Source organism: Gossypium arboreum, chromosome 1 (assembly GCF_025698485.1).
Source record: "Gossypium arboreum isolate Shixiya-1 chromosome 1, ASM2569848v2, whole genome shotgun sequence".
Taxonomy (NCBI): Eukaryota; Viridiplantae; Streptophyta; class Magnoliopsida; order Malvales; family Malvaceae; genus Gossypium; species Gossypium arboreum.
Window position 1 is genome coordinate 82852703 of NC_069070.1, and position 72089 is coordinate 82924791.

The window sequence follows — 72089 nt, forward strand, 5'->3', positions numbered from 1 at the left end:
ACAGTCCAGTTTTGACCCTAGTTAGAATTGTGGTTTCGGGACCATAAATCCGAGTCTGAAGAATATTTTAATATTATTTTATGTGTATGTGATATGTGAATTTATGTCTGTGAAATTTCTGTGATTTAATTTGTCTGTTTCTGTGCTTAATTATGATAAAGGATTAAATCGCGTCAAATGCAAAAGTTGCATGCTAATTTTTAATGGGGTTAATTGGCCTTGGCTTTTAAAATAAGGGTTCTTGCATGGTAATTATGCCATTAATAAGGGTAATGGACATTGATGGACATATGGTAGGTGAATTTTAATGTTAATAACTAAAGGGCAATATGGTAATTGGTGTAATAAATTAAATTTAATAAAATAAAGGCCATTGCATGTTTATTTTCTCATCATCTTCCACCGATTATAGAGAAAAGAAATAGCCATTGAAGGTTTTTGATATTTGGCTATTGCATGATTAATTAGGTGAGTTTATTTTGCTCGGTTTTTGATAATTTCTACATTTCTGTGATCGTTGTTTCGTGCTCTTCAAAACCCATGTCTGAATTTCTGTTTTGGTTGAAGATTTTGAAATGTGCCATTGATGATTATATGAGCTTTGTAATGTTTTTATATGGATTTTGAAAGATATATGTGAGATTATCATACTTTTGTTCTTGAATTTTTGATGGAATAGAGCTATTTGGGCTAATTTGTGAAAATGAGGTTTTGAAGGACTAAATTGTGAATTAAATATGTTATTTGGGCTTGTAAGGAAGCTATGTATATTCGGCCAAGCTATAGTCTTGGTGAATTTTGCAATTTTGTGATTTTGTGAAAAATGGACTAAATTATCAAAGTGTGAAAATATAAGGGCTAAAATGCAAAGTGCCCTAAATATGTGTTCATGGATTATTTTGAATGAAATTAATGATTGAATGGTTGAATTGAAGAACAAAGAAAATCGGACTTAGATCTGGGGAAGTCCAAAATAGTTGAATAGTCGACTCGTTTTATCCGAAATCTGTCTGAGGTAAGTCAAATTATAATTGCGTGTTAATTGAAATAAATTCTGCACATATAAACTGTAATCTGTATTGGATGGCCTTGAGTGCCTGATGTATATCTTTGGAGTAAAGTATGATAATATGTTAATACCTGAAAAAAAATCTGTATGTTCCTAAGCAAGGTTGACATCTATCTGTGACATCATGTAAGACCGTGTCTGGGACACAGGCCTCGATTGAGATTTACGTATAAGACCATGTCTGGGACATCGGCATCGTATCTAATTTCGTGTAAGACCTTGTCTAGGATAGAGGCATCGATATTGAATTACATGTAAGACCATGTCTGGGATGTCGGCATTGTACTTAATTAAGAGCATCAGTATCGTTTCTGAACCGTCTGATTATAGCGTACGAAATCTGAGATTGAGTATATGAATTGTATAATCTATGTAGTTGGTATTGTATTAAATTTTCTGAATATGAAAAACTCTGTCTCTGTGAAATATGTATGGAAATGAAGCATGACATATATGCAAACAAAGGAGCATGGTTAAGTTTATGAATTATTCTATGAAATGGTTATGAATCTATATGGTTGAATGGTACATATATGCTTTAGTAATTATACCAATTGTATTTGGCTTACTAAGCTCTTTGTAGATTACTCTATGTGATTTCTGTCTATTTTACAGTTATCGTAGCTACTGAAAGCTCGCGAATAGTCGAGGATCGTCACCACACTATTAAACTCATTTTGGTACTTTTGAAAGTGTAAATATTTTGAAGTATGGCATGTATAGGCTAGAAGGTCTATGTATATAAGTTTTGATGTGTATATATTATGCCATGGGAGTTGGCTAACAATGATGTAGTTGTGCATAGTTTTGGTGTATGTTTGTAATGTGCTAAGTTCTAATGTGTTTTGGTCATTCTTAAGCATGGAATTGGTTAGAAATTTTGGTATGAATGTTGTATATTATTGTTTGTAGGATTGGACCCAAAAGGGGTGGCAAATTGGCTTTAACCAAGCCTACTTGGTGCCACACAATCAGGGTACACGGGCGTGCCTTGTGGCCGTGTAAGAAAAGAAGTATTCTTCTAAGAATCACACGGTCTCGACACACGGGCGTGTCATATGACCGTGGGCTAAAGTTAGTAGCTAGCTAAGTATCACACGGCCATAGTACACGGGCGTGCCTAGTGGCCGTGTGAAAAGTTAGCATAGGACCTATTTTTGGCACGGCTGGTTCACATGGGCGTGTCTAGTGCCCGTGTGTACTACATGGCCTAGTCACAAAGGCCTGTGACTTTAACAGTTTGAAAGAATTGGTTAAGTTCTGAAAATTTTAAATAAGTTCAGTTTAGTTCCGACCTTTCCTTAAATGTATGTTTTAGGTCTTGTAGACTATATTTAGAGATGATTGCTTATGAAATGATGTTAAATAATATCTGTGATTCTGAACTTGGTCCAAAATGTTCTGTCTGTATGGTAATGCCTCGTAAACCTAATCTGATGTCGGGTACGGGTTAGGGGTGTTATATTTTATTTGTATCAGAGCTATGGTTTAGTCAGTTCTAGGACTACCATAGTGCATGTGAGTCTAGCTATACATGCCATATATCTGAAACTATGATAGTGTGATGTATCCTGACATTGAAATGTACTTTTATATAGCAATGGATCCCAATAAAGCCATAGCTGACGATGTTGAAAGTAATGCGCCTGCCCCCGTATAAGGGACAGTGCAAGATGATTCACAGCCGGTTATGAGTAGCGGTGATGGTGAGGCTAAGTAAGCTTTCTATCAGATGATGAATGAATGGTTCACCCAATACATTAGAACCAATCCGACTATACAACAACCTCCACCCCCGGTTAATCCTCCTCAAACTTATGATATGCCACGAGTGAATCCGGTATAGTTAAGTAGACCGCCAATTGATAAGATTAGAAATTATGGACCTGAAGAGTTTCGAGCTACAACAAATGATGATGCTGAAAGAGCCGAATTCTAGTTAGAGAATACAATAAGAGTGTTTGATGAAATGTCTTTGAATCTTGAGGAATGTGTGAAATGTGCCATTTCACTTCTAAGAGATACGGCGTACCATTGGTGGAAAACTTTAATATTTGTGGTTCTGAGAGAATGAGTTACGTGGGATTTATTCCAAGCTGAATTTCAGAAGAAATATATCAGTCAAAGATTCATCGATCAGAAACGCAAAGAGTTTATCGAGCTTAAACAAGGTCGTATGTCTGTCACTGAATACGAACGTGAATTTGTGAGATTGAGTCAATATGCTCAAAAATATGTATCGAATGAAGCAATAATGTGCAAAAGGTTTGAAGATGGACTAAACGAAGATATTCATTTGTTAGTTGGGATTTTGGAGATTAAAGAAATGGTAGTGCTCGTTGAGAGAGCTTGTAAAGCTGAAGAATTATGTGAAGAGAAAAGAAAAGCTGATTTTAAAGCTAGAGATGTTAGAAAGAGATCTTCGAGTAGAGCATTTCAATCTAAGTCAAAGAAATTTCGAGATGATTGAAACTGTTCAAAGACTGATGTAAGATATTCGAACCGAGATCGAGCTAGATTGCACTCGAATTCTAGAGCTCTTGTTACTTCTATTGCAAGTGTTGGAAATGTCCGATCTGAGAAACATGAATGTAAATATTATGGTAAAAGATATCCGGGAAATTGTAGATTGAATGACCGAACCTGTTTTCGATGTGGATCTCTGGATCATTTTGTAAGAGATTGTTCTGAACCTGTTGAGCAAGAGAATGTACAGAATCCGAGACCGAGTAATACCTCAGCTAGAGGTAGACCTTTCAGAAATTTGAGAAATGCAAGTGGTGGTCAAAGAGCTATTAGGGATACTGCTATTAGATCTGAGGCCAGAGCACCTGCTAGAGCCTATGCTATCTGAGCTCATGAGGAAGCCTCGTTTCCAGACGTGATTACTGGTATTTTTACTCTCTATGACACTTCTGTGATTGCATTGATAGATCCTGGATCAACACATTCTTATATTTTTATGAATTTAGTGTACAGTAAGACTTTGCCTGTAGAGTCTACTGAATTTGTAATTAGAGTATCGAACCCCTTAGGCAAAGGTATTTTGGTTGATAAAGTCTGCAAGAACTGCCCGTTATTGATTTGAGATATCTATTTTCCTGCTAATCTGATGCTTTTGCCTTTTGAAAAATTTGACATAATTCTGGGAATGGATTGGTTAACTTTGCATGATGCTATTGTGAATTGCAAACGAAAAGTCATTGATTTAAGGTGTAAGAATAATGAGATAATCCGAATTGAGTCTAGTAATCTGAATGGACTACCAGATGTGGTATCTGCAATGAAAATACGGAAATATGTGAAGAAAGGTTGTGAAGCTTACTTAGCTTATGTGCTAGATTCGAAAGTGAATGATAAGAAATTTGAATCAGTGCTTGTTGTTTGTGACTTCTCTGATGTGTTTCCTGAAGAACTACCTGGTTTGCCTCTGATTCGAGAAGTCGAGTTTGGCATTGAATTAGTACCTGGTACTACTCCGATTTGAATAGCTCCATATAGAATGGCTCCGACCGAGTTAAAAGAATTAAAATCTCAGTTGCAAGAATTGACCAATTGAGGGTTTGCTAGACCAAGTTTTTCACTATGGGGTGCTCCTGTTATGTTTGTAAAAAAGAAAGATGGCACAATAAGGATGTGTATTGATTACCGACAGCTTAATAAAGTGACTGTAAAGAAAAAATACCCTCTGCCTAGAATTGATGATTTATTCGATCAGTTGAAAGGTGCTGTTGTGTTTTCAAAGATAGATCTGAGATTGGGTTACTATCAGTTGCGGGTAAAGGACTCTGACATTCTAAAAACTGCTTTCAAAACGAGGTACGGGCATTATGAATTTTTAGTTATGCCTTTTGGTTTAACAAATGCACCTGCTGTATTTATGGACTTAATGAATCAGACCGTATCTAGATCAATTTGTTGTTGTATTCATAAATGATATATTGATTTATTCACGTGATGAATCTGAGCATGCTAAACATCTGAAAATAGTGCTACAGACTCTGCGAGATAAACTGTTGTATGCAAAGTTTAGTAAATGTGAATTCTAGTTGCGAGAAGTTGTTTTTCTAGGTCATATTGTATCAGCGTCCGGTATCCGAGTTGATACGAGCAAGATTTCAGCTATTCTAGATTGGAAGCCTTCGAGGAATGTATCTGAAGCCTGCAGTTTTCTGGGACTTGCCGGTTACTATAGACGATTTGTAAAAGATTTCTCTGTGGTAGCAACTCCGTTGACAAAATTGCTTCAGAAAGATGTGAAGTTTGAATGGTCTAAGAAATGTCAGAAAAGTTTTGATCGGTTAAAGTCTCTGTTAACTGAAGCTCCGGTATTGGTACAACCTGAGCCAGGTAAAGAATTTGTTGTTTACAGCGATGCTTTATTGAAAGGACTAGGTTGTGTTTTAATGCAAGAAGGAAAAGTTGTTGCTTATGCTTCGATACAGTTGAAGCCGCATGAGAAGAACTATCCGACACACGACCTTGAGTTAGCTGCCATCGTGTTTGCTTTTGAAGATTTGGCGTCACTATCTGTTTGGTGAAAAATGTCACGTGTTTTCTGATCATAAAAGTCTGAAATATTTAATGACGCAAAAATATTTGAATTTGCGACAGAGAAGATGGATAGAACTGCTAAAAGACTACAAACTTATGATTGATTATCATCCGGGAAAAGCAAATGTGGTTACTAATGCTATGAGTCAAAAATTATTATTTGCAATGAATTCTCATTTAGTTTTGTCTGATGATGGTTCAATTTTAGCTGAATTAAAAGTGAAACCTTTGTTTGTACAACAGATTATCAAAGCTCAGAAGATTGATAATGAGATTATGGCTAAACAAACTCAGTGTAATTCTGATTCTGATTCTGATTCCGAATAGATGATGATGACTATCTGAGGTTCAGAAATAGACTTTGTGTTCCAAGAAATCTAGAGTTAATTCAAATGATTTTGAGTGAAGCTCACAGTAGTAGATTTTCTATACATCCAGGAAGTACGAAAATGTATAACGATTTGAGATAACTATATTGGTGGCCGGGAATGAAATGAGATATTTTTGACTTTGTCTCGAGATGTTTAATCTGTCAGCAAGTTAAAGCTGAGCATCAGGTGTCATCTGGGTTATTATAATCAATTATGATTCCGGAATGGAAATGGGATCGAGTGACCATGGATTTTGTTTCGGGTTTGCCTCTGTCTCCAAAAAAGAAAGACACAATTTGGGTTGTAGTTGATCGTTTGATGAAATCAGCTAATTTTATTCTGATTCGGTTTGATTATTCGCTTAATAAGCTAGCTGAGTTGTATATTTCTGATATTGTGAGATTGCATGGTGTGCCATTGTCAATAGTGTCTGATAAAGACTTGAGATTGACATCACGATTCTGGAAGAAATTGCAAGATGCTTTAGGTACTAAATTGCATTTTAGCACCGCTTTTCATCCGCAAACAGATGGTCAATCAGAACGGATTATTCAGATACTCGAGGATATGTTGATATGTTGTATTCTCGAGTTTGAAGGAGTGTGGGAACAATATCTACCTTTGATTGAATTCGCTTATAATAATAGTTTTCAATCGAGCATCAAAATGGCACCGTACGAAGCCTTATATGGTAGAAAGTGTAGAACTCCATTATACTGGTCTGAGCTTAGTGAGAATAAGATTTATGGTATTGATTTGATAAAAGAAACTGAACAGAAGGTCAAAGTAATTTGAGATAATCTGAAAGCTGCCTCTGATCGTCAGAAATCTTATGTGGATTTAAAATGAAAAGGTATCGAATTTGAAATCAGTGATAAAGTGTTTCTGAAAGTATCTCCGTGAAAGAAACTATTCCGATTTGGTAAAGAGGGGAAGTTGAGTCCGAGGTTCATTGGACAGAATGAAATCATCGAGCGAATTGGGTCGGTTGCTTATAGATTGAGGCTACCATCTGAGTTAGAAAAGATTCATAATGTGTTTCACGTATCAATGCTTCGATGATACAGATCTGATCCTTCGCATGTAATTTCACCGTCTAAGATTGAAATTCAGTCTGATATGACTTACAAAAAAAAACCGATCCATATTTTAGCTCGCAAGATTAAAGAATTGCGAAACAAGAAAATTCCTCTAGTCAAAGTGTTGTGGCATTGTCACGGTGCTGAAGAGGCTACGTGGGAACCTGAAGATTCAATGAGATAACATTATCCGAATCTGTTTAACGGTAAGATTTTCGGGGACAAAAATCCCTAAGGGGGAGAATTGTAACAGTTCAGTTTTGACCCTAGTCGGAATAGTGGTTTCAAGACCATAAATCCGAGTCTAAAGAATATTTTAATATTATTTTCTGTGTCTGTGATATGTGAATTTATGTCTGTGAAATTTTTGTAATTTAATTTGTCTGTTTCTGTGCTTAGTTATGATAAAAAATTAAATCGCGTCAAATGCAAAAGTTGTATGCTAATTTTTAATGGGGTTAATTGGCCTTGGCTTTTAAAATAAGGGTCCTTGCATGGTAATTATGCCATTAATAAGGGTAATGGACATTGATGGACATGTGGTAGGTGAATTTTAATGTTAATAACTAAAGGGCAATATGGTAATTGGTGTAATAAATTAAATTTAATAAAATAAAGGCCATTGCATGTTTATTTTCTCATCATCTTCCACTGATTATAGAGAAAATAAATAGCCATTGAAGCTTTTTGATATTCGACTATTGCATGATTAATTAGGTGAGTTTATTTTGCTCGGTTTTTTATAATTTCTACATTTCTGTGATCGTTGCTTCGTGCTCTTCAAAACCCATGTCTGAATTTCTGTTTTGGTTGAAGATTTTGAAATGTGCCATTGATGATTATATGATCTTTGTAATGTTTTTATATGGATTTTGAAAGATATATGTGAGATTATCATACTTTGTTCTTGAATTTTTGATGGAATAGAGCTATTAATTTGTGAAAATGAGGTTTTGAAGGACTAAATTGTGAATTAAATATGTTGTTTGGGCTTGTATGGAAGCTATGTGCATTCGGCCAAGCTATAGTCTTGGTGAATTTTGCAATTTTGTGATTTTGTGAAAAATAGACTAAATTGTCTAAGTGTAAAAATATAAGGGCTAAAATGCAAAGTGCCCTAAATATGTGTTCATGGATTATTTTGAATGAAATTAATGATTGAATGGTTGAATTTGAATTGTATTAGATCAAGAACAAAGAAAATCGGACTTAGATTGGGGGAAGTCCAAAATAGTTGAATAGTCAACCGTTTTATCCGAAATCCGTCCGAGGTAAGTCAAATTACAATTACATGTTAATTGAAATAAATTCTGTACATATAAACTGTAATCTGTATTGGATGGCCTTGAGTGCCTAATGTATATCTTTGGAGTAAAGTATGATAATATGTTAATATCTAAAAAACTCTGTATGTTCCTAAGCAAGGTTGAATTGGTTTAGTATTGAAAATTTTGAATAAGTTCGGTTTAGTTCCGACCTTTCCTTAAATGTATGTTTTAGGTCTCGTAGACTATATTTAGAGATAATTGCTTATGAAATGATGTTAAATAATATCTGTGATTCTGAACTTGGTCCGAAATGTTCTGTCTGTATGGTAATGCCTCGTAACCCTAATCTGATGTTGGGTACGGGTTAGGGGTGTTACATTGCATGTTAACCTCATCTCATCGATTTAGTACATGCTAAATTATCCTTTTTGTATTAGGGATTAAAATATTACATTTTACGTTTTACACTTAGGCCATATTATAACCATATATCATTATATGCTATGTCCACTCTCAAATTATTAGGTTCCATTTCAATCATCTAGTCATAATAAACCTCATCATCATATCTCATGAAACATTTAAACATAGACATGCATCATTGGTAGGTTTATTACCTACATCAATATGAGCCATATCTCATGGCCATATACAAAAGAATAAGTATACCATTTAGGCCATTACATTGGCTAGCCAAATGACATATATAACAAAATAACCAAAAATCCTATAAATGCCATTAAACAAAATAGAAGTATCTATATACCCAAGCAGGACAAGTTGATAGTGTGTTGATTCTCCAACCGTCTTTCAATCTTCACGAGTCCACGAGCTCTGTAAGGCAGGGAAAAGAGAAGGGGGTAACCATTTATATGCTTAGTAAGTCCGGATAACTGGAAAGTAAACTTACCCGTTAATTAGCATACAACCATATTAGGCACTAATTCCAACAAGCATGAAATAGTTTCCCTATCACATGCACTCAATCATCAAGTTAGTCTCATAACAATAAATCATGTCATTAGTCTTAGATGAGCTCATCAATTCTATATTTCCATTTCTATTTCTCCTGTTAATCCCGTTGAATTTCTTAGAAATCTCAATGGATAGCCCAATTAACGTCAAGTTATACAAGTGATCATCTCTAGTACGCACTCTCGTGAACCTTATATCTTACGGCGGGATTACCAGTTCAGGCTAATTCCCCCGTAGTATTAACTCATAGAGCACTGTCGGGATTACTAGTCCAGGCTAAATCCCTTTCTACAACAATTGCTCTCATAAGCTCAGATCTGAATTGCCACTCTAGGTTGAATTCAGTCCTCAATCGAATTACCCATCTGGGCTAAATCACTCAAGGAACACCCATCCGGGCTAGATCCTTTCTACTTTGAGATCATCGGATTACCTGTCCGGGCTAAATCTTTTCTGCAACACATGCAGGATCTCATGTCATGTAAGCCATAATTTATCCATCGGATTTCTTTTTCTATTTCAACCGGGACATTTATCATTTTTCCTTTACATAAGCACATTCATAAATTATCATGCAATGAATATCTAAATTTTCATACATTCAAGAACACGCATGTTTAAGTATCTTAAGAGTTTACTTTGGGTTATATGAACTTACCTAGTAATGGCTTCGGTTTCGTATTTCGGTTATTCTGAAACCTTTTGTTTTCCATGGTCGACCTCTGGAATTGTTTCCTCGAGGTCTATGTTATTAAAATTAGATTATTAATACATCACATTATTCTTTTTAGGCCTAAAACTCACCCCCGGGTAAAATGACCATTTTTCCCCTAACCTTTCATAATATTTACAATTTAGTCCTAAGTCTCGTATAATGAAATGCATGAAATTCCTTAGCTACCCAAGCCTAGCCGAATTTATTATAAGCTCATAGTAGCCTACATTTTCCTCTATTTCTCATTTCTACCCCACATTTTGTACCTTTTTCATTTAGGTCCCTTTCTGGTGTTTTCATGAAAAATCACCTAGCAAAAGATGTTTATCTAACATCTAACTTTCATAACCCTCCATAAATCATCAAAGAACAACCATCTCATGCATGGGTCAAATTTCTAACATGAACCCTAGCTTGAAATATGGGTAGAAATGGATAGAGCATGTTACGAGGGTTACAAAAATGAGAAGAACATTAAAAACGGGGCTAGGGAACACTTGCTATTGAGATTAAAATGTTAAAAAACCCTAGCTATGGTGACTCCTTCAAATTCGCCAGCATGGAGAAGAAAATGAGTGAATTTTTGCTTGATTTTCCCTTTTTATTTCATTAATTAACCAAATGACCAAAATGCCCTTCCTTACTAAAATTTCCAAATTTTCCATGCATGCCCATTTTTGTCCAAAAACTTAGAAATTGGAAAAATTACTCTTTAAAGACCTCTAATTAATATTCCAAATCAATTTCAAACAAATTGCTTCTAGAATCCAAGTTTTTCAATTTATTCAATTTCGTCCTTAATTTCCAGTTGGACACCTTACACATAGAATTTCTTCATGAAACTTTAACACATGCTTATTTTCATATCCTAGACCGCATAACGATCATAAAATAATTATTTTAACGTTGTATTTGTGGTCCCAAAACTACTATTCCGACTAGGCCTTAATTCGGACTGTTATAGTATCTTCTTTTTAAAATGTTACTATTAAATTGATAAGAATATTTTATAGTTTTCGTGTATATGTAATTACGTTTTGATATATGAGGTTGCCTTGAATTATGGAAAGGAAAGGATCGGAATTGAAATACCTTACGGTATTACACTTGAAAAGAAAAAAACCATGGTTGAAAGACACCATGGCACTATATTCGGTATCTCCGAATTCTTGAAAAGGTAGATATCTAAAATGTATCAAATGAAAAGTTTGAAAAGGATATATCCGAAATGGATATCAAATGAAAAGGTTGAAAATGATATATCCGAAACTAATATCAAATGAAAAGGTTGTTACACTAAAAGGGTTAACATATGAAAAGGTTTATTAAAAAGGATTTATAGTAAGAACCATTTAGTAAAGGATTGTATGAAATTTTGAATTGATTATGTATTTAGTTACTAACTTGTGATATGGTGTGTATCGGAAGAATTATGCTTATAGGGATTAAAATGATTAAATGGTTAATCATGAGATTATGTTTTCGGTAAGTTGAGTTCTCTTAAACGAACTTACTAAGCATTGTTGCTTATGTATTTTGTTTTTCCTTGTTTTGTAGATCATCAGAGGCTTGATCGGTTGGAATCTTTTTAGAGACCTATCACACTATCCAACAATCATTTTGGTATATTTTGTGTTATTTTGTTTGGTATAAAGTGGCATGTATAGGACTTTTGTGTATGTCATTTGATTACCATGACGTGTTCATGTCTTTTGCGTAAATAGATGTTAAGACTTATAATGCTTAAAAAGTATGGATAATTTTAGTTACTTTTATGCATAAATTAAGTTTATGTTTTAAACTATGTTGATATGAGGCTATTATGGCTGAATTTTAAGTGTTTGATATAAATTGAAGTTATAAAACCATATTGTATAGTTGAATTATTCGGATGGATATATTATGGTACCAATGAGGGTACCTTGGTTTATTAATGGAATTGTGTTTCATATTTATGATTTTGGCATGTTTTGGTCTTGTTTAGGTGTGTATTGAATAGGTTTTAAGGTTGGCAAATGGTATGTTTGTGGCTTAAGAAAACATTTTTGGTAAACTTGTATTTTAAGGTACATTTTGGTACACACGGCTTGGGACATGGGTTGTCACACAGCCGTGTATCTTTATTGTTGATATGTAACACCCCTCACCCATATCCGACGCCGGGATAGGGCTCGAGGTGTTACTTGGATTTCATGTTCATAAACTTATTAATTCAAGTCACTAAGTTGCGCTCTAATTTAAAACTTTTCAAATATGTATATCCTTTCCCTTAAACAGGCCTTCGAGACCTAAAACATGTCTAGAGGCGGCACGGGACAAAATCGAGAACGTTTGATAAACTTTGGGCACCTTGGAAAATTTCTGTTAACTTGAAGTGTCACACGCCTGTGTGACTTGGGACACGCCCGTGCACTCACCCCGTGTCCAAGACTTGAGCATTCTGTTAAATTCACACGGCCAAGACACACGCCTGTGTGTCTAGCCCATGTTCATTTAATAGACTTATCATCTTAGATGCAGGGGACACACGACCATGCCACATGCCCATGGGTATGGCCGTGTGTCATACACGGCCTAGGCACACGCCCATGTACCCAACTGTGTAGACCCTATCAGGCTATTTTCCAAGCCTATGGTCACCACCTTTTAACACTTATACTTAATGAATATTAAAAACAAAGTAAAACATAATTATGCTCTCATAAGTGATCTTTGCAAAAACTCATTGCATGGAAACATCATATCATTGGTTTCGTACATTCTAGGTTATTTCCCATCTTTTATTTATGTGTTGTCATACCACTTTAATACATTTAAAATTTGCTCATTCTTATGACTCATTGCCAATTGGAATCCAACAATCGTACATGTTTACGAACTTGCATGGAAATTTTGTAGGTTATAGCCTATTTCAATACAAGCCGATCCATATGGCCATAAACAAAAAGATATATTTATCTTTACAAGCCTTCATTTGGCAAATCAAATGACACATATAAAAAAATACTCAAAAGACCTATACATGCCATTGAACAATTTAGAAATGTCTTTATACCAAAGCTGGTCTATTTGATAGTATGCTGACTTTCCAACTGTCTTCCAATCTTTACGAGTCCTCGAGCTCTGTGAGAGATAGGGAAAAAAGAGGGGTAAGCATTTTCATGCTTAGTAAGCTCGAATAATAGGAAAGTAAACTTACTGAGTAATTAGCATACATCCATATTTAAATCATAAAATCATCAATTGTGAAATGATTCCCTATCACATGCACTCAATCAATGAGTTAGTCACATAACAAAGTATCATGTAATTTATGTAAATGAGCTCATCATTCATCATCTTATTGACATACATCAAATTAATCCTATTGAGTTTCTAGGAAATCTCGATGGAATACCCATTATCCGTCAATTCTTACGAATGATCATTTCACATATATGCACTCCCGCGGACCTCACATCCTATGGCGGGATTACCAGTCTAGGCTAAATCCCCCATATCATGAACTCATAAGGTGATGTCGAGATTACCAGTCTAGACTAAATCCCTTATAACGACAAACACCCTTAATGAGCTCGGATCTGAATTACCAGTCCAGGCTAAATTTAGACCCCCTATCGGATTACCTGTCCGGGCTAAATCCATAATGCACACATATTCTTCGGGAGGCTCGATCATTCAAGGAACACCCGTCCAGGCTAGATCCTTTTCATACTTGAGATCATGGATTATCCGTCCGGGCTAAATCCTTACTGCAACACATGCAGGATCTCAATTCACATGTCAATCGGGTTATCCATTAAATTCCCCTTTTTAACCTCAACCTAGACATTTTTCACATGTTACCATCAAATATGCATTTCTATGATATTTAATGCCAATAATAAATGTAATCAATATGCATTCATAAATCATACAATTGTGCATATTAGGAGTTTACTTTACGTTACCCGAACTTACCTGGTATTCATTTCGGTGTCGTGTTTCAGTGATTTCGAAACCTTTCGTTTTCCTCGATCAATCTCCGGAATTTGTTCCTCAGGGTCTATAACAAGAAAATTATATCATTATTACCTCACATTATACATCACAAGTCTCATTCTCACCCCTGGTCCAAATAACCGTTTTGTCCCTAACCTTTGACATTTTTACAATTTAGTCCCTAGGCTCGTATAATGAAACACATGCACTTTCTATCTTACCCAAGCCTAGCCAAACACTTTTCTCTCTCATGGCAGCCCAAATTTCCCATTATTTTCTCATTTCTACCACACATTTTACAACTTTTGCAAAATGGTCCCTACAAGGGTTTTTCATGAAAATCACTTAGGAAAATATGTTTAACACACTTCAAACTTTCATATTCCTCCATAAAACATCAAAATACAAGTAACTCATGCATGGGTAAATTTTTAAGCATGGACCCTAGCATGAAGTACGGGTAGAAATAGAGAGAGCAAGCTACTAGGTTTTCAAAAATACAAAGAACATTAAAAACGGGGCTTGGGAGCACTTACTATTGAGCTTGGAAAGCTTGAAAACCCTAGCTATGGAAACCCTAGAAATTTTGGCAGCATGGAGAAGAAGAATGGCTGGTTTTTGGTTCATTTTTCTCATTTTATTTCACTTAAATGCCAAATGACCAAAATGCCCTTCAGCCCTTTCTTTGAAATTTCATCCATGCAAGCCCATTTTTGTCCAAAAATTTAGAAATTGGGCAAATTGATCCCCAAGACCTTCTATTTTACAATTTAAAGCAATTTCATGCTAATTGCTTCTAGAATCCAAGTTTTGCAATTTATTCAATTTAGTCCTTAATTTTCTAATTAGGCACTTACTCAAAGAATTCCTTCATGAAAATTTAACACATGCATATTCTCATATTCTAAGTCTCATAATAATCATAAAATAAATATTTTGATGTCAGATTTGTGGTCCGAAAACCACTATTGCGACTAAGCCCTATTTTGGGATGTTACATGATAGGTGCAGGTTTCACACAGTTTGTGACACAGTCTGAGACACGGTCTACAGCACGGTCATGTCTTTCAAAACAGATTCGAGCATTACCTAACACACGGCTATGTGTCCCTACTTCGACTTCTCACATGATCTGGGCTATGTCACACAGCCGTATGACCCCTGTTTTCCCAAATTTTCATGTTTTTTTGAAAATTTTCATATTTGTTTGAATTGATCCCTATTTGTTATAAACTCATTTTTAGGGCCCAAAAGTTCGAATTAAGACCCAAATGTCTATCTTTGTTTTGAATGGATTGAGATATTGTATTTAATATTTAAGTTGAATTAATTGTTTAGTAATGAGTTTAAAGTTGTTTTGTACAGTAACACTTTGTAACCTTAACACAGCGATGGAGATGGGTTAAGGGTGTTACAAAATCTACCACGAAGTCAAAGTTTATTATTCTGGAATTGGCCAGTAATAAGGTTAAGTGGTTGGAAAACTTCTTAACAAGTATTTTATTGGGCACAAAGCCAACAGCTTCTGTGCTCATGCTTTATGATTGCTAATCAACAATAGCCATTGCAAATAACAAAATTTTCAGGATAAAAATAAACATATTCGTCTAAGACATAATGTGATTAAGTTGTTGCAAAATAGATACAACTATATCAATTGATTATGTAATTAGAAGTGAATTTGGTTGATTCTTTGGCTAACATTCCTGAGGAAGAAACTAGTAAATGAAACATCAATCGGAATGAGATTAATGTCAAATGGTGATATCATCAATGATGGAAACCTAAGTTATATTATTAAAGATCCCATTAATTAGGTTCATATGTGTAACATCTCGTGATATGGGCTAGGAGTTTGGGCCTAGCTAACTAAGGTTGTTAAGAGCCTGGTGAGTTGCGATTGTTGGTTTGGGCCTAACGAACTAGGGCCGCTAGTAGGACTCCCAACCTATGGTCACTGGTTTGGGTCGAGAGTTAAAATTAGGAGTAGCGAAAGGGAAGTTATACCAAAGTTAGGAAGTCAACTTATTTTTCTCTTCATAACACCACTCATGCGAGTAATTCTTTCCTACTTCTACTACGACTAGGGCATCGTAAGGACATCAAAACACTTAGTGTCTATAAATTAAGCTCTTTTCATTAAAATTTCATAATCTTTTAAACAAAAAAACTCTTTCAAGTTTCTTCATCGATTATTTCTTTCTCTTGTTGTCAAGTTTCTATGAAAGCAAGAACTCAAAACTTAGCTTTTAGGATTTAATAGGAAGACTCTACTTCTCTATTGGGTTAAGACATTTAGAAGTAATTAAAAAAGTTAGCAACAAAGGAAACTAGGTTAGCCAAAAAACCAACATGTGCTAATTGTTAGAAAAAATTCAATTTGTAAACGATTTTCTTGTATAGCGAAAAAATAAAAATTTTGAAAATCAACCCGACTTGTAATATTTATAGGAATAAACCTTAACTGAATATGCACATGCGTTTTCTGATAAGTGGATCCTTGATGTTTTCCAGCTTTCAACCAAATGATCTTCTCCGCTATTCTAGTACAACAAACTGCATTCGCTAACCCGTATCCGTCGCCAGAATAGGGTTATGGAGCATTACTGTAACATAAAAACATACATTTCCAAACATTTCATTAGAGATAGCATAATCAATTCATATTCATGTATGTCATCCCTTATACGAGCCCTCAAGGCCTTAGAAACACTTTAGAAATGATTCGGGACTAAATTGGAAACTTTTGAAACATTGAGGAAAAAGTTAGAAAAATTCAAACTACAAGGGTCACACGGCCGTGTGGCCAGGTTGTGTGACTCACACGACTGAGACACACACCAGTGTCTCAGGCCGTGTAACAATTGAAATAGGGACACACAACCGTGTCTTATCCCATGTCCATACTAGTGTAATTCTCTGACTTGGGTCACACAGCCAAGCCATACGCTTGTGTGTTAGGCCATGTAACACTCAAAATAGTCTTACACGACCGTGTGCCAGGCCAGCTAGGCCATGTAACATTCAAAATGCGACCTTTAAAACCTACTGGGGACACATAGATGTGTCGTATGGCTATGTGTCACACATGGCTGAGACACACACTTGTGTGGACAAGAAATACGCCAAAATCAAGCCATTTCTGTCACCCAATTCAAGCATGTAACTAAAAGCCATTTGCACATATATCCAAGACCTTGAATCATGCCCAAAACATTCATAATAAAACCAATTCAAAAGGCTATTTATTCATCCAACCAATATGTCATATAGGCACCTCAAACACAACCATCAAACATATCTAAGCATATGCATATTTTTCCATAAATCAACCATACACAACTACTTATTTCCATACCAAAACATAACCCAATTTACCATATATCAAATCACATCCTAACATACCAAATTAGTAATTCAAAACACACATCCACTTAGCTGTATCAACACCAACCATCAAAGGCATCAAAGTGCCAAAAACACACTAACCATAGTAACATATATACATGCCAAACATAGCAACTAGATCATTAAGCACAAGTAAACCTATACAAGCCATTATAACCTAGACCAAAACATCAAAATCTACTGATATAATCGTTGGATTGTGTGATAGGTCTCCGATGAGCTTCCAATTTGATCAAGCTTCCGATAATCTATAACACATAGGAAAGAAAAAAATGTAAGTTCGTATAACATGAACATAACTTACCATTTCAATGCATAACTTTATATTTAAACATGAACCAATCAAACATAAGCTTCGCAAAAGCCTCGTGTCATCAACAACACAAGTTATTACTTAACACATAACTTAACAAAATTAATACATGGTAAGTGTAACGCCCCGTACCCGAGACCGTCGCTGGAGTCGAACACGAGGTGTTAACAGACTTAATTCATTACTTAAACAGCTTAAACAATTTATTTTTAAAATTTTCAGTCAAGCTAGCAATTTGCGTCACAGTCGCTTAAAAATTCATATCTTGAGTTCCAAAACTCGAAATCCAATTCTGTAAATTTTCACTAAAACTAGACTCATATATACATTTAATAATTTTTTTCTAGAATTTTTGGTGTAGAAAATTAGTACATTTTATTAGTTAAAGTCTCCCCTGTTTCAGGGTTCGACTGCTCTGACCTCTGTGTATTACGAATCAGATATCTCCTTGTACAGAGTCTCAATGACTATGCCGTTTGTTTCTAATAAAACTAGACTCAATAAGGAATCTGTACATATAAATTATTACTTATAATTATCTTTTAAAAATTTATGGTGAATTTCCAAAGTCATAACAGGGGATCCAGAAATCGCTCTGGACTGTTTTACAAAAATTTAAAAATATCATAAAATATAACTCATATACCTGTTTTGTTCCATCCATATGAAAATAGACTCATAATTCTTCAATTCCATATTTTATTCATCATCTAATTGTATCTCTACTATTTTTAATGATTTTTCAAACTCACATCACTGTTGCTGTCTGAATCTATTTTATGGTAAATTTTACCTATTTCATGGTTTCCATAGATTAGCTAGCAATTTAGCATACATAACACCAAATATGATCATGATTAACCATTCCAATAGCTAGTTATTACCAAGCATTTCCATACCACTCAATAACCATATCATAAGACCATATATACAAAATGATTATAATGCTATACATGCCATACTCAAAATATACAAGCCATTATGCCAAGATGGTATACGGATAGTGTGAGTGTGCCTCCGACCGTTCCCGATTTCCGAGCTGGCTTGTCAACACTACAAGGAATGAAAAGGAGGGAGTAAGCATAAATGCTTAGTAAGCTCACATGCAAATAACAAGTAACACAACTATATACGCAAACATAAAACATCATTTGCATAATCATCACCGAGACATTCATATCACATTTTCATTTATCATCTTACCATATTGTTGTTATATCGAGTTTTCAACCCGAGGGTTAAGTACATACCTGTTCAAAGTATTCATTTCACAACACTTACCAATACGTCCCTTTCATCTCGAGTATTCCTTCATTTGAGTAGAATTTTACCCGTTGAACACATCGGAATATAATTCGGATACATGGAAAGTTTGCACATAAGTGCCACATATGTAGCCAAGCTACCATGTAACCCGCCCATAAGTGAACTCGGACTCAACTTTATGAGTTCGGGCATTCGCATCCATAAGTGAACTCGGACTCAACTCAACGAGCTCGGATGCCTAGTTACATCTCTCGAACTCGGACTCAACTCAACGAGTTCGGACATTCGCATCCATAAGTGAACTCGGACTCAACTCAACGAGTTCGGATGCCCAAATATCCTAGTGACATGCCACTTGTATCCTAATCCATTCCTAAGGTTCAACGAGACCTTTTTCCCAATCATGTGTCTCAACCATCTTTTACGGAATGCCGTTACCGATACTTGGTAGTATTTCACATTTTCCAAGTATATCACATAATTTGACATATTAACAAACAATTATCACAGTATAATATTTCATAATAATTATCATATCATTTAAATAACATTAAAACATTTAAAATAATAACTATGTTACCAACATTTACATATGAACTTACCTTGTATGCGAAAATGGCTACTTTTACCATTTCGTCCACAACTTGGTATTTTCCCCATTTTAGCCCGAATTTTAGTTTTCCTTGCTGTATCATTTAAAATATAGTCTAATTAGGACTCAAATTATTCAAATTGACCCAAAATTATATTTTGGCAAAATTATAGTTTTGCCCCTAAACTTTTGCATATTTACACTTTTGCCCCAAAGCTCGTAAATTAAACTTCAGCCTATTTTCTTATGTTTTATGACATGCTGATCATTTTTCCCTTCTATGGAAACATCAAATTCTCACTCTAACATGTACTTATGACTATTAGGTATTTTTACCGATTAAGCCCTTTTTTCTCGTTTTCACTTAAAACCGAGTAGTACAAGTTGTCTAACATAATTTAAAACCTCATATTCTATCATAAAACACCAAAATACACAAATTTCACCTATGGGTATTTTTCCAAATATGAACCCTAGGTTGAATTATTGCTAGCATAAGCTTAATCGAGCTACCGGGACTCTAAAAACGTAAAAATCATTAAAAACGAGGCTAGAACGGACTTACAATCGAGCTAGGAAGCTTGAAAAGCCCTAGCCATGGTTTCTCCTTGCTATATTCGGCCATGGGGTTAAAGATGAGCAAAATTGGCTTTTAATTTTGTATTTTAATTCATTTTACCCTTAAATGACCAAAATGCCCTTACTACTAAACTTTCCAAAAATTCCATCCATGTCCAATTTTTGTCCATAGACTTAGAAATTGGTAAAATTGCTATTTAATACCTCCTAATTAATATTTCAAAACAATTTCATACTAGAAACTTCTAGAATGCAAATTTTACAAATTATTCGATTTAGTCCCTAATTTCAATTTAAGCACTTTATGCATAAAATTTCTTCACGAAATTTTCACACAATCATGCAATCATATCATAGACCTCAAAATAATCATAAAATAATTATTTCTATCTCGGATTTTATGGTCACGAAACCGCTATTCCGACTAGGCCCAAAATCAGGATATTACAGTAAGATAGATTTCATAAACATAGCATATTTAAATTCATACTTTCCATAAACATGGTTATTCATACTTTGATCATCATCTATTTATACCTTTCAATAATTTCATAAATTAGCCATTGGAACACTTATCGTTCCTTCCCTTTTCATGTCTGTTGAACCACTTAGAATGATATCAGATACACGAGAAGCCCACACAAAGTGTGCTAAAAATATGGTCGAAAACATTCCTTTTCCTTTTCCTTTACATTGATGCTCACTCAAGCCATAAATGGGTCTACTTACACAAGCTAATGATCAGAATATAGCTACAGGATGTTGCTCACACAAGCTAACGAGTATCCACAAAAAAAGCTACAACTCAGTCATCAGTAGGACATTCAGGACCAACACCTGAAACATTGTAACCCTAATGACATGTCATTTGTATCCTATATATTCTTAAGGTTCAAACAGGACTTGATAGTAGTTGAAATGTCATTGGATTTTCATCTTAACATGACATGATAAATACCTTAATAGCATATAAATCAAATAACATTCAAACGTTATTTAAACATACGAACTTACCTCTATTTTAAAGATGTCGAAATAGGTTCAACTAATCTGAGGCTTTATCTTTCCCTCAATCTAGATCCGTACAAGGTTTAACTTGATCTTAATAAGCAAATTCAATCCATTTAATATTTATTCTATTCTATTCAATCCAAAATTCATACTTTTGCAAATTTACATTTTTGCCCTTAATGATTTAACTTCTTTACAAATTAGTCTTTAAGCTCATAAATTAACATTTATACAAATTAATCCACATACAAGCTAGCCAAATTACTTAGGGGTTTATACAACCTCATACAACTCAATATTTCACAATTTTATCATTGTATTTTACTACTTTTACATATAAGCCCTTAAATGATAATTTCATCAAAAATCACTTTACAAAAGTTATTTATTTAACAACAAAGACAGATAATATTCCACCAAAATTCATAAATCATGCTAGAACATTCATGGAAAAGCCCTAAACCTTTAACAATTTTGCAAATTAATCCCTAGGCTAGTTAGATTAAGTTACAACGACTTCAAAAACATAGAAATCATTAAAAAATGATGAAATTTCACTTACATGCACTCCTTCTAACTATTCGAATTCAAGAACCCTAAGAATGGATTTATTTCCTTCAAAATTCGGTGGTAGGAAGCTTTGGAGAAGATGAGTACATTATTTCTTTAATTTCTTTTTAATTTAATTTACTAATTACTAAACTAACCTTTGTTTTTAACTTTAAAAATCATTTAAGCTATGTCCAAATATGTCCACCAACTAATCAAATGGTCTAATTACCAATAAGCCCACTCATATTAAAAATTCATAACAATTTAGCACTTTTAGCTAATAGAATTATACTTTTACATTTTTTACGATTTAGTCCTTTTTTACTGAATTAAGTATAGAAACATTAAAATTTTTTAACGAAAATTTATATGACCTTACTAACATACCATAGATATGAAAATAATGCTAAAAGAAATATTTACACATTAGATTTGTGGTCCCGAAACCACTATTTTGATTTCACTGAAAATGAGTTGTTACAACTCTTTCCCCTAAAAGAATTTCTGTCCCTGAAAATCTTACCAATAAAGAGGTTCAGGTATTGCACCTTCATAGCTTCTTCTGATTTCCAGGTAGCTTCTTTTATGCCGTGTCGTTGCCAAAGAAATTTCACTAAAGCTACGCTTTTATTTCTTAACTCTTTAACCTCTCAAGCTAGAATTTTTATCGGTTTTTCACTGTACGTCATATCCGTCTGAATTTTAACGTCAATAGGTGAAATCACATGCAATGGATCTGATCGATACCATCATAAAATTTATACATTAAATACATTGTGAATCATTTCTAATTTTGATGGAAAAGCTAATCTGTAAGCTATCAGCCCAATTCTTTCAATAATCTCATATGGCCGAATAAACCGTGGACTTAGCTTTCATTTACAACTAAATCGAAAAACTTTCTTCCAGCGCAAGACTTTCAAGATCACTTTGTCAGCAACTTGAAATTCAATGTCCTTTCTTTTCAAATCTGCATAAGATTTTTGTCGATCTGAAGCTGCTTCCAAACTTTCTCGAATTAATTTAATCTTTTCTTCAATTTCTTGTATCAAATCAACCCCATGAAGCTTTTTCTCACTAGGCTCAATCCAATACAATAGAGTTTGACATATTCGAACATACAAAGCTTTGTACAGTGCCATTTTTATACTCAATTGATAACTGTTGTTGTATATGAATTCAACTAACGGTAGAAATATCTTTCAATTACCTTCAAATTCTAAAACACAACATCGAAGCATATCCTCGAGTATCTGAATCATTGACTCGGGCTGGCCATCAGTCTGAAGATGAAATGCAGTGCTAAAATGTAAATGAGTACCTAGAACCTTATGTAACTTGCTCCAAAATCGAGACGTAAATCGCAGATCTCTATAAAAAATAATAGAAACTGGCACCCTGTGCAATCTAACAATCTCTGCAACATACAACTCTACTAATCTCTCAAATGAATAATCTGTATGCATAGGAATACAATGCGTAGATTTTTTCAAACTATTGACAATGACCCAAATAGCATCTTTCTTTCTCAGAGATAGAGGCAGTCCCGATACAAAATCTATAGTAATGCATTCCCACTTTCACTTTGGAATCATCACTGGTTGTAACAAACCAGATGGTACCTGATGTTCAGATTTAATTTGTTGACAAACTAAACATCTAGATACAAACTCAGAAATCTCTCGTTTCATCCCTGGCCATCAGTACATTTGTTTCAAATCACCATACATTTTATTGCTGCCAGGATGAATAGATAAGCTACTACTATAAGCTTCCTGCAAATTTTTTTGAATGAGATCTGAATTTCTTGGAACGCAAATTCTGCCTTTAAAATACAAATTATCATCAAATCCAATCTGGAATTCCAAATCATGAGTCGTCTCAATCTATTTCCGTTTAGCTATCAATATATCATCAATTTTCTAAGCTTCTCAAATTTGTTGCAAAAATATCGGTTTAGCTTTCAACTTAGCTAAAATCAAACCGTCATCAATTAACGCCAACCGCATGTTAAAAGCTCACAAAGTAAATAGGGATTTTCTACTCAAAGTATCAGCAACTACATTTGCCTTTCCCAGATGATAATCAATGATAAAATCATAGTCTTTTAATAACTCGATCCATCTGTGCTATCTCAAATTCAAATCTTTCTGTAACATCAAGTACTTCAGACTTTTATCATCTATGAAGATGTTACATTTTTCTCCATATAAATGATATTACCAAATCTTTAAAGAAAATACAATCACTGCAAGCTCTAAATCATGTGTCAAATAATTCTTTTCGTGCGGCTTCAATTGTCTAGAAGCACACGCTATGACTTTGCCGTCTTGAATCAGAACTCAACCCAAACCATTTAATGACACATCACTATAGATAACAAATTCTTTACCCGACTCTGGCTGAACTAACATCAGTGCCTCAGTTAATAATACTTTTAATTAATTAAAGCTTTGCTGACATTCCCTAGACCACTCAAACTTCACACTTTTTGCAACAATCTTGTCAACGGTGTAGCAATTATCGAGAATCCCTTGATGAATCTTTTGTAATATCTGGCTAAACCCAGAAAACTTCTAACTTTATATACATTTATTGAAGGCTTTCAATCTATAACAGCTAAAAATTTTTCTCGAATCAACCCTAATGCCTTTGGCTGATACAACATGTCCTAGAAATCCGACTTCCTGAAGCCAGAATTCACATTTGCTAAACTTAACGAACAATTTCTTTTCATGCAAAGTTTACAAAATATTCTTCAAATGCTCAGCATGTTCAATCTTATCTCGTGAATAGATTAAAATATCATCAATGAATACCACCACGAATCTGTCTAAATACGGTCTGAAAATTCTGTTCATCAAATCCATAAATACTGCAGGTGCATTAGTCAAACCAAACGACATCATAAGAAATTCATAATTTTGTACCTGGTCTTAAACGCAGCTTTTGGCACATTTGAGTCTTTAATTCGCAACTGATAATAACCAGAACAAAGCTCAATCTTTGAGAACACCGTTGCACCTTTCAACTAATCAAACAGATCGTTAATACGTGGCAATGGATACTTATTCTTGATCGTGACTTTATTGAGCTATCGATAGTCGATACATAATCATATAGATCCGTCTTTTTTCTTAACAAACAGAATAGGTGTACCCCAAGAAGAAAAGTTGGGTCGAGCAAAACCCCTATTTGTTAACTGTTGTAACTATGCTTTTAACTCTTTCAACTCTGTAGGCGTCATTTTGTAAGAAACTATTGATATCAGATATGTTCCTGACACTAACTTAATAGTAATCTCAACCTCTCTGATCGGCTGTAACCTTGGTAACTCCTCTAGAAACACATCTGAATACTCACATACCACTGGGACCGATTCTAACTTCAACCCAGAAATTCTAGAATCAAATATGTAAGCGAGATACGCTTCACAGCCTTTTCTAACATATTTTAGTGCTGATATAGCCAAAATAACATAAGACATACAATCCAATCTATTTGATTCAATCTGAAGCTTTTCACCGTTCTGACATTTTAATACAATAAGTTTTCATCTACAATTTACTATAGCATCATGTAGAGTCAACCAATCTATCCCCAAAATCACATCAAACTCATCAAAGGATAGTTGCATCAAATCGACTTGAAAGTTGTAACCTCGAATCATCAAAGGACAGTTTTTACAGACTTTATCAACTAACACATACTGGCCTAGGGGGTTTGTTACTTTAACCACAAATTCAATAGACTCGAAAGGTAATTTCTTACTTAACACTAGATCATGTATACATACGAATGTGTTGATCCCAGATCAATCAAAGCGGTAACATCAGTATCAAAGATAGAAATTGTACCAGTGATAACACCTGGCGCTGACGTTTCCTCTCGTGCATGGGTCGCGTAAGCTCTAGTCGGTGCTCGTGCGTGTTGCTCGGTCGAACAATCTAAGCTTTTTCTTTTTTGGACCTCTTTGGGAAATCTCAAATAAAATGTTTATATGAACCACATTTAAAACACGCTCCATCTTTCATCTTACACTCTTTGAAGTGTCGACGTCCACATTGTTGACATTCAGGTCTGTTACTCTTAACATTGCCTACGCTCACTACAAACATAGCCTGAGTTTTGAACTTGCATGTTATTTACCTCGGTCTCTACTCGAATAACCCATTGAAACTGACGAATGATTATGATATTCTTTTGATTTCTTTGATGGTGGTTGAAATTATTTTCCCACCAATCTCTTACCCGAATCACAAGCCTCATGATCAACTTTGCTTTTAGCATTAATCAATTCTTCAGCTTTGTGTGCTCAATCAACCAGAATAACAAATTCTTTCAATTCTAGAATCCTAACTAACAACTTTATGTCTTTATTCAACCCATCCTCCAATCGTTTACACATGACAATCTCGGTTGGAATACATTCTTAAGCATACTTGGTCAATTAGACAAATTCCCTCTCGTACTCGGATACTGTCATCCGGCCTTGTTTAAGCTTGAGAAACTCTTTGCGTTTCTGGTCAAGAAACCTCTGGCTTATGTATTTCTTTTGAAACTTGGTTTGAAAGAATTCCCAGCCTACTTGCTCTCTCGGCACAATTGAAACTAGGGTGTTCCATCACTGATAAGTTGAGTCTTTCAATAAGGAAACAACACATTTTACACATTCAATCGGTGTACAAGATAATTCGTCGAAAACCCTAATTATATTTTTTAACCAGAACTCGGCTCTTTCTAGATCATCTTCAAATGTAGCTTAAAACTCTTCAGCCTCATATTTACAGATTTTATTGATTAGAGGCTTACTCAACTGTACTGGTTCAAAACATTAAGGAACTACGAGGAACGGTTGGGGAACAGGTGAGGGTAGAGGTCATTAAGCCATCGAGTTCGTTCGTACAAACTTGGTAAACCACTCATTCATCATCTGGAAGAAGGCTTCTTTATCCTCTCTTCTCTGGCCCTCAGATATGGGCCTATTACCACTCGATGCTGCCCCAAGAATGGTGGCTTGCACATTACTTTCAGCCTCATCGAAATTGGCTCGGTTGGATGACATTATCTATATGAAAGCATAGTTCAAATTGAGTCAAGAGTTATCACACTATCACATGTTATAGAATGGCATGTATTTTTAGACAAGTACATGCAACCTTCGGTCCAAGAATCGACTAAACTGTAGCTCTGATACCTCTAAATATAACACCTCTAACCTGTATTCATCATTGAAATAGGGTTACAAAGTATTACCATAAAATCGTAACATAAAAACATACTTTTCCAAACATTTCATTAAAGATAGCGTAATCAATTCATATTCATGCATGTTGTCCCTTATTCGAGCCCTCGAGGCCTTAGAAAAATTTTAGAAACGATTCAGGACTAAATCGAAAACATTTGAAACATTAAGGAAAAAGTTAGAAAAATTCAAACTGCAGAGGTCACACGGCCATGTGGCCAAGTCTTGTGACTCACACGACCGAGACACACGCCCGTGTCTCAGGCTATGTAACAATCGAAATAGAGACACACGATCATGTCTCGGCCTGTGTCTGTGCTCGTGTAACTCTCTGACTTGGGCCACACGGTCAAGCCACATGCCCGTGTACCAGGCTGTGTAACACTCGAAATGGTCTTATACACCCGTGTGCTAGGCCGTGTAACATTCAAAATGCAACTTTTAAAACCAACAGGGGACACACGATTGTGTCACATGGTTGTGTGTCACACACGGTTGAGACACACGCCCGTGTCTTAGGCCGTGTGGACAAGAAATAGGCCAAAATCAAGCCATATCTTTCACCCAATTCAAGCATGTACCTACAAGCCATTTGAACATATAACCAAGACATTAAATCATGCCCAAAACATGCATAATAAGACTAATTCAAAAGGCTATTTATTCATCCAACCAATATGTTATATAGGCACCTCAAACACAACCATCAAACATGTCAAGCATATGCATATTTTTCCATAAATCAACCATACACAACTACTTATTTCCATACCAAAACATAATACAATTGACCATATACCAAATCACATCCTAACATACCAAATTGGTAATTCAAAACATACATCCACCTAGCCATATCAACACCAACCATCAAGGCATCAAAGTGCCAAAAGCACACTAACCATAATAACATATATACATGCCAAACATAACAACTAGATCATTAAGCACAAGTCCACCAATGCATGCCATTATAACCTTGACCAAACGTCAAAATCTACCGATATAATTGTTGGATAGTGTGATAAGTCTCCGAAGAGCTTCCAAACCAATCGAGCTTCCGGTACTCTATAAAACATAGGAAAGAAAATAACGTAAGCATAAAATGCTCAGTAAGTTCGTATAACATGAACATAACTTACCATTGCAATGCAAAACTTTAAAATTAAATATGAACCAATCCAACATAAGCTTGGCACAAGCCTAAGCATCATCAACAACACAAGTTACTGCTTAAACACATAACTTAACAAAATCATTACATGGTAAGATAGATTTCATGAACATAGCATATTTAAATTCATACTTTCCATAAATGTGGTTATTCATACTTTGATCATCATCAATTCATACCTTTCTATAAGTTCATAACTTAACCATTGGAACACTTACCGTTCTTTCCCTTTTCATACCCATTGAACCACTTAAAATAATATTAGATATGCGGGAAGCTCACACAAAGTGTGCAAAACATATGGCCAAAACCATTACTTTTCCTTTTTTCTTTACATTGATGCTCACTCAAGCCATAAATAGGTCTGCTCACACAAATTGACTGTTGGAATGTAGCTACACGATTTCTCTTACACAAGCTAACGAGTATCTGCAATAAATGCCAGAACTCAGCCATCAGTAGGACATTCAGGACCAGCACCCGAAACATGGTAACCCTAATGACATGTCATTTGTATTCTATATACTCCTAATGTTCAAACAGGACTCGATAGTCGTCGAAACATCATTGGATTTTCGTCGTAACATGACATGATAAATAGCATAATAGCATATAAATCAAATAATATTAAATTTTAATTTAAACATACGAACTTACCTCAATTTTGAAGATGTCGAAATAGGTCTAACTAATCTGAGGCTTTATATTTCCCTCGATCTAGATTCATACGAGGCTTAACTTGATCTAAATAAGAAAATTCAATCCATTTAATATTTATTATATTTAATTCAATCCAAAATTCATACTTTTGTAAATTTACATTTTTCCCTAATGTTTTAACTTCTTTACAAATTAGTCCTTAAGCTTGTAAATTAACATTTATGCAAATTCATCCACATATAAGCTAGCAAATTACCTAAGGACTTATACAACATCATACAACTCAACATTTCAAAATTTTATCATGGTATTTTACTAATTTTACATATAAGTCCTTAAATAATAATTTCAGCAAAAACCACTTTACAAAAGTTATTTATTTAACAAAAAAGACTCATAATCTTTCACCAAATTTCATAAATCATGCTAGAACATTTATGGCAAAACCCTAAACCTTTAACGATTTTGTAAATTAATCTCTACGCTAGTTAGATTAAGCTACAACGACTTCAAAAACATAGAAATCATGAAAAACAAGTTGAAATTTCACTTACATACACTCCCTCTTGCTAGCCGAATTTAAGAACCCTAAGAATGGATTTATTTCCTTCGAAATTCAGTGGTAGGAAGCTTTGGAGAAGATGAGTACATTATTTTTTATTTGTTTTTAGTTTAATTTACTAATTACTAAATTAACCTTTGTTTTTAACTTTAAAAATCATTTAAGCTATGTCCAAATATGTCCACCAACTAATCAAATGGTCTAATTACCAATAAGCGTACTCATATTAAAAATTCATAACAATTTAGCATCTTTAGCTAATAGTATTATACTTTTACTTTTTTTACAATTTAGTCCTTTTTACTTAATTAAGCATGCAAACTTTAAAATTTCTTAATGAAAATTTTATATGACCTTAATAACATAACATAGACATGAAAATATTAATAAAATGAATATTTACACATCAAATTTGTGGTCCTGAAACCACTGTTCCGATTTACACGAACCAATTAAGCCGAAACACAAAACTAGAAAAACATTTCTTTTGGGGAGAAAACATAAATTCTCTATTCTATGAAAAAATAGGTATAATTTTTATTCTAAAAAATATGTTTATAAGTTGAGAATAAATTCTCTATTTTATTCTGCAGAATAGTAATCTCTCAAAAGTTGTGTCAATAGCTCTACCGGTGCCATCTATTTATAAGAAGAGAAGGTAGGACCCTTATAAAGTTGTAAAGGTTTACTTTAAATAGAAAAACAATATCCTACTTAGAGTAGGAGAATGGTGAACGAGTCACCCTTGTATTTCTACTAGGGTTGTTGCACCCTTCATGTTATATAAGGGATTTTGGGCCTCTCTCACATCGGGTCCAATTACGAATACTTCCTTGACCTTTTTGACCTAGTACTCAATAACATAATCCAACCCGATTCAGTTTTTCTATTTCCCAAAATAAAATTTAATATTTACATATTAAATAATTTTCTTATCCCAATTTTACTTGAGTAAAATTTTGACAATTTTATCCCAAAGAAAATTTAGACAATTTTACCCTAATAAAATTTCGAGAAAATTTGTTCAATATTTCACAAATCAATATTTTTACTATGACTGAATTGTTTATTTTCATTTTTGGGCTTCAAAACAGTCTGAAAACATAAACTCATACTTCCATCATTTTTTTAAGTAATCCTATATAGGATTGAAAATTTCCATTTTCTTTTTTGGAAACTTACATTCATTTCCATATATTTTCATTTATCTATTTCAGAGAAAACCATAATCATTCATGAATGTTCTCATTTCCCTTTTTATATTCATTTATGATATTAATGAGCTAGTTGAGGGACCAATTAGACATACGTAGTTGAGGCTCAAATGATTTATAATTAAGTTTTGTGTCTTTGTCTATTAATTATAAACTCATTTAGCCACGAAGTCATTCCACTATAGTATCATGACTCAGCTTTCCCCAACGACATACCATTACGAAAGTAACTACTCAGTGCTCGTCCAATGACCTTGTCATAAGTGTGTTACCCTTATAGGATATCATTGATCTATTTGAGATAATATCGGTTCTTCCAATATGATCCTATTTTATCTTATGATAGCTATTACATCTTCTTTCATGAAAAAGTCAATCACTATTAAATAGTGATCAAGTTATCCATCACAAAGACGGACGACCCATGGCCACATTTACTTTTCATCAACCATGTAATGTCAATGAGAAGATATCATTTACCCATGTTTTGGGTTATGAATTCCACTGTTGTGAATGACGCTACATACTACAGAAGTCGTACACTCAATGATCAACCGTAAATTATACATATTTTTACCCCACGTTTAATGCATTTTATGGATGATTTCTCATTACAATTAGTGAATCCGATGCTCCTAATGCTTTAATTTCATATTTTATACTTAGGAGAGCATAGGAGAGCGAAAGGAGCAAGAAACGGCCCAAAAAGGGAGAAAATGGGCCAAAGTACGAAATCAACACGGCCTGGACCTCCTCACACGGGTAGACCACACGGTCGTGTCAATTTGGCAGGCTCGAACACGGCCTGAAGTAATCGAACACGGGCGTGTCACACGGGTGTGTCCCTATCGAGCACAAGTTAAGCCCAATTCAGAAAAAGCCAATTTTGAGAGTTTTTAGGCATTGCAAAGCCTATAAATACGCACTAGAGGAGGAAAAAAGGGGAGACGGAGAAAAGGGGTAAGGAATTATCCTAAGGAAGTCGATTGATCCATCTCAGAAGCCAGATTCATCATCAAGACCGAAGATCTCTCCTTAATTTCCCTTCAGGAGTTTTGGGTTTTCTTTATGTTTTGTATTCTTTATTCTTCTAAGATGTTTTCTTATTTAGTTATAAACTAAATCCCCTAAATACCTAAGGGGAATGAAACCTAAGATGAATCTTGTTATTATTTTCTGAATTGTATGATAAATATTTAACTTGTTATTAATTATGTGTTCTTAATTCTTGTTTTGATATCCCAGGATACTAATTCAAGACACGCGCTTATTCAGAGGAGGAATAGACCCTGTCTAAGAGTACATTTTCCATAATTAAGCAGAGTTGATTGAGCGCCTAGAAATAGGGTGACAAGATTTTGCCGGATTAAGGTGAAACCTAATAAGGGGAGCCATAGATCGAGTTAATGCAACCTTAGAGTGTTAATTAGAGAAAAGTCTCGGTTATTCAATCTAGGGATTAGACGTTATTAGTCTTGAATAGGGATAATAACATAACTTAGAATCTCCACAAAACAAGTTGAATGAATAAATCGTTCGATTCGAAGCCAGAATAACAAGTAAAGTCTAGGTGGATTTTTCCTTAGGTATTGTCTTAAGTCAATCGATTTTCCCAAAAGCAATTCCCCAATTCTTTTTTCTCTGCGTTCTTAGTTTAAATAATTAGTTAATTAAAACAAACCCCTTTTATTCTTAGGTTAGATAATAAAAAAGTTAGTTATTACTAGTACTTTTGGTTCCCTTGGGTACGATATCCCGGTCTTGCTGTTGCTATACTATTGTTTGATAGGTGCACTTGCCTTTTCGTCATGATAATAGTTAGTCTAGGTCTGATCTTCATTATAAATATTTGTTACTTGTTACGAATCACGCGATCAAGTTTTTGGTGCCGTTGTCGGGGAACTGAAATATTAGGAACACTAAATTTTTATTACTTTAGCCATTTATTTTTCTTGCAATTTTATTTTATTTTAGTATTTATTAATTTACTTTTTCTCTCTCTTGGCAGGTTTTTATAGTTAATGACTAGAAGAAACCCATCAGGACCACTACTTTTTGACGAAGAAATCGATCGCACAGTTCGTAGAAATCAAAGAGAAATAAGGCGTAGTTTACAATACACGGAGAACGAGCGAGAAGACGATACTCAAACCCCAACTGAAGAGATGGCCGAAAATCCAGGCGATCAGCTGCCTTCTGCAATTGCAGCTAATCCAAATCTTGCTCCACGTACTATGTATGACTATGCTAAACCTTCTTTAACAGGAACTGAGTCTAGTATAGTTAGAAATGCTATTACTGCAAATAATTTTGAACTAAAACCTAACACAATTCAGATGATACAGCAGTTTGTTCAGTTTGATGGTTTGTAGGAAGAGGATCCCAACACGTACTTGGCGAATTTTCTTGAATTTTGCGATACATTCAAAATCAATGGCGTTTCTGATGTGCCATTCATCTTTGTTTATTTCCCTTTTCACTAAGAAACAAAACTAAACAGTGGTTGAGCTCGTTACCACGAGAGTCTATCACTACTTGGGAACAAATGACCGAGAAATTTTTACTAAAATATTTTCTGCCGACTAAAATGGCTAAATTGCGTAATGATATCTCTTCTTTTGTGTAGATGGATTTAGAAACACTTTACGATGCATGAGAGAGATACAAGGACTTACTAAGAAGGTGCCCTCACCATGGGTTACCGCTTTGGCTGCAAGTTTAAACGTTCTACAATGGTGTGAATCCCTCGACAAGACAAATGATTGACGCAGCTGCTGGCGGAACCATCAACAATAAAACTCTAGAAGATGCCTATGAATTTATAGAGGAGATGTCACTGAATAACTATCAGTGGCAAGTTATGAGGACAAAGCCAACAAAAATAGCCAGCGTTTATAACATCGACTCAATTACTATGTTGTCAAATCAGTTAGAACTTCTCAATAAAAAGATTGATAGTTTTCTTGGTTTTACGCAGGTACATCCAGTAATGAGGTGTGACTCAAGCGGAGGAGGTGTGCATACAGAATGCCAATCCTTCAATCCCACAACCGAAGAGGAACAAGTCAACTATATGGGTAACAATAACTTTAGATCTCAAAATAACCCATACAGTAATACTTATAATGCAGGTTGGAGGAACTACCCAAAGTTCTTCTGGGGTGGTCAAGGAAATCCAAAGCCACAAAATCCTCAAGGCTTTCAAAAGCCAACTTATCAACAAGAGAAGAAGCTGAACCTTGAAGAGATGCTCTCAAAATTCATCTCGGTGTTAGAAACCTGTTTCCAAAATACCGAGACAGCACTTAAGAATCAACAAGCATCAATCCAATGGCTCGAAACTCAGATAAGCCAGCTATCTAAACTAATCTCGGAAAGACCATCAGAAAATTTATTTAATAATACCAAATCCAGAGAGCATGTCAAAGTAGTTACACTAAGGAGTGGGAAAGTGTTAGCTGAATCTGAAAAAAAGTTAGCACAAGAAGCCGTGGAAAGCGAAAGGAGGGAAGAAAAACCCGAAAATAGTGACAACCTAGTACTGGAGGAATATTCACCACCGATTCCATATCCAGCAAAATTAAAAAGAGATCGCATTGATTCACAATTTGGTAAGTTTCTTGAACTTTTTAAGCAATTACATATCAACTTACCTTTTGTTGAAGCTATTTCGCAGATGCCTACATACGCAAAAATTTTAAAGGAGCTTTTAACAAATAAAAGGAAGTTTGAGGACTTATCTACAGTAGAACTCAACGAGGAGTGCTCCGCCATACTCCAAAATAAGCTCCCAAGAAAACTGAAAGATCCAGGAAGTTTTACTATCCCTTGCTTAATTAGTAATCTGAATATTGAAAAAGCACTAGCCGATTTAGGTGCTAGTATTAATTTGATGCCCTATAAAATGTTCAAACAGCTTGGTCTTGGGGAACCTAAACCCACTAGGATGAGTATTCAATTAGTCAATAGATCTGTTAAATATCCTAGGGGTATTATAGAAGACGTACTTGTAAAAGTAGGTAAATTTATATACCCTGTTGATTTTGTTGTGCTTGACATGGATGAAGATGTGGAAGTACCCTTAATTTTAGGTCGTCCATTCCTAGCCATTGCTAGAGTCGTGATTGACGTGGGTGACGGTAAATTGGTACTTAGAGTAGGTAACAAGGAAATGATCTTTAAAATTTATGATGCGATGAGATTCTCTAGGGAACAAGATGATTCATGTTATTTCATTGACTCTATTGATCATATTACTCAAGACTCTTTTCAGGAAATTGTACAAGAGGAGATGACAGAACCATGTCCAGCTCAAAACAAGGAGATAGGTAAGGAACCTAATAACCATCCGTCAAGGCAAGTAGAATACGAGGGTATTAAGATCAACAATGAACTTAAGCAAAAACCTTCGATTGAGAAGCCTCCCAAACTAGAACTTAAACAATTACCAAACCATTTAAAATATGTATTTTTTGGAAATAATTCTATATTACCAGTCATTATTGCTTCTAATTTGCATCCCAAGGAGAAAGAGGAATTAATCCAAGTATTAAAAGAACATAAGAAGGCCATAGCATGGAAAATTTCTAACATTAAAGGAATCAGTCCTTCTTTTTGCACCCACAAAATTTTAATGGAAGATGAATACAAACCATGTGTGCAAGCTCACAGACGTTTGAAACCTAACATGAAGGAAATTGAAAAAGCCGAGGTAATTAAACTTCTAGATGCTGGAATTATTTATCCTATTTCTGACAGTTCTTGGGTAAGTCTAGTGCAGGTTGTCCCCAAGAAAGGAGGCATGATGGTTGTGACCAATGAGAAGAATGAGCTAATCCCAACAATAACAGTTACAGGATGGAGAGTTTGCATAGACTACAGGAAACTAAATGACGCCACAAGAAAAGATCACTTTCCCTTGCCATTCATTGACCAAAAGTTAGAAAGATTATCTGGACACATGTATTACTGCTTCTTAGACGGACTCTCTGGTTACTTCCAAATCCCAATAGCTCCTGAAGATCAAGAAAAGATAACATTCACATGCCCATATGGTACGTTCGCTTATCGTAGAATGCCTTTTGGATTATGTAATGCCCTTGTTACTTTTCAGCGCTGCATGATAGCTATATTTGACGAACTCGTGGAAGATATCATGGAAGTCTTCATGGATGATTTTTCAGTATTCGATAACTCTTTCCATCTCTGCCTTAAAATTTTAAAACGAGTTTTAACAAAATGTGAAGAAACAAACCTTGTGCTTAACTGGGAGAAATGTCACTTCATGGTTCAAGAAGGTATTGTACTAGGGCATAAGATTTCTAGTAAAGGGATTGAGGTGGACAAATCTAAAGTAAAAACAATCGAGAAATTACCACCTCCTAGTTCAATTAAGGCTATTAGAAGCTTTTTAGGACATGCTGGGTTTTATAGAAATTCATTAAGGATTTTTCTAAAATAGCTAAGCCTTTAACTAAATTGCTAGAAAAAGATATACCTTTTAACTTCGATCAGGAATGTTTAGAAGCATTTAATACTTTAAAGGATAAATTAATTAATGCTCCAATTATAATTGCACCTGATTGGAACTTGCCATTTGAACTAATGTGTGATGCGAGTGATTTTGTAGTAGGTGCAGTATTAGGACAGCAAAGAGACAAGCATTTTCAACCTATCTATTACGCCAGCAAAACCTTAACAGCTGCACAAGAAAACTATACTACCACGGAAAAAGAGTTGCTAGCCGTGGTTTTTGCTTTTGATAAATTTCGATCATATCTCATATTGTCTAAAGTTGTTGTTTACACTGACCATTCTGCCTTTCACTATCTTTTAACTAAAACCAATGCAAAACCTCTACTCATCTGATGGATTGTCCTTTTGCAGGAATTTGACTTGAAAATTCAGGACAAGAAAGGAGTTGAAAATCTAGCGGCTGACCATCTGTCCAGGCTCGAGAAAACCAATACCAGAGAACTAGATGACGTGAAAATAAATGATTCGTTCACTGAAGAATAATTTTTCGCTATATCTGACTCTGAGGTACCTTGGTTTGCAGACATCGCGAATTTTTTAGCTGCTAACATTATCCCAAAAGGGTTAACACACCAGCAAAAGAATCGATTCTTTAATGATGTAAAAAACTACTTTTGGGACGATCCATTTCTATTTCGCAGATGTACAGATCAAGTCATCAGAAGATCATTACGGGATCAGAAATATAAAAAATATTGGAACACTGCCACTCAAGTCTAGCTGGAGGACACTATAGTGGAACAAAGACCGCACACAAAATACTTAAATCAGGTTTTTATTGGCCATCGTTATTCAAAGACACTATCAGGTATGTTACTTTATGTGACAAATGCCAATGGACAGGTAACATATCTAAACGTGATGAAATGCCTTAAAACTATATGCTTTCTTGTGAAATATTTGACGTGTGGGGTATCAATTTCATGGGCCCATTCCCCAGTTCATTTGGAAATAAATATATCTTAGTAGCAGTTGACTACATGTCCAAATGGGTAGAAGCTCAAGCTCTACCTAGTAATATTGCTAGAGTGGTAGTACGTTTCCTTAAAAATCTCTTTTCGAGATTCGGAACACCTAGAGCAATTATTAGCGACAGGGGCACTCATTTTTGTAATACCCAATTTGAAAAAACCCTTAAGAAATACGGAGTTCATCATAGAACGGCCACCCCATACCATCCTCAAACTAATGGACAAGCTAAAGTAGTAAACCGAGAACTCAAATGGATCCTGGAAAAAACAGTAGAATCAAACAGAAAAGACTGGGCAACAAAAATTGACGATGCCTTATGGGCTTACAGAACCGCTTTTAAAACTCTTATAGGGACATCACCTTACAGACTTGTTTATGGCAAAAGTTGTCATCTCCCATTCGAACCAGAGCATAAAGCTTTTTGGGCTATTAAATTTCTAAACCTTGATCCCGAACTTGTAGGAAAAAACAGGTTGATGAAGTTGAACGAACAAGATGAATGGCGAGCCAATGCATACAAAAATTCACGCCTATACAAGGAAGCAACAAAGCGGCGCCATGACGTTCATTTAAAACAACAGAAACAATTTGAAGTTGGGGATCTTGTCTTACTATACAACTTAAGACTCAAATTGTTTCCCAAGAAACTAAAATCACGATGGTCAGGACCCTTCGTAGTTCAATCTGTTCATCCATATGGCACGATAGAAGTAAGTCACCCATCATATGGTACTTTCAAAGTAAACGGAAAACATATCAAACTTTATAATAGTGAGGATTTTAAAGTCGATGGAGAGGAGCTACGACTCCACAAACCGCCCTGAGCATACTAACAAGGTAACAGTCGAGCTTAGACTATAAACAAGCGCTTCTCGGGAGGCAACCCGAGTACTAACAATTTTAAATTATTTTAAATTCAAATTTTAAACATCTAGGTCACTAACAGAGTATTTGAAGCACAGGTTCCCAGCACCACACGGCCTGTAACACGGCCGTGCTTACGGCCTTGTGTACCAGCACGGAGGGAAACACGGCCGTACGATACGGTCATGTGAAAACAGGGTAAATGATTTCCCCAAAACACGGAATGCGATAAATCCCCACGGCCGTGCGACATGGCCGTGGGTTTTGATACACACACGGGCATGGGAATAGAAACCTACGGGCATGCTAGGGACAAGGCTCGATTCTGTTTCTTCGACACAGACGTGAGACACGCCCGTGCCGTTAAGCCGTGGACAACAATACACGGGCATGGTACCCCAACACATGGACGTAAGAGAAGAGAACAAAGCCAGACACGACTGTGCGATACGATCACGTAGCGACACGGCCTAGACATACGGTCGTGCGATAAGACCATGTGGCGACATCTTAATTCGCGACAAACACGGCCGAGCCACGGCTCACACGGGCGTGTGCCCCGGCCGTGCCACTTTAAAAATTAGAATAATTATCTTATCTTATTTTTCTTTTATTAAGTTTTTTTTAACACTCAATCATTTTTGAGATTCATTTGTTTTCCTTTTCAAAAAAAAAATCAGCTTTCCTTCAGAGTCAAGCTTGCTATCTAGAGTTATCTCCAATACTCGATCTCGCCAATCCAAGGATATTATCCGGTCTTAATACAGGAAGTTTCATGCCTCCCCCTATCTTATTTTTGTACTTTAATATCCATCTTTGTACATTGAGGGCAATGTACATCTTAAGTGTGGGGGGTATTTATTAATGATTACCTTGTTCTCTTGAAAAAGCTCTCATATCATATTTAAATTTTGATTGGTTTATGATTTTGATTGATATATCTTGAATTAAAACATAGGGATTTATGCGTTGATTGTTTAAACTTTCAAACATTAGAGAATCAAGCATGATAAGTTGTTTTTAAGAAATTAAAATTATAGGTTGTTTCCCCAAGTCTAGGTATTACTTTGAATTAGAATTCACGAGTCTAAACATAAAAAAGCCATAATTTTTTTGAGATTTTTGAGCCTTTTGAGCATCTATTCATCCTTTCATGCTCACTTTTATTATTGCTTTGAGTGCGTCAGTATTGAACTGTTATTCTAGAACTTGCTTGATTATGCATGTCGAGACTACACCGTTTGATTTGATATGTCAAAATGATTAAGGCACTTAGGATTAACCCACTCATTCCATGAAAATCCTACCTCTACGATTAACCCCTAGTAAACCCCCTTGAGCCTAACAAGTCATTCCTTGTATTACCCTTAATATTAATCATTAACCCATTATTGTTGAAATCCCCTAAATTAATTTGATCCCTATTTTTGTCGAGATCTGAGCTGGAAAAGTTGCTTAGCTATGTTTTTCTTCATTATCTAACTTGTTCTTAAAATAAATAAAAAAACAAACAAACTATGTATACATATTAGTAATTCCATATTCTGAGAAGAAGCTATGTTGTACGCAAGGGAAGGTTAACTCTTTTTCTAGTTAGGCAATTTTTCAATTCAATCTCGATTCTAACCCTTTCTTTCAGCTTGTGACCACACCCCCCTAACCAAGCCGCACTAAAACCCTCTAAAGACCTTTTAATTGATGTATCATCTTAAATTATAGTGGTAGAGATTTGATTTTCATGCAAGCCTATGGTAATGACTTTTCATTATTGACTATTGAGTGCTTCATTTATTGTCCTTAAACACTTCGAGTGATTTGAGTGAATCTTTAGTGAGGATGTGAAACTCTATGATATTCTGAATCAAAGGTAATTACTTAGATGCGAAAAGACACCTATGTTTGCATGATTAAATACTCAACTTGGAATGTTTGAAACTTTTATGTTATTTTAGTTGAACTCTCAATGTATGATTACCTATGGATTATTTTGAGATATTATCGATAAGAATTATAAGTTGAGAAGAATTTATTTTGATTATGAGTTGAGGATTTTGCTTGAGGACAAGCAAATGCTTAAGTGTGGGGGTATTTGATAAACCGTAAATTATACATATTTTTACCCCATGTTTAATGCATTTTATGGATTATTTCTCATTAGAATTAGTGAATTCAATGCTCCTAATGCTTTAATTTCATATTTTATACTTAAGAGAGCATAGGAGAGTGAAAGGAATGAGAAACGGGCCAAAAATGGAGAAAATGGACCAAAGTATGAAATCAACACGGCCTGGACCTCCTCACACGGTCGTGTCAATTTGGCAGGCTCGAACAAGGCCTGAAGTAATCGAACACGGGCGTGTCCCTGTCGAGCCCAAGTTGAGTCCAATTCGGAAAAAGCCAATTTTTAGGGTTTTTAGGCATTTCAAAGCCTATAAATATGCACTAGAGGAGGAGAAAATGGGAGACGGAGAAGAGCAGTAAGGAATTACCCTAAGGAAGCCGATTGATCCATCTCAAAAGCCGGATTCATCATCAAAACTGAAGATCTCTCATCAATTTCCCTTCAGGAGTTTTGGGTTTTCTTTATGTTTTGTATTCTTTATTCTTCTAAGATGTTTTCTTATTTAGTTATGAACTAAATCCCCTAAATACCTAAGGGGAATGAAACCTAAGACGAATCTTGTTATTACTTTCTGAATCGTATGATAAATATTTAACTTGTTCTTAATATGTGTTCTTAATTCTTGTTTTGATATCCCAAGATACTAATTCAAGACACGCTCTTCAGAGGAGGAATAGACCCTGTCTAAGAGTACATTTGCCATAATTAAGCGGAGTTGATTGCGCAGCTAGAAATAAGGTGACAAGATTTTGCCGGATTAGGGTGAAACCTAATAAGGGGAGCCATAGATCGAGTTAATGCAACCCTAGAGTGTTAATTAGAGAAAAGTCTCGGTTATTCAATCTAGGGATTAGACGTTATTAGTCTTGAATAGGGATAATAACATAAGTTAGAGATCTCTACGGAACAAGTTGAATGAATAAATCGTCTGATTCGGAGCCAGAATAACAAGTAAAGTCTAGATGGATTTTTCCTTAGGTATTGTCTCAAGTCAATCGATTTTCCCAAAAGCAATTCCCCAATTCTTTTCTCTGTGTGTTCTTAGTTTAAATAATTAGTTAATTAAAACAAACCCCTTTTATTCTTAGGCTAGATAATAAAAAAGATAGTTATTACTAGTACTTTGGTTCCCTTGGGTACGATATCCCGGTCTTGCCATTGCTATACTATTGTTCGATAGGTGTGTTTGCCTTTTCGTCGTGATAGTAGTTAGTCTAAGTTTGATATTCATTATAAATATTTATTACTTGTTACGAATCACGCGATCACTTAACACACCAGCTTTTAGTTCCTTATTTATTTGAACTCAGGCTTTTATTTATATCAAAATATATGAGCCACACATACATAGTCCACCACCCACTTAGGATTTAGGTATGTCACACTATGAATGTCACAAGTGAATAAATCCATAAATAAATTTAGGTTTTATTTGTTTGGGTCCTGCCTGATGTACTGTTAGTCCAATCAGTTACATTTATGTCTCTATTGTAATACCCCTAACCCGTATTCGTCGCCAGAAAGGGTTATAGAGCATTACCAGAGCTTTCAAAACATTTACGAATAATTCACATTAATTATTATTAATTTATTGAAATTATTCATAACATCCCTTAAATGGACCCTTGATGCCCAAAACGAGTATTAGAATCGAGTAGGGACTTGATCAAAAACCCCAAGAATTTTTCGTGAAATATCAAAAATTTTCAAAGATGCAAGGCTCACACGCCCGTGTGGTCCAAGGGACATGCCCGTGTGACCCTAGGACACGCTTGTGCTGTAAGCCGTGTTTGAAACTAGGTAGCTCTCTGACTTGTACCACACAGCCAACCAGACACCCGTGTGCTAGGCTGTGTGGTTAATTAAAAATTTCAAAATTAGATGCAGTTTCCATACAGCCAAGATACACACCCATGTTCCAGGCCGTATAGCACACAGGCTAAGACACACATCCGTGTCTCTACCCATGTGCTCAATTCTGAGCATTTTATTTCTCAAATTTAAGATGTAGGGGACACAAAACCTAACCACACGCCCATGTACCAGGCCGTGTGGACAAAACAAAGCCATTTGTAACTTCATTTCTCACCAAAAATTTTTCCAATATCCTGCACCAAAACTTACATCCAAATACCAACCAATTCAATCATTGATTTCAAGCAAATTCTAACATCTAATATGATATATCATTGCATATATAATTATGTTTATAATCTTACCTTAGTTTAACCTAAACATTAAACATCACTTGATCATCCATACTTAACATATATGTATTTATCATGACATAATGCTTTATAAGTACCAAAACAAACCATTACTAGTCATTCTAATAGCTAAATTACAAATATCATATTCAAGCCATCTATGGTCAAGTTAACCTATACATGTCATTGTACTAAAATAAGTTTACTATATATACCAAAACAAGCTTGTGGATAGTGTGATGATGCTCCAACTACTCACCAACCTTTGCGAGCTTCCGAGCATTATAAAACAGAGAAAAGTAAACCTAGTAAGCATATTATGCTTAGTAAGTTCGTATAACTGGAATTAAACTTACCAATCTCATTTATTAAAATTAAACATATAATAACATGTTTCCATCAATTTGGAAAAATTGCCTAAACACATGCATTCAATCAAACATGTTAGTCACGAAATTCTCATATACATCAAGTAAACATAGATGAGCTCATCATGCTATATTCTTTCAAAATATTATTCATTTCATCTCATAATTCTCATATCATGTCAAGTATTTTATCCGTTGAATCATTGAAATTCTGATGGATACTCACACTCAAGGTGTACAATTCAATAACCCGTCAATTCATATTTAAAAGTACCCATTAAGGCACTTAATTAGAAAGCACACTCTCGAGCCACATATCATATAATAGGATTACTTGTCCAAGCTAAATCCTTTTTCCAACATATGCTTATAAGAGCTTAATCAGGATTACCCATTCGAGCTAAATCCTATCTATAGTATATGCTCAAAAGAGCTTATATTAGGATTACCAGCCTAGGATAAATCCTTTATGTAATGAGGTCAATAGGATTACTCGTCCGAGCTAAAACTCATCAGCAACAAATGCAAGACCTCATTTAATAGGGAAAATCACATTTGTCCATCGAAATCCAATATTCAAACGAAACTTAACTCTTTTCAAAAAATATCAAGCATGTATTCAATTCTTATATTTTAACATCCAATTAATTCACATAAATATAAATCACATTTTATACAAATACAACATTCGATTCAACATATTTACATGCTCAATTAAGTTACACGAACTTACCTCGACACTTGTTCGCATATATAGATCTACTAATCCGAAACTTTCTCCTTTCCTTGATCTAACTTTGAATTTGAGTTATCCGGATCTATATAAATGAATTTAATCATCAATTTATCACATTTCATATTCAATTGGACTCAATTTACATCCTAGGGAAAATTACCATTTTGCCCCTAAACTTTCCATAAATTCTAATTTCATCCCTAGGCTTGAAAAATGAAATTCATGCAATTTACTCCCTATTCCAAGCCTAACCAAAATTTCAATATACAATTTATAGAACATGTATTCCATAAATTTCAGAATTTTTCTTCAATTTTCACAACTTTACAAATTAGTCCCTAAATAATGTTTTCATGAAAAATCACTTTGTAAAAGATGTTTACCTATCAACAACCTTTCATTTTCCACCATAACAACATATTCATCCTTGGCATAATTTCTATACTTTGATAACTTTTCAAATTAATTCCCCAAATAAATAGAGTAAACTATCCCGGTTTCAACAATATAAAAATTACTAAAAACAGGAGAAGAAAACTTACCCAATTAAGCTTGATTAATTTCTTCTCTCTCTCCTAGGGTTTCCATGCAAATTTTGGGGAAGATGATATTTCTATTTAATTTAATTATCATATTTAATTTTATCACTTTCCAATTTAGTCCTTAGCTTTTTCTAATTTTTTCGTGGATGAATCATAAAAAATATCTACTAACTTTTGATTAATGGTCTAATTACCATATAAGGACGTCAAGTTTTGAATTCTATAGCTATTTGATCCTTCTAGGTACTAGAATTCAACTTTTGCATTTATGCGATTTGGTCCTTCCCGTAATTAAGCACTAAATTGATAAAATTTTCTTATTAGAATTTTCACATGATATTCCTATCTAAATGCTAACCATGCAAAAATATAAAAATAAATTTTCTTTCCGGTTGAGATTTGTAGTCCTGAAACCACTGTTCCGATTTCACTAAAAATGAGCTGCTACATCTATCTTTTGGAAGTCATCCACTTCGATGCCCAAGATAAGACATCTCCCCAATTGGATGTGATAGATGACATATTAGTCTTTCAATTGGTTTGTATATTTCAATTAGATTAAGGATATGTTTAGGTTCACCTACTAATACAAACTGTCTTTCCATACTACGATCTAACCATGTCATACCGCTTACTATCAATTTAAACAATAGATAACCAATGAAAAACATCTGATTATATTATGCTTTACGTGTAAAAACCATTTGAGGATAACTATACAATGTATATTAATATAATCAATGAATTTGTTTTATTAACCAACCTGTTCGAAAAACTTACAAGTGTATATTGACGAAAATATTGCACTTAGGGTACCAAATCCATCATGAACCTAGGTTCGCTTGTGTTTATGTATGAGTCTTAATGTGTTGGTAGTGACTTGTGTATATTTGTGAAATTGTGAACCTGACAAAATTGTCTATAAGCAAAGACAGAGGAAAGACAAAACTTGTTTAAAGCTTTCAGCAAATCGGTGAGTGTTCAAGGATCGTCATTTGTATGTATAAACGATAGTGTTAATTGGGAGTTTAGGACTTTATTCCAAGTTCTGAGAGTAAGACTTCTTTAAAACTCTGTTTTATGAATGTATTTAAATGTGTGTTTTTATAAACATTGATATGCGAACTCTAAGTTGCGAGCTAATCATGAATAATATTTCGCGAGCTCACCATGAATTGTGAGCTTATGTTTAAATAAATGTTTAACACTATAATATTTATTAATCATTGGATATAATGGCATGTCATAGGATTGTGAGTACTCACTCTTATGTGTTATGATTTAGGTGAGAGGCCTTAGGACAGGTTAGGTGAAATAAGGGAATCTTGAGCCAAGCTCGATTCAATGGATTTGCTAGTGTGAAGGATAATGTTAGCTTAATGGTACACTTATGGGATAATGAGATCCGCTTATCCAACAAAAAAGAACATATGAACAAGATTGTGTTTTCCAAATTATTGTGTTTTACCATTTTAAGCTAACTGATAGTAAGTATCCGTAAACCAAGATTTACGTAAGTATGGTGAACCCAGTTCGCAGTTCAGTAACTTTGTTAAAGCTTTTGTTTAACTTATGTTTTGTGCATGCTATGTGGTTCTTCATGTACATTCACTAAGTTTGCAAAAGCTTACACACTCTTTTCTAAACACTATAGACAACTAGATCGCATGGTGTACAGTGGCGAAGCGAGTGATCCAGACGAGGCATAAACACTAAATAGTTGGTACAAATGAACTTTGGACTAAAAGGTAATATGAGACTCTACTTGGGCGTGGAAATATCTTTCTCTCTATTGGCTTAGTTGATTGTTCCAAGACTTTGTTTATTTATTTATTACAAGATCATGAAACGATAAGACTATAAATATATTCCTAAATGTTAAGTATGTCAACTTTCTATCGCTATGAACCCTTAATAATTTTTTACGTGCAAAATAGGAGATACCCTGCAATGCGAGTTCGCAGACTCTAAACACAAAAGGATCATCTGCAAGGCCTACCCTATTTTAGGAGACTTATTTTGTGAAGACTAAGAATGCGTGAGCTGTGCAAGGGAACGTGAAGTTAAGCTTTTGCAAACAATGTAGGTTCATATACTACTACTACTACTACTACTACTACTACTACTACTACTACTACTACTACTACTACTACTACTACTACTACTACTACTACTACTACTACTACTACTACTATTGTGTCATGAAGTAAGCGATGTGAGTTCGTGAGCTTGTTTTTTTTCAAATCTGAACATATTTGTACGGTCTGTTGGAGGTTCAGTTGGAGTTCGACCGAAGAGTCATTTAGGTGGCCAATGTGGCGTTCCATAGCTCGGGTCCGACGACTGAATCAAGTTTAGGGTGTTACAATATGGGGAATAATGAATTCATTAGTTGATTCGTTAAGCACTATAAAATTATGTTCCTCCTATGCTGTAAATAGTGCTAAAACTACAAAAAAAAAAAAAGGATGAGTAAAAGCTTTAAATCAAATCCATATTCTTTTATAGTTGGTGTGCATTAATCTATAGAATGCACTTGATGGATTGACCTATATGAGTGTGAAGTAGGGTTGTTTCTATGAGATTTATGGCAGAGCCTCATTCTTTATCAAATCCATATTTTTTGTAAGCATGTGTATAGCCTATTAGCACACAATTGCGTCGAACAACAATACTTTAGGTATAATGTGATTGGTGAGAATTTTAATTTAGGCGAAGAATTCTTAATTAATAGAAAATTTATGTTTCACCAATTATTCTATAAATTATGTCTCATTCTTTCTAATTTTGGTTCATATCCTAAAAGACACCAGAGTCAATGCATTATATCTAAATAGTAGATACTGAGTAAAACTTTATCCCTGGTTCTTTTGAAATGTACGAGGGATTGTTGGAAAAATTGAAATATTTCAAAAGAACCAAATCTCACATTCCTTAAACCTTGCTACCCTTGTTTATAAATCATTATACTTTATTAGGTTAGTAAGAACCAAGTTGAGAGGGTAGACTCACACGCATGAGAATTAGGCTTGAATGACCAGTGTAGTGTGAATCCATGTGATATATTGAGGTGTCTGACCTCTTTATTGAATTTTTTAGAGTATGAGACAAATAAATTACTTGCGTAGTAAAATTTATATTTAGCCAAGCCCAGATTCATTGAACATTTTTTAAACTAATTTTGGCGAAGCTTAAGTCCACTTATTTTTATTATTTTTAGTCACTAAAAGTCTTATATATCTTATGGCTCATTTCACTCTAAACAAATCTTTACGAACTCTATCTTCTTTTTTTTTTCTCACTCATTCTCTTTATCTTTTTGAAATTGCTAAATATTTCCTTTTCTGATATGATCTGTTGTTGATTCTTGCTCATATTTTATAACTGAAAAACTCGGATACGTTATATATCTAACATTTCGTTAACTTGGTACAATATTTGCCCAAACGGTTTTCAATTTGGAAATGTCAACTATAAAACAAGATGAAACCAAATATTTCACACTAAAATCCCCCATTTAGCATGGGTTTTATGTCCAAAACTAGATTACTATGGATTCCCTGTTTTTCTTTCCGCCTTAGTCAATTTTTATTTTTACTAGCTGAAGAAGGCTAAGGGCTCCAAATTTGGCACTAACGGATTCCGTGAAGACTTTAAATACTGCCCATTTTATCATAGTTTGGCACTTGCGTTGCATTGATAATGAAAATTTCAGTCTCTGCTTCTAACTTTGGACATAATTGTATTTCTTCCCGCTGCAAACATGAGAAGATTCATTCCATTTGCATATAAATTCTATAATCCATAAACTTTCTAATGAAACCATCTGTAAACAACAAAAATTGCTAAAAAATAGAGAAAAGAAAAAAGAGAGATTCTTTTTGCTTCCCTTTACATGCAAAAAGGGAAAAAAAAAAAAGGTTACAGAAATCAATAAGAATCAAAAGCAACACTAGTTCTTTTTGTGACAGAAGCATAGGTTCTACTTCTTTTAAACAAAGAATCTTGTTTCTTGTTATCAACAGGAGCTTCATCTTTTTCGTCAAAATCATCACAAGGCTTATCTTCATCAATTCTCCCCATCCCCACACTGCTACTCTTTGGCAACCCTTTCGATGATCTCATCTGCTTCAATTGTTCTTGCATGAACATCTCTATTTCATTCCTATGTCCCAAGCTTCTAACCGATGCAGCCCTAATAAGGTCTCTAAGATCTTCATTATCATGGCTAGATGTGGCAGAGCTTGCACTAAAGCTCCTAGGCAAGCCTGAATATTGGCCTGAGTAATCACCACTGCCTTGCCCAAAGCTGACCCTTGAAGCACAGCTTGTCATGCTTTTAACATAAAGATCCCTAGCTTTGCCCAAGGCTCTGAAAGGAATTGTGATGAATCTCACCAACTTGTTATGGGAGTGCCCTTTTCTGCTCATTCTGTAAGTTCTAGAGAAGCAATGATTTTCGGGGATTTGATTAAAAGCAATGAAAAACAAAGAAATTTGGAGGGGAAATTAAAGAGTTAGGTAAGAGAGGTAGAGTTGATTGAAGGTAATTTACTAATTAGTATATCTTTGGAAGGCTTTATAAGGTGGTTGAGTGAGACTGAAACTTCTTTAAATGGAAGGAGTCGGATGCTTTGTTGGATTTTGACCGATTCCCAAGCACGCTGGTTTAGACAATCAAAACAACAAGATAAGAACAAGTATGCCTTCACAAATCCCACATTTTTATAACTATAGATATTTTTTAAAAAGATATTTTATATTTATGTTATGTTTGCATGCTTTTCATTTATTTTGTGTTTTATATTTTATTAATTTGACCATCAAAATATTAAATTATTAAAATATTAATTTTTAATAATTTAATTTTTTATGTATGTTTGATAATCTAAAATAAAAATAATTTGATAAAACTTTTTAACAAAAGAGTCTGAAAAATAATAAGTAGATAAGAGCTACTTATCGCTTAATGAAGAATATTTTAATTAATTCTATTCTATTTTATTATTTTAATATTATATTATTCTATAAAATTTAGATTCAAAATTTGATTTTGTTTAGCATAAAGTGAAATGTTTAAAATTAAGGATAAAATGTAAAATTATATTTTTTTATAATTTAAAATTTATATTTAGCAAAAATTTAATAATTAATTTTAAATAATTTATCAAACAATTTTATAAAGTACTTAATTTTTCAACACTTATTTTTTCAGTACTTAATTTTTTTAGTTTATCAAACATCACCTAAGTTAATATTTTATGTATTGATAGTGTCCTTATTGGTAAAAATATTATAGAGACCCTTGTACTTGATGTCAAATTGTATTTCGCCCATAAAATAGGCAAATTAATTCCTATACGTTTGATCAAAGAGTAAATTGATCATTTCTCTTAAAAATTTCATCCATCTACTATTAAAAACTAGCATAGCTAATAAAATGATCAAATAGTAATATGTGGTGTGCCATGTATACCTTATGCTGACATACATAGACCGATTTTTAACTGTAGATTTGAAAGAAATTTTTAACAAAAGGATCAGTTTGCTCTTTGATCTAATATACGTGAATTAATTTATCTATTTTTTTAGTAAAAGGGATAAAATGCAATAAAATTCCTAGTAAAAGGGCTTATATTGTATTTTTACCTATCCATATCTTTATTATAATAAAACATTTCACTGAATTGGTATCACTCATTAATCATGTCTCAATTCAATTAAAAATTACCAAAACTCATTTTTATTACAAAGTTACATTATTATGAAAATATTTTTTTATCTTTTATATATTTATAAATTAATAAAATTTTATATATAATGAGATTTGAATTAATATAAATATATTATGCATAATAATTTTTTTACTCATGAATGCACCATAATTTAATATAATTTATTTAATATTAATAAATAAGATAATCACACTATTCAAAATGAAGTTTGGTGGATTTAATTTTAAAATTATTTCTAATATGTATAATCTTTTCAGTAATAATACATAAACCATACACGATTATTACATTAAATATAAATTATTGTTTATAATATCGTTTGATGGTTAGAAAAAAAAAGGAAAAAAAGACGGCCGTTGATTGAACAAGTTCATTTGACTGGAAAAAGCTCTTAGACAGTTTGACTTTCAATTGCCAAACGATGCACGGTACCGTTTAGTCCTTTCCCAATTCCATCTCTTTGCCTAATTTTCAACGGGTTTACCTGGCCTGCCCTCTTTAGAGGACCTTATTTATTTTTTTAATATGAAAGTGAAGGCCATTTTTTTAATATTAGAATTTAATATCTTAAATACAATACAGTTATATAATTCAAAAACATATATAAAAATTGCATATGAATACGAAAATGATTTTATACAATATCTTCAAAATAATATAATATAAATACATGAATTATTAAATTTAATGACAAATGAATAAATTTAGTGTTGGCCTCTAGGAGCTTAATTGTTAATTGCCTAATCCAACGATTTCTAAGTATAATTATGAGTAAATTTATAAATAATATAGGCATGATTAATTAAAATTAAAATTAATTTAATATAAAATATAACGGACTGAAAATAAATAAAAAATATTTAAATCTAAATAAGAATAAATTTGAATATAACCCATACATGATTGGACTTGTAATCAAAATAATTTGAGCGACATGATAAATATGGTATTTGAGCATAATAAGAATTAAATCAAGACTACCAAAATCTCAAGATCTTAATATTAAGAAAAACAATCATACAGTCTTTAATAACTAATTTTACTACTATAATTTTTTTATATTATTTATGTTTGTTTTACTATACATATTTGAGGTTCATAACTATTTCTCTCAACAATATCATCTTTAAAATTTAAATACACATTTTTCTTAAGAATATAATATATTTTATCACTACACAAAATATTTATTGATTACCTAACTATTTTAAATATAACTTTAAAATAATCTCACAAACTATCCAAGAAATCCTCATTAAAAGTTTTCACATATAACTACATGAAACGTACGATTCTTATTCAAATTTGTTTGGTGTGAAGATATGAATAAATTTAAGTCCACTTGACTTGATGATTAAGATAATATTGTATATCAAAACTTTTGATTATTAAGTTTAGCCTTTTATGGACTTGTTTTCATAAATAAATTGGTAACATGATTTCTGTTTAATAGCTTAAATGGTAATTATAACAATAATTTGACATAATTAAAAATATCATCATATTCAAAATAATCAAATTTAATTAATACAAGTATAGCACGAGCCTTTAAGCCAATGGGAGGTTTTAATGATAAAATTGAAATCGGAAAAATTTTAAAATTTTATACTTGGTTTTAATGATAAAATTGAAATCGGAAAAATTTTAAAATTTTATACTTAAATTTCACGTATTTCTTTAATTATAATTATTTGAAATATAAATTATAGTCGTAACTTTTTAAACATGTATAAAAAACAAGAAAAACTAAAAGCCCTTAAATTTAAGGGGAAAAGCGGAGTTTCGTACCATACCGGCATCGATCCAAAGAAAAGTTCCAAATGTCAAAATAATTAAATTGCTTTTATTGAGTACCCTCGCTTCTAAGCCACAATGCCTTTGACAAGAAAATGTAAACCAAAAAAAAATAAAAGGTCAAAATGTTCCATGAGTCCCTTGTTCTTCACAATTTTAGAATTTAGTCTCTATACTTTTATTTTTAGAATTGAACCTTTTACTTTTCAAATTTTAAAATTCAAGTCTAATTATTTAACATTGTTACATTTTTGTTAAGTTTATTGATGCTGCATTTTGAAATTTAAAAATATTCACTTAATAGCCATATAACTTAAAAATTACAATAAATCAATTTAACAAAATAAGTTTAATAGTATTAATAACAAAACTTAAATTTTGAAATCTGATAAGTAGAAAAATTAAATTTTTAAAAATAAGAATACGTAAACTAAATTCCAGAGAAGAGTATAAAAATTTATAGGTAAATAAAATATTCAAAGGAAATTAAAATGAAAAAAATTCCCTTTTGGCTTGGATTTAGGGATGACAAAAAATAAATAAAATCTAATGGGTTTTGACTCAATCCGATCAATTAGGGTTGAATTTTTTATTTTGACAAATCGAGTTCAAATCAAGTTAGATGGAATAAAAAAAAAAAGTCGAATCGAGTGGACATTAGATTTGAGATAAATCCACCCATACTACTCGAAGGCTTTTACAAAAATACTCCTTAATATATATATCCATGCATATTAAATTATAGTTTTTATGACTCTAAAATGTAATTCAGTCACCATTATTGTGTAGTATTCGGTATTATGAAGAAAATTCATTTTCTAATTTCCTCATAAAAACATGGTATTTTCTTCGCAATGACGATATTTACGTCGTTATTAAACCCTAAAAGAGAAAATCAGTTGCGGAATTAAATTTATCAACCACGTTATGACGAGGCTGCTTCATTTTCAAGCTTCTAAAACTGCTTTACTTTGGTGTTCAAATTTATAATAATTTCTCTTTTCAAAATTAAAAGTCAATAATCATTAAACGTATATTTTTTCTTGATTTCAGATTTCAGACGGCAAATCTTATATTTGAATTTCGGTACTTTCTCTTACCATAAACATATACTAAATTTAGTTTTCAATACTATATTTATTAAAATATTGATATTTTATTTATAATGGTTAAATCATTGTTGGTTTGATACATAATTGGGTATTTAAGTTAAATATTTTTTAATATAGTACTTATGTTATTTTTCAGTTCAATGTTTTATTTATATTTAACAAAAGTTATATATTTTAGTAGTTGAACATAACAATGTTTAATTCAAATTCTAGAGTTCATTTTGATGAAAATTCATAATTAATTGATAATATTTGCAATCAGCTTTCATCAAATTAACCCTAAAATCTGGATTAAATCACATTCATAGAACTGTATTTGACAAATTAAGCATAAAATTAAACAAATTCTCAATTAACACAAAACTTATTCTTTTAAAAATCATGAAAATTTTAAATTTAATATTATTATCAATTAACTTTCATCAAATCAACCTTGAAGCTTGAATTAAACACTAAAAAGTTAACACCGTCACATTTTGCATCAAAATATATAACTTTTGTCAATTACATGTACTAAATTGGATAAAAATAACATAGGAACCACATTAGAAAAATATGTCAAACTTAGTTACCAAATGATATATTAAGCCTTTAATTATTATTATACCATGTGTTTTAGGTACAAATCTTATTATAATAATATTTTCATTGATTTATTATATTAAAATATAAAAACCCTCATAAAATTATAGTTTAATTTGTGTATCAAATGACATTTAAAATAAATATATATTAAATAAAATGCCTTTTGAATTGCATGATTTTATCATATCAGGATATCATTATATAATTGAAAATTGAATTCTTAAAATATTAGTTATAAATCTAAGAGTAAAAGAATATTTATTAATTGTAGATATCCTAAGTGGAAAAAAAGAGGAGAAAGTTGGGGTTTGAAGTAGGATTTCTGTTAGCTTTTATTGCGGAGAGTGATAAAATGAAAATAGATTTAAATTGTAGTGTTTAAAATAAATTTTTATTCTAAATGTTTAAAATAAAAGTTTATGAAAATTGGACGATTATATATGTAAATTTTATCCAATATAATGATATCATAAAAAATTCACGTGTGAAACATAAATCGATATTGAATTATTTTTATTTAAAAAAACGAAATGGTCAAGAATATATGATGTAAGCTAGGTCTCATCATGCAGTTAAAAATTGTGTCTATTCTCTAAACTCTTATCTCATCAAATAAAGAATACAAAGAAGTATAAAAATTGGTTTTCCATGTAAAACAAACCCATAAATGATTAATTAAACTATTACAATAGTGACAAGTTATGTATGATCCAACTATTTTCATCGAAAATCAAGCAACCGATGTCTTACACAATTACTTTTCAATATTATGAAATAGCAAAGGAAAGTCCACGCCTACTCATCATATATATAATGAACATAAAAAAAAAAACAATTTTAAAATCTTGTTTGACTAATACTAGTAATAATAGAGGAATAGAATTGTCCAATATTTATGACTATTTCTCAAATTTTGAATTGAATTTGAATTCAAAACAAACCCAGCTTTTTCACATTTGCATTTCCCAATAATTTAAAGGAGTTGCTGAAATTATGTAACCTATTTATTCATTTTTTTTTCATAACATTTCATTCTAAGAAAAATATTATAAGCACTAAAGAAATAAGTCCAGTATAAGTGTATAATTGGTAAGTACAAATTAAAACAAAACAACCAATAAGTTGGAGATAAATCACATAAAATATAGAGACAAGACTCAAAAAGATTGAAACCTATATTCGAGGAAAGAGCAAACTCCACGTGAATCAAGCTACCATAGCCATTAAAGATGAGTAAAGGCGAAAACCTTCACCTATATGTTGGTGTTCAACCATCAGAGTGAATAGCCAACATGATGCATAGAGCCCCTGTTGCAATGGGCATGTCTCTTGTCAACCTGAGATAATAGGTGTGGATAACTCATGAGAAATAGCAAACCCGGTATACCTAAAAGACTGCAAATGTGAACCATAACCTTCCATGGTGGCATCCTCGAAAATACGAAAACCTTAAGATGATACATACACCAAGGAAAAAAAAACCACATGGCAAAGGAGGGCTAGAGGTGCCATAAACAAAACAATGAATTATTCTTTCGAAAAGGAGCCACTCACTCCCATCGCGTCGGCACCCATAGGACGGTGACGACGTTGGTGAGAAAAAGGCCACCAAACTAAAGGAAATGAGGGATCAAAAGGGGAAGAGAAAAGAAAAGAAATAGGGAAGAGAAAGGTAGAAGACGAGGGGCAACTGCCAGCCAAGGTTGCTCACTTGAGAAAGAATGAAAACCTTGCTGCCAACCATACAAGAGAAAAAGGGATGGAGCAAAGAGAAAGGGGAAGAGAAGAAAAGAAAAGGTAAGGAGGGAAAAGAGTGAAAAAGAATGAAAGGGAAATGAGAAGGGAAGAAAAGGGGTGATAGCATGCCAAAAGGCCACTACTTTCGTCGACTAAAAAAAAAAAGAAGGTCCCCTTGAGAATACAAAATGAAAGAGGAAAGTAGAGGGACCTTAAGAGAAAAAGTAGCTTTTAACTATTTTCTTGCAAGTTACAATTTACAAAATTTCACCTATTTTTCATATTTGAGTGGATTTTAGGCTAAATTATGCATATATGCTAATTTTATTTTTTAATTGACCTTTAGGTCAATTTTTTTAATTTAGGAAAATAGGCTGATTTTGGAGAGAGTGTGTGAAAGTGCACCCAACTGGACATGCTTTTACACTCTCTCATTGTTCTCTTTTTTTAAGGTTTAGGGTTATGGTTTTTTTGGATTAGTAATTAGGGTTTAGTGTTTTAAAAGTGGAATTGAAAAAGTTTATAGTTAGATTTGAAGATTCAGGGATGTAATAACGTGTCTTAGAATACATATATTTCATACGTCATGTCGGGATAAGACCATTATCTCAAAAATCCATCCTATAAAGTCACGTTTTGGGGTGGCAGTTCTTGATACGGCCACGATTCAAAGTCTAAGTAGAGGTCCCAATCAACTATTGTAATACGATCACGAGTTTGAGTATAACCGGGGCCGATTGATTGGTCGTTATCTTTAGTAATGACCGATTTTAGGCCTAGTGGGAACAGTGATTTCGGGACCACAAATCTAACATAGAAAATTTTATTTTTATTATATTTTTATGGTCTACAGTTTTATGAAATGATTTCATGAAAATTTCGTTCAAAAATTTTGACATTTGGGCACTCAATTTGGTCAAAAGGACTAAATTGCAAAAAGTGAAAAACTTGAGTTCTATAAGCTAGAGGTGTCTAATTGTTATGAAGTTTTAAATTAGAGGTACTTAAATGGTAATTAGGCCATTGGTTAAGTTGGTGGACAAAAATGGACATGGTTAGGTATGTTTCTAAAGTTTTTCATTAAGGGCATTTTAGTAATTTAGTAATTAAATGAATTAAAAAGCCAAATTCAAAGCCAATTTTTGTCCATCTTCCTCCTATGGCTGAATTTTACGTGAAGAATCCATGGATAGGGTTTTTCAAGCTTCCAATCTCGATTGTAAGCCCATTCTAGCCTCATTTTTAATGATTTTTATGTTTTTGAAATCCTTGTAACATGATCTATCTATTTCTACCACTAATTTAAGACATAATCAAAGTCTAATATTTTACCCATGATGGATATTTGTGTATTTTGATGTTTAATGGTAGAAAATGCATGTTAGTTGTTTGATAAACAACTTTTGCTAAGTGATTTTCGATGAAAATGCCTAAAAAGGACTTATTTGTAAAAAGTTGTAAAATGCGTGTTAAAATGTGAATAAAAGAAAAATGTGGGCTGCTATAAGCATTTACAAGGTTTGGATAGGCATGGGTATTGAAGAAATTGAATACAGTTCATTTTACGAGCCTAGGGACTACAATGTAAAAATGTGAAACTTTAGGGGCAAAAATGTAATTTTTGCCATAATGTGATTTTGGGCTGATTTGAATAGCATAATGATTAAATAAGTTAAATCTGATATTATAGATCAAGAAAAACGAGGTTCAAAACTAGAACGGGGGAAAAATAAGTATTTGACGGTTAGGTCATTTTCGTTATTTTTATGCCGAGGTAAGTTTGTATGTAAATAATGCATTATTTTAATTATGTTTTAAATTCTTTATTATTATATGAAATGTGATTGATCTTTGGACATATTCAACAAAGTTACGACAAGCGTGAAATCTCGGTTGAACCTTAGGATTAGATATGATACAAATGTCATGACATTAGGGTTACTAAGACTACGTGTAAGACCATATCTGGGATATGGAATCGATATGAGACTTCTTGTAAGACCATATCTGGGGTATGGCATCGATATGAGACTTCGTGTAAGACCATAGCTAGGCTATTAGCATTGATACGAGATTACATGTAAGACCGTATTTGGGATATATCATTGGTACGGTACTATGAGTACGAGATTCCCGATTATCCTTTAGTATTCCAAGTGGTTCAACGGGTAATTTAAAGGGTATGTTAAAGAAGAGAAAGAGCATGTAAGTATTACGAATTATTGCCGGTACGTACATAAGTTTATAAGTATTGAATTCATGATATTATGAGTTCATGGTTTCTATGAGCATGTTTTTGTGAAAACCTTTTGATTATTGATCTATACTTGTGAAGTACGAAATACATGGTAAATTCGGTTGGCGATCGTGAAATTGGCTTCGGGCCAAATTAAGCTATGATATAGCATGTTTATCTCACCCAAATTGTGATTATTGGATATGAGAAAAAGGAAATATTTGCATAATTGCCTATTAAAATGATTATGGGAAAATATGAGCTTTAAGCAATTGAAATATGTTAAAATTATATGCTTGAAAAGTGAATACTCATAATTAATGCGCATGTTTATTAGGAGGTTTGAAATGATTGGTTGATTGTGGTAATTTATTATAATAGAGAGAATAATGTTATTAGGCTAATGTCAAGATGTGTTAAATTATGCTTATAAATTGATAGAGCAAACATTGTGACTGAATAATTTATAACTATGAGGTTTATAGCAACTTATACTATTTTGTTTTGTGTTTATATTGTTGGACTTGGTAAATGATTGGTAAGAGTTGCTTATTATGTTCATACGGACTTACTAAGCTATATAGCTTACCCCTTTTCCTTTCCTATGTTTTATAGTGCCATCAAGCTAGCTCGAGTTGGAGATCGCAGGAGATCCTATCACACTATCAAGCTATCATTTTGGGTATTGATGAATTCAAGTATTTTGAGTTTATGGCATGTATAGGGACTTGGTATTTTGGTCATATGTGTTGGCTTATAATGGTTCATGGTGCATTTTATTTATAGCCTTGGAAATTGGCTAATGTTGGTTATGAGTATATTTATATTAATGTCATTTGTGAATGTGGAATCTTGCATAATTTGATATGGAGAGGTTGATGTTTTAATTATGATTAGTAATGGAATGAGAATGACATGTTATTGTCTTGGTTGTGAATGTCTGGTTGCTCTTACATGCTTGAATTTGTGCCATGTGATGTTGTGTACATGTGTGCAAGTGAGGGTGGCAAATTGGCTTGGTAAATAGCCCTATTTAGGCAAAAAAAAATTTAAGTGTTGTAAAAATTTCCAAAGTTCTCGGTTTAGTCCCGAATCGCTTCCAAAGCATGTTTTGGGCATTGTAAGCTCATTTCAGGGACTGTAACGACCCAAACCTGAGACCGTCGCCAGAGTCGAGCACGAGGTGTTAACAGACTTAATTCATTAATGAAACAGCTCAAACAATTTATTTTAGAACTTCCAGACAAGCTTGCTAACTGTGTCATAGTCACTTAAAAATTCATATCTCGTGTTAAGAAACTCGAAATCCAATTCTGTAAATTTTCCATGAAACTAGACTCGTATATCTATCAACTAATTTTTTTTCTAGAATTTTTGGTTGGGCCAACTAGTATAATTTATTAGTTAAAGTCTCTCCTGTTTCAGGTTTTGACTACTCTGACCCCTGTGTATTACGAATTAAATATCTCCCTTTACAAAGTTCAATTATTATGATGTTTGTTTCTCATAAAACTATACTCAATAAGGAATCTTTACATGTAAAGAATGACTTCTAATTATCTTTTTACAATTTTTGGTGAATTTCCAAATTCAGAACAGGGGATCCAGAAATCGCTTTGGCCCTGTTTCACAAAAATTTAAATATCTCATAAAATATAACTCATATACCTATTTTGTTCCATCCATATGAAAATAGACTCATCAATATTTAATTATATATCTCATTCACTATATAAATCCATTTCTACTATTTTTAGTGATTTTCCAAATTCACATTATTATTTCTGTCTGGTACTGTTTTAAAGCTAATTTCACCTTTTTCATTATTTCCATGGAATAACTAGCATTTAGGCATACATAACACCAAACATGTCCTTGATTAGCCATTCCAATAGCTAATCATTATCAAGCATTTACATACCATTCATCAGCCATATCATAAGATCATACACACAAAATGGCAACGATGCTATACATGCCATACTCAAAATGAAACGTCTAGCTATACCAAAATAATCCTCGTGATAGTGTGCGGGACCTCCGACGTACTTTATGATCCCGAGTTAGCTTGAAAAACTATAAAAGAAGGAAATAAAGGGGTAAGCATTAAGCTTAGTAAGTTTGCATGCAAATAAATAACAACATTCATAAGAATTATCTTACTACTTGGCATGATACTACTTAATGCAATTTCATTAATTGTCATAGACATATTTTAAACTTCTTCACTTACTCACTTACTTAAATACTTACTTACTTAATCAAATTTATTAATACATTTTACTTACCTTTTTCCTTATCAAGCATACATGAACATTATGTACTTACCTTTGCTCTTCTAGCATGAACTTGTCTTACCTTTTTAGTATAACTCGTCTTACCTTACCTTACCTTACCTTGATATTCTCTTTAAATTTTCCCGTTGAACCACTTGGAATACGAAGGATACGCGGGTACCTTACCATTTCCATGACTTGTCATGGTCTTATGTGGTATCCTTTTGAAACATTACCATTGCCATGTCTTGACATGGTCTTACATGGTATCCTTGCCTTATGAACTCACCAATGCCATGCCTTAGCATGGTCTTACATGGGACCTTTGCCTTATAGTAACTTATCAATGCCATGTCTTGACATGGTCTTACATGATTTCCTTGCCTTAGAAACCTTACCAATTGACATGCCTTGACATGGTCTTACATGGTATCCTTAAACCCTAATGTCATGACATTTGTATCCTACACATTCCTAAGGTTCAACCGGGACTTTCTGAAATTACTTCTCCGTCAATTCATGCTTGAGTCTTATTTGAATAATTTCATAAAATAAATATACACATGCTGGAAATTAAAAAAATTAACATAAAATAATAGAATATTACATTTATTTACCGCAAACTTACCTCGAAACAAAATACGATCAACTATATCGATTTAGTCCACTATCTTTTTCTTTCCCCGGTCTAACTCCGGATTTTGTTCTTCTTGATCTATAATAAAAAAATTTATCTTACTTAATACTCACATTTACTAAAACAGTCCTTGACCCAAACTTTGGCAAAATTATATTTTTGCCCCTAAACTTTTACATATTTACACTTTTTCCCCAAGGCTCGGAAATTAAACTTCATCCTATTTTCTTATGTTTTATGACATGCTGATCATTTTTCCCTTCTATGAAAACATCAAATTCTCACTCTAACATGTACTTATGACTATTAGGTATTTTTACCGATTAAGCCCTTTTACTCGTTTTCACTTAAAACCGAGAGCACAAGTTGTCTAACATAATTTAAAACCTCATATTCTATCATAAAACACCAAAATACACAAATTTCACCTATGGGTATTTTTCCAAATATGAACCCTAGGTTGAATTATTGCTAGAATAAGCTTAATCAAGTTACCGGGACTCCAAAAACGTAAAGAACATTAAAAACGGGGCTTGGAATCACTTACTATGGAGCTTGGAAGCTTGGAACAAACCCTAGCTATGGAGAAACCTTAAAATTTCAGCCTAATGAAGAAGATGGACAAAAATTGGCTTTTAGTTTTGTTTTTAATTCATTTTAATAACTAAACAACCAAAATGCCCTTAATTAAAAACTATGGTGTTTTATTTTCCTTTAGGTATTTTTTTCCAAACTAGTATAATGGTCTAATTACTATCCAAGGACCTCCATTTTAAAAACCCATTACTCACAAGTACTTAATACCTTTTTGAACTAGAACACACATTTTACAACTTTTGCAATATAGTCCTAAATATCAAATTGGACCCTCTATCGATAAAATTTCTAAACGAAATTTTCACAAAATCATGCAATCATGCCATAGACCTTAAAATGATAATAAAATAAAATTTTCTACCTCGAATTTATGGTTTCACAATCACTATTCTGTTCAGGCCCTATTTCGAGATGTTACAGGGACGATGTGATTGGCTGTTAAAAATTTTTAATTTGGTGCTAAATTTACAACTCAGAATGTATGTTTGCTTGTGTTTACGTCCGATAATGCCTCGTACCCTATTTCGACATCCAAAACGGGTAAGGGGTGTTACATTAAGTGGTATCAGAGTTATGGTTTAGTCGATTCTCGGACTAACCTAGCATGTGTGAGAGTCTAGCTATGCATGCCATATATAACTTGTGATAGTGTGATATCTCCCGACTCTGATGAAATTATTTTGTTGAGATAGAGATGCTTTTCGACTGAGCTACTTTCGAAAACGCTAAAAGTGATATTAAGATATTTGAAAATGTGTTTGTGATGAGTCAAAACTTGGAAAGGTATGAATAAGAGTTCATGATATGTATGTGATGATGTTCAAAATGAAATAATCATAAGTTGAGAAATATGGGTAAAATGTCATTGTTCAGGTTGAACGTTGTGTTTCGATGGATTATGGTAATTTTATGAAATGAAATGAAAGTTTATATTGTGATAAACTCATCCATGCTTATTTGGCATTCATATGATGTTATTTGCCTGACTTGTTTATTAAGTGAATGCGATAAGTATACTTACTCAAAATTTATGAAATGTATGTATAAGTGCACTTGTTTGAATAAGATAATCGGAAAGTTCGTGTAACATAAATATGTATGTTAAATTGCCTGAACTGACTTATATAATTGTGATGATATTATGATGATGATGAATGTTAAGTCACATGTGTATATATGAGAGTCGAGTTAGAGGCTTTACGACCCCACCCCCTTACCAAAGTGGTATTTTATAGCGAAATCTCACGAGATTTATGTTGAATGAGCTCACAAGTGAGAGACTAAAGAGTTTAGTAGTGAAATAACTAATAATGTGGTTAGAGTTGAGAATAGTTTGGCAAGTGAATACAGTTTTGGAAAAGATGCCAGGTTAATCTAAAGATCATTTGGATTTTGTAATGTCACGGTTAAAGAAAAAGTTAATCTCGGCTAATTGACTTATTAAAGTATGATGTCTAAAGTATGTATTTGCTGGAATTTCTTCTAGATTGATTTTTTTGTTAGTAAATGGAATAATACGGGATTAGTGATGACATAATTAGTTAGAGAAATGATATTTGAATCGTAAAGATATCTAAGTGTAACAGTTGTAATTGAATAGATTATGATGATCTCTCCTAGGTATTTTATATATTCATTTATCCTCAGAGATATATGTGATTATTAGATGAAAGAACTGTTGGTCTGATTAGTTGATGATCAGCATATCTTATCTCTCTCCCTAGGGTTCTATTCTATTATGTTTGGAATAAAAGTTGATGATTAAAATTTATGTGAGGCTATTCTTTTATTTCTACTGAATGTTGTTTTGTTTTATATATATTTGGAAAATATGTTATCTCTGTTACAATGGATTCCAGAGCGTATAAGCATTGTTTTTCTTCTACCTTTCTCTGAGAAATCATCAAGATCTTTATTATTTTCTTATGAGTTATATTCTCAGACTTCCAGTATAGTATCGCATCTTGGATTTCTTTATCTCAGTTTTCTTATCATCCTTATTTCGTAAATTATCAATCTTGGCTCATCTTTAAAGTGTGTTCTTTGGCTTGTGATAACTATGTCCATTATGGGTGTAGTTCTAGTTCGACCATAGGAACGTGATGATTCTGGTATCAGGATTTCTTTAATTTTAGTGAAAGGAATTGCATCAGCAAAGGTATAGATAGTGGAAGCACAAACTCAAATTATATGATGGTTTTCTTTTCTCAGGTAAGTTTGATTAAGGTCAATAAGTTCAATCAGGGTATTTTGTTTTCTTGAGCTAATGAAATTGTAAAGATCTTTAATTAGCATGTTAAGGAAATTATAAAAGATTTCATGTTTGAGTTGTTTAACAGCATGAAGAAATGTATATTTTGATATGTTATTATTTGATAGTTGAGATCGACTTAGTTGTGTTTATCTGAGTGAGCTGGTCAGTTGAAAGGTAATTTGAGTTATATGCATTTAAGTTTATCCTCGGTTAAGAAAATAAAATCTTGTACATTTATGGGTGAATAGACAGACAATTTGAAGGAAGAGTTCATATTCTAGAAAGTATGATACAAAGGTATACCTATTAGATTTGTTCTAATTGAATGATGTTGTTATGAGTTAAAGCTGTTCCGATTGATAAAGTTATCACATTTGTGAAAGTTTGAATGGTCCGTTGCATGTTAGCAAAGTTGAAAACTATTGAAGGTGTTATTAACCGAAGCACTGGTTCTGGGTTTTGTATGAATTGAGTAAAGAATTCGTGATATTTCGGTGATGCACTATCGAATGGATTGGAATGTGTTTTAATACAAGAATGTAAAGTAGTAGTTTATGCTTTTGGACGGTCAAAATCTCATTAAAAGAGTTGTTCGACGAAAAACGTCCTATGCTTCTTGATTCCAAGAGTGTAAAGTACCTAATGTTACAGAAAAATCTGAAATTAAGACAACGTTGATGGCTTAAACTATTGAAAGGATGTGAATAGTTAACGATTAACCTTTGGGGTAGTAGATATAGTTGCAGATGCTTGAATAGAATGCCTTTTTTTTATTTTGTGAGTTTGGTTACATGATTAATCTTATTTGATGGAAGTCTGAATCTAGCTAAATTAAAAAGCTAAAGTGATGTTTTCTTTACAAGATTGAGAACCTTAGGACTGTGATAGTAAATGGTAAACTAAACGAGTATAGTGTGAGACAACCTTTAACTCTAATTTCTGCTATTATTACTCCGAGACAGAATTCGCGCAGTGAATTATCCAGAACATATGCAGAAAATGTTGTACGAGACTCAATAGTAGCTCATTTGTTCATTCAGGGAGTAATTCAAATTTTTGATGATATGCTCCAACACTGTGTTTCAGAGTTCAAATATGATTGGAAAGAGATATACGAGGTTAAATTGATCTGTGATTCTAAGGGAAAAAGGCGAAAATGATTCATGAAAGTTGAAAGCAACTTCAGACTAACATAAGTAGTATATAGATTTGAAAATTTAAGATATTGGATTCCAGACCGATGACAGAGTGTTTCTGGAAGTATTGCCCTCGAAGAGGACTCTTTCATAAGATAGAGGAAAATATGAGAACATTACCCTAATCTCTTTTCTGGTAAGATTTCGGGGACGAAAATCCCTAAAAGAGGAGAGTTGTAACAACCCGAGTATGGGTCTAGTCGGAACAGTGGTTTTGGGACCACGAATTCGATACAGAAAAAATTATTTTTATTACATTTTTATGCTCTAAAACTTATTGATTGATTTTGTGAAAATTTCGTTAAAAAATTTTGACGTTTGGGCACTCAATTTGGTCAAAAGGACTAAATTGCAAAAAGTGCAAAACTTGAGTTCTATAAGCTAGAGGTGTTTAATTTTATGAAATTTTAAATTGGAGGTCCTTAAGTGGCAATTAGACCATTGGTTAAGTTGGTGGACAAAAATGGACATGGTTAGGTCTGTTTCTAAAATTTTTCATTAAGAGCATTTTAGTAATTTAGTAATTAAATGAATTAAAAAGCTAAATTAAAAGCCAATTTTTGTGCATCTTCCTCCCATGGCTGAATTTTACAAGAAGAAACCATGGCTAGGGTTTTTTAAGCTTCCAAGCTCGATTGTAAGTCCATTTTAGCCCCGTTTTTAATTATTTTTATGTTTTTGAAATCCTTGTAACATGATCTATCTATTTCTACCGCTAATTTAAGACATAATCAAAGTCTAAAATTTTACCCATGATGGATATTTGTGTATTTTGATGTTTAATGGTAGAAAATGCATGTTAGTTGTTTGATAAACGACTTTTGCTAAGTGATTTTTGATGAAAATGCCTAAAAAGGACTTATTTGTAAAAAAGTTGTAAAATGGGTGTTAAAATGTGAATAAAAGAAAAATGTGGGTTGCTATAAGCATGTAAAAGGTTCGGCTAGGCATGGGTATCGAAGAAATTGAGTACATTTCATTTTATGAGCCTAGGGACTAAAATGTAAAAATGTGAAACTTTAGGGGCAAAAATGTAATTTTTTCCATAATATAATTTTGGGTTGATTTGAATAGTATAATGATTAAATAAGTTAAATGTGATATTATAGATCAAGAAAAATGAGGTTCAGAACTAGAACAAGGGAAAAATAAGTATTTGACAGTTAGGTCATTTTCATCATTTTTATGCTGAGGTAAGTTCGTATGTAAACAATGCATTATTTTAATTATATTTTAAATGCTTTATTATTATATGAAATGACATTGACCTTTAGACGTATTCGACAAAGTTATGACAAGCGTGAAATCCCGGTTGAACCTTAGGAATAGATATGATACAAATGTCATGACATTAGGGTTACTAAGACTACGTGTAAGACCATATCTGGGATATGGAATCGATATGAGACTTCGTGTAGGACCATATCTGGGGTAAGCCATCGATATGAGACTTCGTGTAAGACCATAGCTGGGCTATTGGCATCGATACGAGATTACATGTAAGACTGTATTTGGGATATAACATTGGTACGATATTATGAGTATGAGATTCCCGATTATCCTTTAGTATTCCAAGTGGTTCAATGGGTAATTTAATGGGTATGTTAAAGAAGAGAAAGAGCATGTAAGTATTATGAATTATTATAGGTACGTGCATAAGTTAATAAGTATTGACTTCATGATATCGTGAGTTCATGGTTTCTTTGAGAATGTTTTTGTGAAAACCTTGTGATTATTGATCTATACTTGGATGTACAAAATACATGGTAAATTCGGTTGGCAATCGTGAAATTGGCTTCGAGCCAAATTAAGTTATGATATAGCATGTTTATTTCACACAAATTGTGATTATTGGATATGAGAAAAAGGAAAGATTGACATAATTGCCTATTAAAATGATTATGGGAAAATATGAGCTTTAAGCAATTGAAAGATGTTAAAATTATATGCTTGAAAAGTGAATACTCATAATTAATGTGCATGTTTATTAGGAGGTTTGAAATGATTGGTTGATTGTGGTAATTTATTATAATAGAGAGAATACGATTATTAGGCTAATGTCAAGATGTGTTAAATTATGCTTATAAATTGTGACTGAATAATTTATAACTATGAGGTTTATAGCAATTTATACTATTTTGTTTTGTGTTTATATTATTAGACTTGGTAAATGATTGGTAAGAGTTGCTTATTATGTTCATACGGACTTACTAAGCTATATAGCTTACCCCTTTTCCTTTCCCATGTTTTATAATGCTGTCAAGATAGCTAGAGTTGGAGATCGCAGGAGATCCTATCACACTATCAAGCTATCATTTTGGGTATTGATGAATTCAAGTATTTTGAGTTTATGGCATGTATAGGGACTTGGTCTTTTGGTCATATGTGTTGGCTTATAATGGTTCATGGTGCATTTTATTTATAGCCTCAGAAGTTCGCTAATGTTGGTTATGAGTATATTTATATTAATGTCATTTGTGAATGTGGAATCTTGCATAATTTGATGCAGAGAGGTTGATGTTTTAAGTATGATTAATAATGGAATGAGAATGACATGTTATTGTCTTGGTTGTGAATGTTTGGTTGCTCTTACATGCTTGAATTTGTGTCATGTGATGTTGTGTAGATGTTTGCAAGTGAATGTGGAAAATTGGTTTGGTAAATAGCATTGTTTTTGTCCACATAGGTTGACACATAGGCATGTGTCTAGGCCGTGTGTGACATACAGTCAGCCTCATGGGCGTGTGATCTAGCCTTGTGTCCTCTGTGCCTATGTAACACCCCGAACCCGAGACCGTTGCCGGTGTCGGACACGAGGGGTTAACAAGCCAAAACCACTTATGGCACCGACCAATTTGACATTCCAGGCAAGCTGGAAAACTGCGTTGCTGTCGCCTTAAAAGCATATCTCGAGTTTCAAAACTCGAAACTGATTCCGTAAATTTTCCTGAATTTAGACTCATATATCCATCCATGGATTTATTTTTAGAATTTTTGGTCGGGCCAATTGGTACAGTTTATTAGTTAAAGTCACCCATGTTACAGGGGTCGACTACACTGACCTTTGCACGTTACAACTTGAATATCTCTCTGTACAGGGTTTCAATACTGATGTCGTTTGTTTTTAATGAACCTGGACTCAAAAAGGAATCTGCACATATTAGGCATGACTTCTAATTCATTCTGGATAATTTATGGTAAATTTTCAAAGTCGCGACAGGGGACCCAGAAACCGTTCTGGCCCTGTCTCACGATAACTTTAATATCTCTTAACACGTAACTCCCATGACTGTTTCATTTCTTCCATATGAAAGTAGACTCATCAAGGTTCATTTACATAATTCTTTCACTATTTAATACCATCCCTACAATTCACATTCCGTCACATCAGCTGGCAAGACTGCTTTTAAGGTAGGTCTTACCTATTTTGTAGTCTCCATGAACCAAGTAGTCTTGCCATACATAGGTTCACCTATGATCATTTTAGCCATTCCAATGGCTGATCATGTGACCAACACTCCCATTTCCAATCCATAATCACATCATGAAACCATATATATATATACAAATCACGAATGGTCTAAGTTCGTACTTTACTTCTACGAGCCATTTTAGCATGGCCGTACACATGTACATCACAACACATTTGAACCAACAAGGGGTAGTCCTATACATGCCATTTCAAAGTTCAACCAAAATTATACCCAAATGGAGGCTTTGATAGTGTGGATGACTTCGACTTCAATGATCCCGTATCCGATCGCTAACGAACAAAATCTATAAAGCAGAGAGCCAAAGCAACGGGGTAAGCATTTTTATGCTTAGCAAGCAATAAAATCAGCTTTAACTAAAGCATTACATTCACATAGCCAAATGAATCATTTCATTAATACACATTCACATAATCATACTTACTTCACACTTCATCATTGTATACTTTCACAAGATATCAACCAATTCAATAGCTGAAAATTCGTTAGTCGATTGAACGAATGTTACTCAAACATATCGACTTTTCCAATGCACATATAAACATACCTTATCCTTTGGGCTTTTCGAGCGTACTAATTAAATTTATTACAGCAACCAACGCTCACCTTCAGCCCAAGCTTCTTGAATACAACCGGATATAACCACATGCACGAATGCCTTGGTCTTAGCCCGGATAGAACGACTTGCACAAATGCCTTGGTATTAGCCGAATTTAACAACTTGCACGAATGCCTTGGTCTTAGCCCGGATTTAGTCACTAGCATAATTGCCTTGGTCTTAACCGGATTTAACTACTAGCATAAATGTCTTGGGACTTAGCCGGATATCATTTAATTGCTCATGCACACACATACATCAATAGTCATTACACATCCATGTTTTGTTTTCGTTACTAAGGCTCAAGCACAAACATATCACTAGCATAATCGCCGGGACTTAGCCCGGTATCATTCAAATACTCATACACACATAAATCAATAATCATTACACATCCATATTTCATTTCACATAATTCGAGTAGGGTCATTTCTTGAGGACTTACCTCGGATGTTGTCGAACAGCTTCAACGGCTAGTCGATCACTTTTTCCTTCCCTTTATCGGATTTAGCTCCCCTTTGCTCTTGAGCTTAACGAATACAAGTAGAAGTATTCAATATTTTTCTCAATAATGTTTACTAGTCAATCACATTCGGCATCTCATATCATCTCACTTTATTATAATTTATCATTCAACCTTTGAACCAAAACGCCATTATATGGCCACATATACATACATCCATATATTTAAGCTCAAGAATTTTAACATAACATCAAGTGCTCAAATTACTCATGTGGCCGATTATACATGGTCATAAATACACAAAATCAAAAATAATTTCAAGGTTTTTCACCCTATACATGTACTAGGCCGAATGTACATGCAAATTTCACAACATTCTTCAACAAATTTCTTCTTTAAACAAACATATTTATCACTTTCTTCATCACCAAAATATCATGTGCAAACATATATACACATATAGGTGCAAGGCCGAATTTCAAGGTGTCCATAACCATCCAAAGCACAAATTTTAACTAACATGCAAGAAGCATAAACCATGCTCATGAATGCTTCATGGCCGAATACATCACAATCATGCCCCTTTCAACTTCGGTCATGGTTAAACAAAAAGAAAACTCAATGTCTTACTCAAGATTGCTACAAAGAAATTTCAAGAGTAGACAATCCATCATTGCATGCATCATTAGCAAGCTTCACATTTAGCATGCAATGGCTTTAACACAATAACAACTTTGGCCAAATACCATTCCCATGGCATAACAAGGATTTGAACCATGGCTAACATGAACATCAAGTTAGCAACTAAAACATGCATGAAACTCATAACACAACCTCATACATACCTTAATCTTGATGCAAGTTTAGCCAAATCTCCTTCTAGATCTCTTCTAAACAAAGAAAATGAAGCAAAAATCTCTTCTTCCTCTTAGAATTTTCGGCCAAAAGAAGGAGAGAACAAGGATGAACAATTTTTTTTTGTTTTCTTTCACTTGCACTGCAATGGGGATTGCTACACTCTCACACACATTTTTTTATTTCTCTTCCCACATCTAATTATTTTATCACTTAATACATCATGCATTAACAAAACATGTCATAACATGTTGTCTTTGCCCATAATTCCTTGCCATGGCCGGCCACCACCTATAAAAAGGGGAATTTGACATGCAAGTCCATTGTTTTGCATGCATGCTTTAATTAGTCATCACACAATTCCCTATCGTACTTTCAAAGTTCACTACTAAGTCCTTTCTAGTGAAATCCACCTTTATAACACTAAATCAATCACCAAAAAATGTCACACATGAGCACACACATATTATAGGCATCAAAATAAATTTTAAATTATTTTTATGCCTCGGTTTTGTGGTCCCGAAACCACATTCCGACTAGGGTCAATTTTGGGCTGTCACAGCCTAAATTTTTGCAAAATAGAAAGCTCAGTATCGAGCACACGGGCATGAGGCACGACCGTGTGTCTCAGTTGTGTGAAGAACACAGCTTCGTGACACGGGCGTGTGCCTTGGCCGTGTGACTTCAATTTGTTCTTGGGTGATAAATAGAGAGTTAACGGGTCAGGGACACGGGCGTGTGTGACTGGCCTGGGACCCCTGTTTAGGCAAAAAAATTTAAAGTCTTGTAAATTTTTCTAAAGTTCTCGGTTTAGTCTCGAATTGCTTCCAAAGCATGTTTTGGGCCTCGTAGGCTCGTTTTAGGGATGATGTGATTGATAGTTAAAAAGTTTTAATTTAGTGCTAAATTTTCAACTTGAAATGTTTGTTTTCTTGTGTTTACGTTTTGTTATGCTTCGTACCCTATTCTGACATTGAATACGGGTAAGGGGTGTTACATATGCGGTCACACGTTCAAGATTTTTGGATACCCGCAAATGATGTCCTAGATATACCGTAAAAAGATTGATGCCATAATCATAAGGAAAAATGAAGGCCTTTTCGGTGTAATCAACATAAATTTTTTCTCTATTTCCAAGCAGCTGATATCTTTAACCTTTCAATATTATTTGAAGGTTGACAGTAAGGTGGGCATAAGAGTGCTCTTAGGCAGAGAGTGGATGTTTTGACACAATAAAGGTCAAACTTGGGTCGGTATGGTAGTGGTTGTAGTTATTAATGAGTTGTTTAATAACAACAACTGTTGTCACCCCGAAAACAACATTACCTTTACTGCATCGCAATAGCCGTTGCCCTCTTGAGAGTCCTCCTGTGTCCACGACGCTAGCCTTCAAATAAGAAAGAAGGTTAATGATACCAACTGTGTGGAAATAGATAAAAAAATTACGCTGATTATAGCGGGAAACCCCATAATTTTTCTTTATGATTATGCCTTCAAACTTCTGTATGGTATTTATAAGGCAACATCTTCGAGAATCCAAAAAGTTGAGCTCATACTCACATAATGACCATCAACTAGATCTTCCATTATACTCCGATCCATGACCTCATAATGATCATTGATCGAGACTTCTCCATAAACTTCCACTCGTGACTGTATAAATCAAAATCACCCCAGAATCGAACTTCCATAAGATATGTTTCCAAGGTAATGGTCCCATATCGACAGGATATATGAAATGTGTGTGTCTTGAAGCAATATTACATTATCGACGACCAAATAATACCTCAAACTGGAAATTTTATTAGTGACGAAATTTTTTAACACTGAAGCAGGAAGAAAACCGAGAGAGAAATATTGTAAGGTTAAGGGATAGAGGCCAAGAGAGATGATGGATTTAGGGATGATGGACTATGGAGGGGGAACCCATACTTTTATAGGCCTAGGGGAGGGGTGAGATTACGAGGGAAAAAATTGTGGTTGAAAACGCGCCATAAGAGAGGTGTTTTCATCAAATATTTGAAAAACGTGCTTCAAATCTTGCTCAGGATTCCCAGGGTTAGGGCACTTTTTGCAGACTTATAGTGGAAATGGTAAAAAAGCTCGCCCAATTGGATGAGCTTTTTTACCATTTCCATTGGATGCGCTTTCCTACCATGTCAGCAAGAAAGCTCACCCAACTGGACGAGTTTTCTTACCATTTCCACTAAAAGTCTACCAAAAGTGCCTTGACACTAGGAATCCCAAGATTTGAAGCATGTTTTGAAGTACTGAATACCCTTTGAAGCACGCATGTAATAAAATTAGTTGATCTCTGAAACGCATTTTGAAGCACCCCCACCTTCTTTCCTCGTTCTATTTTGCTATTAAAGTACCGAAGTATTCAAAACTTGGACACACAACAAATTCATATCAAATATTGAAAAGTTGCTCTGCGAGTGTTGTCTGCATTTCTTTGGATAACTGAAACAATGGAAATGTGCAAGTGTACACAATCGTAACAAGTAATAAAGTGACAAGTATGTCAACTTATCATATCCATAATGTAACACCCCTCACCCATATCCGACGCCGGGACATGGTTTGAGG

The 72089-nt window shown here is 33.6% G+C and overlaps 1 protein-coding gene and 1 non-coding gene across 2 annotated transcripts; both read right to left on the reverse strand.

The window, feature by feature from the left end:
* Nucleotides 1-33181: 33181 nt before the first annotated feature.
* LOC128282406 (small nucleolar RNA R71) lies at nucleotides 33182-33288 on the reverse strand. The gene has a single exon (XR_008272675.1). It is a non-coding gene; the product is annotated as a small nucleolar RNA R71 (small nucleolar RNA).
* Nucleotides 33289-47663: 14375 nt separating this feature from the next.
* On the reverse strand, nucleotides 47664-48515 carry LOC108482310 (uncharacterized). The gene has a single exon (XM_017785433.2). The coding sequence runs from the start codon at nucleotides 48363-48365 to the stop codon at nucleotides 47865-47867; it is 501 nt and encodes a 166-aa protein (XP_017640922.1). The 5' UTR covers nucleotides 48366-48515; the 3' UTR covers nucleotides 47664-47864.
* Nucleotides 48516-72089: the final 23574 nt, after the last annotated feature.

Coding starts and splice junctions, on each gene's coding strand:
- LOC108482310 (XM_017785433.2), bottom strand. CDS start 48,365: ATGAGCAGAAAAGGGCACTCCCATAACAAGTTGGTGAGATTCATCACA.